Source organism: Vanessa atalanta, chromosome 25 (assembly GCF_905147765.1).
Source record: "Vanessa atalanta chromosome 25, ilVanAtal1.2, whole genome shotgun sequence".
Lineage (NCBI taxonomy): Eukaryota > Metazoa > Arthropoda > Insecta > Lepidoptera > Nymphalidae > Vanessa > Vanessa atalanta.
The window spans coordinates 7,150,305-7,222,393 of NC_061895.1; the positions used below are offsets into that span (position 1 = coordinate 7,150,305).

The 72,089-nt window shown below is 34.1% G+C and overlaps 1 protein-coding gene across 1 annotated transcript; it reads right to left on the reverse strand.

Moving 5' to 3' along the window:
* Window positions 1–428: 428 nt before the first annotated feature.
* On the reverse strand, window positions 429–40,860 carry LOC125073726 (NACHT and WD repeat domain-containing protein 2). Its single transcript, XM_047684716.1, has 32 exons — window positions 40,758–40,860; window positions 34,014–34,102; window positions 25,270–25,415; window positions 22,449–22,623; window positions 21,360–21,504; window positions 20,531–20,756; window positions 18,329–18,439; window positions 17,811–17,986; window positions 16,934–17,088; window positions 16,559–16,762; window positions 14,816–14,955; window positions 14,006–14,117; window positions 13,462–13,560; window positions 12,911–13,080; window positions 12,298–12,461; window positions 11,243–11,406; window positions 9,833–10,002; window positions 9,229–9,445; window positions 8,760–8,972; window positions 8,608–8,668; window positions 8,115–8,267; window positions 7,174–7,361; window positions 6,674–6,803; window positions 6,038–6,147; window positions 5,742–5,893; window positions 5,082–5,300; window positions 4,170–4,374; window positions 3,625–3,769; window positions 2,964–3,126; window positions 1,913–2,044; window positions 1,068–1,292; window positions 429–573 (listed from the first exon to the last, which is right to left on the reverse strand). Exons 1-32 carry the CDS (start codon window positions 40,858–40,860, stop codon window positions 429–431), a joined length of 5,007 nt encoding a protein of 1,668 aa, XP_047540672.1.
* Between the last annotated feature and the right edge of the window lie 31,229 nt (window positions 40,861–72,089).

The following is a 72,089-nucleotide window of genomic DNA, read 5'->3' on the forward strand; positions in this document are numbered from 1 at the left end:
GATAACAATTCTACTATTTGATCTAAAGTTGATATATAAAAAACTATCAATATAGTCTTACCATATTCTGAAACAAAATTAATGATCGTATTTACCAAAACCAAAAGTTTATCATAATTCCATTAAACATTTATCCTGATCGACGATTACTGTGCGTATTCTTGTAACATTCATATAAGTTTTCTTGACATTTTACATAAAACAAGTAAACTAATATCCAGTCTTTCCTTAACAATAGTCTTCCACTAATCAGTTTCTTTCCTTTACGATCAAACGAAATCTAATATTTTCGTTATTTCTTATATATAAATATGTTACTATAAAATGCATTATGTTTCAGCATTGAACGATAGAATATTAATCCTCTACAACATTATATAACGATTTTATATTTTTTAAAACATTTTGAAAATCTAGATTTCCACATTTTATTCGTAAGGGTCGACAATATTAAGTACAGTGAGGCAGCCGTCTTGAGATGCGATAGCCAGCGCTTTGCCTCCGTGCGCGCTCGCAACTCCAGTCACCTCTGCTGGAGCTCTGTATTCAGCTATGGCTTTACCATCTACAGTTCTGGAATAATTAACAACTTCTTGTTGTTATTGATCAATATAATTATCGTTCCTGATATTCATATCTTCTGTAACGATATTTTTAGAAGAGTTTCGAATTTGAAAAAGCTAAAATTTAAAAATAAGACGTTTAATGGATATTCCAAATTTAGTCTTTTATTTTGTGGTTGTATTGATTTCTTGGTGGAAGGGTTTTGTGCAAACTCGTCTGGAGAAGTACCCACTGATCATATTCAACTGATAATCAAATGAAAATAATGTAATGAGTCAAAATTTGATATTTTTAGTTTTCAGCTTCCATTGAAAAATTGCTGACAAAATTTAAAGTTTAATTTACAATCAAGATTATAATGTATTATCTGTATCTGTTTAATTTATCTGACATTCACTAAAAGTTCGATTATGAAACATATGATATGAACTAAGCTTTTTATTCTTTGTTAGCCAATCAAGGTCCCTCGCTATATGTACATGTCATGTGACATAATTCCTTACCTGAATACTCTCAGAGTCTTCCTTCCGCTATGATAATAGAAGACGTACTGGTCGGTTGAGCTAAACATGGTGATGATGGAGAAGACACCCTCGGCGGCTCTGGAGATGAGTTGCTGCACAGAGGTACCGCGCTTGAGCTCGATGAGGTCGAGTCCCCCGCGAGACGGCGCGCACAGCCCTGTCTTTCCGTCGCGAGTGCAAGCGCCGTTCCAACGTGGAACAAATCTGATGATTAAGGCTTAACATAATATACAGTTCAACTTCTTATCTTAACCTTTTTCAAATTCAAATGTAACTTAAACTACCATATAAAACAAAATATGCATTTCATCAGCGAAAATTTTACGTCATACAAAATCAAAAATCAAAATATACTTTATTCAAGTAGGCTTTTACAAGCACTTTTGAATCGTTATTTAACAAACTATTTAAAGTAAAGCTATCACCGGTTCGGAATGTAGATTCTAACGAGAAGAACCGGCAATAAACTCAGTTACAATTTTATGGATTGTATTCTTAAAATAAAAAACCAAGCTCCTTCATAATTAAACGAAGTTTGCTTGAAAGTAATGTTCCAAAAATATGAAATTTCGGACAAACGAATACAAATATTCGTTCTCTATAGTTACATTTATTCAACATTCACTTGAAAGGACATGTTGAAACCCAAAAAAATTATTATTACTATTTCGTTTCAAATTTAACTCGTGCTCAACAGCAGACGTAGAAACCTGCATTTGTCGGAAAAAGTACCCATGTTATATTCCCTCGCAGTAAAGAAGCGTATTGATCTAAGATCTTACTTATTTACTATTACAGAAAAAAAGAGCTTTTTTAACACTCACCTTACATGCCTCTTAGTTTTGATATCCAATATACCGGCCTTGTCGTTTCCAATCACCGCGACCCAGTGGGGCTTGTGAGGTAACGCCACTATGGACTGCATATCTTTTATCCCACTATTTTTGACGGGGATTCTGGAATTTTATTTGCATGGACCTTAGTCATAAATTGCATTAAATTAATATTTGATCATATTTTCATATAAGATATCATTTGTATTTGATAATGTTAAAATATTACGTTACTTTTATATATTTATTGTAGACCACTCAGAGAAAATAAATACAACATAGATCCAACCCTAATAAAAGACGCTCTTATCGCTACAAGGGCGCCATAATTGCTCTTCCAGACAACCGATGGTGTAGGTTAGGTTAGCTTACAGAATATTATTGTAGATTAAAATTTTCTCAATTTCCATAATGTTACAAATTATTCTATTCTATTAAATGAATATAACACATTTTAAGGTTCACATTTTTACCAAACAAATATAGTTGTTAGGAATATATTAATATGTTAAAAGTAGTAAAATTGTCTAAATCTCATTGTCTTTGTCTAGTATCTATAATATTAATGGTACGCCAGAAGGCTATGTATGGGTACGATCTACCCTAAAAGATTCTGTATTCATAATCATTAGTATTAGTCATAAAAAAACCGAGATGGTCCAGTGGTAAGAGCCCGTACATCACTAAATTTTCATGTGCTTTCAATTTCATTTTAATTTCTGTATATAATTCAACACGTGCTCGGCGGTGAAGGAAAACATCGTGAGGAAACCTGTTAAATAAATTTATTTCGTTAAATCTTATTCTAATGACGCTTCCACGCTTTTATCATCTTTTGAGTATTCTATTAAACAATATGGCATATTATTGTTTTATTTTTATTTTTTATTTCTATAGTCAGGTGGACTATCAAATGGACCACCTGATGATAAGTGGTCACCACCCATTGGCGCTATAAAAATATTAACCCTGGAACGTCACTGCGCCACTAACCTTAAGAACCATATATTATAATTATTTTTTAATCTTTGAACCAACTTACCTATGTAACCTTGCACCAGTCCTCGCGTGGAAAACATGCAAACATTCCCTGGAAGACTTGTCCATTCCCGGAGCCACAATATGATGTTCATCAGCGGAAACTACCGCCGCTCTATACCCTGTTCCACGAACTTCGTAATCTACTGTATAAATTTTCTCTCCATCTGAAATGAAAATGGTCTAATAATACTAAAATATAAAAATCATGAATTAAAAAGAAAATATCGCCTAGTTGCTGACGCGGGTTCTATTTTCGAATCGAAGATAGATTATAGATGGATAGATTTTATGACATTCAATAAGTACGCTGTATGTTTAATATTAAATAATGATTCCTGTGTATGCCTGAACTATTTCCAATCTTCTCGAAGTTGTCGGTTTTCCGATCCATCTGATTATTAGAGTGAGGGTATTAGGGTGAGAATAGTATATACAGTTCTATTAGGGCACACTCTTGTCAATTACAATATGCCTCATCAAAATATGGTAATTCCCAAGGGACTCTAGACTACTAGAGAAAATGGCCGTGTCAAAAACGGTCAGGAAGACATCTGATGCATTTGCCCTTTCCTTGCTAGTTATAAATAAACCTTCTGCCACAACTTTGCTTATGGAAGTATACATTTCAGATCTTTAAGCATCAAGAGTTTGGTATTACTTACCAGGTATGGTCCTAGCAACGATGTGAGCAACGGCCAAGTTGTCAACATTATCCGTCGCCACTAACATATCAATTGTTATTAATTTTGAACCGTCTTCTAAAAGTAGGAGCTGCTTAATACCTTTTTGTTCTTCTTTAAATACAACCTTGAAATCAAATAACGTTAATTCATTTTTATTCTAAAGTAACTTCATAATTTTAGATAGATGAATACACGATCATTATAGTTCTTTTGTACATCTTTAAAATGACTCATGGCTCATAATAAGCTGGCACCTGAGCCATGATTCAGCTCATGGTTTTGATCATAAAGTGTTGGTAGGAAAATATCCCTTGTATTATGTTATAATGTGATCAGATAAAAATCTTTAGTTCGCGGCCGCGTGCACGTTTTCATCTTGGTTTCAAAATATAGTTTAGTAAGAGTGCACAGTGTTTAATTTTTGTCCCGAAAAATTAGTGAAGGTTAATAAAGGTGAATGAATGAGTGAAGCGAGTAATTGTAAATTGTCGATACCTTTCTATTAATATTATTTGTTAGCTAACCTGTCGGTCCTGTGTGTCCCATACAATGACGCAGCCCGACTCCGCGGTGACGACGTGCGTGCCGGCGGGCGTGATGTGCGCGTGCGTGACGATGGCGCCGAGCGGCGCGTCGGCGAGCTGCGCCAGCAGGCGGCCCGCACTCGTGTCCCACAGCCCCCAGCAGCTGCGCGTCACAGTTACCGCCAGCGGCACATCGCGGGCCAGGCTAAAAAGCGATGGTTGCCGATTATTAAGTGTTTTACCTACTTTACCAATAAAACGCTTATGAAGCTTATAGTTAAAATACGTTATTATGTCAGTTTATTTCCCAGTCTTGTTTTTTTCTCTGTTAGTTCTTTCAATTTAGATTTATAATCCAACAAAATAATCTTCTAAATTAGAATTATTTTTTTGAGTAAATACTTAGAATCCGGCAAAGTGTGCTCGATTTAGATTAATGCGACTTGTCGCTTAAGATATTGATATACGAGTAGGTACGTTACATTAAAGATTATGTCCATGCTACGTAGCTATGCATAGGCTCGAAGCAATTCCTCGACACCATAATATACCAGAAACCTTTAGGCAAGTTCTAAAATCAAATATCATCTTCAGTTTGACATTTATGATATTTGTATACATCTTATTGTGAGTGACCCAGTGTAACTGCAAAGTCCCTTGCATTACATTTTAGGTCCTAAGGTTGGTGGTTCATTGTCTCTATAAGTGATAGTTAATATTTTGAAGTGCAAATGGGCGATGACTTCTTGACATCAAATATCACATCTGCCAGACTATTTGAAATTAAAAACTATAATTGTTAAAAAAAAACAACCACTAATTTTTATATATAAAATCCGCTGAAAGATCGCGTTAAATGACATCAACATAAAGTTAAATTATAAATGTCGTATAAATTACAAGAAAATTAACCTGATTGATTCAATGGGCAGTTCCTGTCTATCGATCTTATGGACTTGTTCAAATATATTGTCAATGTTCCATATCTTCACTGTTCGGTCTATGGAAGAGGTGATCACGTTGTTCCAAGCACCTACAGTTAGGGGCTCCAACTGAACAATTCTACCAAAGTGAGCATCTAGCACTTTAATCAGCTTTGTCGTTTCTAGACTCCAGACGTACAGGTTCTTCCTAAAAATTAACACGTAATTCAATCGAGTAAATTAAAAACTTTTTCTAAACATTCGCGAATATTTTAATAATATATATGCATATCTTTGTTATGTTATTTTATAGATTTGGTAAACTCGCCAGTATAAGTGAGAATTACTGGCGTAAAAAGTGTTTTAGATTTCTTAAGTTGCTCATATTTCTTGGCAAGAGTGATCACGTATTACATTACATTATATGACCTATTTGATCTATTTATTTTCTAAATTCAATTAAAGAAAGAATGTCCAATGCATTGGATTTCTGCAGATACAGCTTTGAGGTGTAGAAGACAGAGATACTCATAATTTATGTTATTATCGTCTGAGCATTCTAAGAGATATTTCAATTCACTTGTTTTTGAATTAAATATAGTTTATATAAACTAAAACCACGCAAATAGAGGATGAAATATATACATACCTTACTCCAGCCACAGCATAAGTGTTATTATTACTGATCATAAACGAGTTAGACAATGTCATTTTTGTGGAAATATTCCTGATAGTGTGAGGGAGTTTTAGGACTATACCCTCTAATCGTAGATCTTTTTCTTGTACATCTTGTTTCTCTTCCTGAAATTCAAAATTGTCGATGTAGCAGAACATTGCTTTAACGAAGATCATAGTTTGGGTCATTATAATTGTGTTTTATAAATATAGTTTTTTATTAGAAACTCTTATTGCATTTAAATCTTCAAATCTATCAGTACTTACTACTTCTTCTCCTTTTTTATCGTCGCCTTCTTCTTTGTTCTTATCATCTACATGATTACCTCTTGGTATGATATTATTGAAATCCCAAACTACGAAACTATACGTTGTTGTCGCTGTAATTAAATATAATTTAGTATAAAACATTTAAAATTTTCAATTCTAATATTAAGTATTTGAAGGCATTGTTTATATTTTTTTACTTTTAATTAAGTTTTAAACTTTGCTCTAAAAGTACGTATACCGAAATTCAATGAGATTTGTTTTAACTATGTTTGTGTCCTTTCAAGATGATAAAATGAAAATAAATATCAACTGTTTACTCAGTTAGAATATTTATTAATTTTAATTATACAATGTAACGAAATAATTGTAATTTTAACTCTCAAGAGACTAATTAAGTTAAGAGTTGAAAGATGAAATGTTCGGCGATAATTTTCCCAAAAAAAAATTGCATATGTCTGATTCAACGTCAGGTTAAGGATTTGTTGTGTATATGGTAGAACTCGAGACCACATGTAAAGTTATTTAATTTACATGGTCACGTGTTCTGTTTACTTTAAAATGCATGATACGCTATTCCAATTAATTTTGTCTGATATAATGAATCGTCGAGAATAAATTAATTTATTTAATTCTTACCAAGTAACATCCGATCCTTTTTACCCCTCTTCAACTGCAGCATTGCTTCTGCCGTGTCCGTGTATTGATGATGCAGTTCTTCAATTTTGTTCCATGTTTGTTGTTCTTCGTTTAATTCATATACCGAAATCTGTATTTTTTTTAAATGTAATGGAAAGAAAAGTAAGGCAACCAACTGATTCTATGTTAGCTTTATATATCGCTTTTGTAATATCAATTAGCCTTTGTCGATATTATCAATACGCTAATAACTGTTCTATAAGAAATTGTTGGTTATAAGGAAATTGTTTGCCATAAAATTACTGGTGACAAGCCAGTATCTCCCAAACAATTTTACTTCATATTGAATCCACGAAATATATATATATTTTACGATAGCATTTATTAAATCTTGTAAATCTATCATAAAAATACATAAATTTAATAATATAAATAAAACTACAGTTTTTAAATTACCATTTTACCAATCATCAACTTGAATTTTAAACGATAATTTTTACCTGATATCCTCTTTCGGGGTCACTCGTGTAAATCTTAGTCCAGTATTTATTTAATGTGAATGCGCCACGACACCTTAAAGGTTGCATCCAAGTCCCAGACTTGCAAAAATGCACCAGGAGCCGGTCGTCGTCCAGGTCTCCGCTCCACTTCACTAGGACTAAGTTTTCCAAGTCCCGGAATTCTATAGCTGGAGATAACATTGTTATTAGACTATGGTAGTTCAGTTAACAATTGTTACGGTTGACTTTTTATGATTTCAAGAACTAAATATTTAAAACGTTTAGAACGAAATATTATATTGTTTCTTTTGTCAGTATTATTTAACATCCCGCTTTTTGAAAATCGAGGATTCAATCAATTATAATAATTGAGAATTTAGTGTGTTTCGATTTTCCAAAATCGAGTTCTCACCTGATCTTTACGTTTTGAGGTCCAAGGAAACATTATTGACAATTTACAGTGTTCAAGAATAAAAAAAAAATGTAAAAATGATATATTCCTTTCCTAAAAAATCTATAATATTGTTTATTTGCATTAATAATTATTCTTTTTATTGTTACAAATACCAATACATTGTCTGATTAATTAAAAATGTAATATTTATTTTCATATTAAATTTATTAAGTGAAATTCTGAGCGTTTCGCTTCAAAGTATCACATTATTGTAAAAAAATGTCTCATTTTCTCCGTTCTGTTTTGCTATATCTGCTACTATTTTAACCCTAATTCAATATCTCGCACTCAGTTACCCGATTTTCGAACGGCAAGTCAGAAAATTCACGCCTCGTAACCCAGTTTACCTAATACATCTCAATATCGAACCCTACATCGGCGTTATATCTAAAATACCGAGAAGTTAAGGATAGCCTGCAGGAACAAGCATTTTATTTTATAATTTTAAATATCTATATAGTTAAAATAACTTCCAATTTAAGCTTACAGAGAATTTCCCAAGGCACATCATCATACGGTGCTGAATCGGGAGCAGGCTTGGTATCTTCCAGCTCTCCCCTCATGCTGTACTGCACCCAAGAATTAGGGCCGTATATGAACATGTGGTGGTTCAAAACATAAACACCACGCACTGTCTCACCTAAAATTTAAATTATGTTATTGAGCTGAAGAAGAACAAATTGATTTTTGACGACCTCCGTGGTCGAGTAGTGTGTACACCGGTTTTCATGGGTACGCTACTCTGAGGTCCCGGGTTCGATTCCCGGCCGAGTCGATGTAGAAAAATTCCATTAATTTTCTATGTTCTCTTGGGTCTGGGTATTTGTGGTACCGTCGTTACTTCTGATTTTCCATAACACAAGTGCTTTAGCTACTTACATTGGGATCAGAGTAATGTGTGTGATGTTGTCCAATATTTATTATTTATTTATTATTATTTTAATAATCAGCTAGTAGTGCCAATTATTGCCGTAGCTCACCTTCTTCCAATGGATTTTCCAGGGTTATGTATTCGCTGGTCAGCATATTTAGAAGAATAGACTGGAAAATATAGTAACATATTATAAACATGTCATGTTATAACTGTATAACTATTAAAACCCAAATTCCGGCAACAAAAATTGTTACTTACAACAGAATTATTGGTAGACGCAGCAGCCCATTTGTTATCTGGTGACAGTTCCAGGTTTTGCATAATACCCTCTAATTGCGGACAAAGATCTCTGGCCAGGTCTGAAGTCGACAGATCCCAGGATATGACCCGACTCGAAATGGACACAACGTAACGTTTGTCCGAGCTGAGACGGAACGCGAATACAGCGAATTGATGACCTTCGAGCGAATACTGAAATGACATATGGTTTGGTTAATGGAAAAATCTGGCTCGAAAGCTTCCAAAAATATTAATCGAGACATTTCTAGAATAATTTATGTTACTTAAAATCAGCTATAAAAAGCGAGCAGAAATAAATAAAAACAGCAAAATGTAAAGCGACGTGTTACTTTTTAAATATAATTAATCGGTGGTATCTCTATATCGGAGATTGTTAAATTAATGTGTGAGATAAAGCAGATATTGACGTATAGTGCAGCTCGTGTACCTTCAGCGGGCCGCCCGGCGTGTGCAGACAGTGGTGCGCGGGCAGCAGCGCGCAGTGCGAGCGGCCGACGCGTCGACACTGCTGCAGCAGCGCCGCCACGGCCGCGTGCTGCGCCTCGGGCAGCAGGCGGCCCACCAGCTGCGGCGCCAGCATGTCCGGGAACTGGCCCAGTATGGCGCCGCCCAATCGCAGCGCGTCCGCCACCAACGTTAACTCCCTGCCGGACACCGAATGTTTTCTTAGGCGAGCGAGGTTAAATTACTTTTTTAATCTGGCGCCTTTGAATTAAATTCCAAAGGAGGACTGTAAATAAATTCTAAGATTTAATCTCTACATTAACGAATCCTATACTAAAGGACATTACAATAGTAACGACTTTTTAAAAATATAACATTTAAAAAAATTCCCGGTAAGTTTCGTTGGCCGGTTCTTTTTGGGTCCGAGATGTTAATCTCCGAAACGGTGTTTGACAATTCAATATGGGATAAACATTTTTTGACTTTGCTTTTACCTACAATCGGTGTCAAAAAAAAAAATGAAAGAAAAATCAATTTATTTTCGTTTTCGGAATTTTTTAGTGACGTTCATAATGATATGTATGTACCTCACAGCATCTTTATTAACGTGTAGCTTGGCATCTTCGAAGTCAGCGAGAACGGCTTGAAGCGGACAGCAGTTCAGTTTCGCGTGCAGCCACTCGTAGTTGAAAAGAACTTCAGCGTAGAGATCAGTAAAACGCTTAGACCGAACGAGGTGAAATGGGAGTTCACCAAACTGGAAAAAAACGAATTTCTTAATGACAGTACAAAATAAGTACATAATTTACTGCTTGTAGGTTATCAACATATACTAATATTATACAACATAAAATAAATTTTCGAAATAATATTTGTATTAATTTGTCCTTGGCTGTCACATCGTTACAGCATAACGTTCAGTTTCTGAAACACTGAACAAACTCAAATTAACTAATTTGCCTTTAATATGAACCCTCATTGACGTGATCGACTTCGACCAATGACTCAGATTTAAACCAGTCACGTACTTTTCCAAGTTGTTAATTACTGATTGTATACAGATGATTGAACCGTAATGATGAGTGGTTTTGCTCTCAAATTGGACGAGGAATCAATCAAAAATCAATCAAAGGAATCAATGTTATGTAATGATGTAAATATTATCCAAATCTTAGGATCTTAGATTTACTTGATGGTGGGCTTTGTGGAAGCCCGTCTAGATAGGTACCACCCACTCATTACATATTCTACCGCCAAGCAACAAGACTTAGTATTGTTGTGCTCCGGTTTAAAGGTGCGTGAGTCAGTATAACTACAGGTACAAGAAACGTAATACCTTAGTTTCCAAAGTTGGTGGCGCTAATGTCTATGGGTAGTGGTGACCACTTAACACCAGGTGGCCCATTTTCCGATATGCCTACCAACATTATATATTTGTATTATTATTAAGCAGCTAGACAGTAATCTTCAGCAGTGCTGTGTACGTCTGTAATTGGTACATACATCAGATAAGTATCAGTTTTAAATGTTTAGTGTTAAGTGTTTAATGTATGTACTGTTGATGTGCCATTCAAATAAAAATAAAATAAAACATCATAAAAAATTGTAAAATTTTGTGTGGATCCTGTGTTTAATCTTCTCTTCATAAAAGAGGGCAGCTAATCCAATCTACATGCACAATTTTTTTTGGGCATTTCTCTACTTGCACGCCATCATAAACAGAACCATGTTTGAAATTAATTTATACATTATTTTTTTACATAACCAGGGTCTAGCTACGGTTTCGGACTATTATATAAAGAAAATGATATGATATAAATATATTTTTATACCCTATAACAATTAGGAATAATACAGATTTTCACTAGTGAAAAAAAAATATGTATAATTCGATCATTAGTTCTGGATATTACCGCCTCCATAAAAACAAACAAATTTTACCTCTTTATAATAATAATATAGATAAAAGTAGGCACTTGCGCGTCTAGTTCACTGACCTTGCGTAAATTATATCTCTTAGAGGAACCATCAGCGGAGGTAAAGACAAGAGGCTGTAGAGGCACTTTTCTATCGGCGACGCCCTCTTTATCTGCGAGATTGAACCTGTGACGTTGGATCTCGGTGTACTTGAACGGTTTTGGTATACCACCGCCCCATATCCCTATAAAGTATATAAATAGCGTAATATAAAAACAATATTAAAAAAAAATCAAAGATCAAACGAAACTTCAACCTGAAAATGTAAAATTGGACATCGCAAATTAATGTCGTCCTAACCGAGTTCGGTCACAGCGGCTAATTTCCAGAGAGACCAGTTCACTACACAGGACATATTATAGTGCAGAAGTGTGTGTGTGTGTGTGTGTGCACACAGGTGTACTCTCTATTCCCACACTCTCATAATCCAATGGAACGGAATATCCGACACAACCAGATGCAAAACTTACGACTTAACGTGCATTCCAAGACACGAGAGTATACACGCACTCAAATTCCAAACTCTGAGTTGTTACTAAGAATTTATCGATAGAAGAACCCAGTAACTTTTTATTGGGATTTGAAAATAGAATCTCGTGATCTGCGGCTTTATATCTAACCACAGACCAACGAGGCAGTCAAACAGATATCGCGGACATCACGTAACACCATATGTACATGTATCATCATCAGAGGAATCAAGAGGATTTACTTTATATCTATCTTAAGCATGACAGCTTAAAACTTAGAATAACTGTTTTATATTTGTTATAAATATGAAAGAATAGTATCGATAAAGTAAATTTTAAATAATTGAGACTTTAAGAGGTTACCATTGAAGTAAACTTATTATACATTTATGTGATTCTATTAATGTTAAATAAGGTACTTTTATTTATTAAATATTATATTGAAAATGATTAATTTATAATTTATTAGTATTTTAGTACAAGCTCTCTCCTCCTCTGAAACATTTAATCACAACATTGAGCCGCATTGATATAACATAATCATATTTATGGTAAAATAAAACGAGCCAAATACTATTTCCACAAAATACTCTTAAAATTCTTACCTAAGTAATAATCCGCAATCATGGAATGAAAGTACATCGCCATATTCATATTCTTGAAGTACCTCTCACGTGCGGTGTCTCGGAACTGCCTGTGGTACCAGTTCATAACGCTGACCCCGTCTGCTTCTCTCTCAGACAGATAGTTTGGGAGATCGTTACGAATTCTGGAAATGTTTTCAATGCGTATTTAATTTAAGATAAATTATAATTTAAAACTAAATCTATCTACTGGATACCTTGTGGATACCTATCTATGGGAAATTATATGGAAATACATACATGAGATTCGATTTGCTTATGTTGTATGTGTTAACAATGAAAGCACATTTTTGCAAAAAATAGGTATACTTTTGTAAAGTTTGGGAATTTTGAGGATGTTACTGCACGCGAATGTGGACAAATTTTATTCTAAATTAATTGTCGTTCGTGGCAGGCCGTCAAGTGTTAGTTAAAAACAAGTAGTTCATCTTCTTCCTCGGAGTTCTAGTTTCATTCATACCTAATTTCATCAAATTCGGTTCAGAGGTACTTTCGTATTTTTAATATAAGTATAAATTTATATGACATTGGGCTTAACCTATTTATGTGTAACTGTTATCTAGCAATAATCTACCTGGTCCATAACAAAGGTGGTATTCTTCTGACCGGTGGAAGATGGTACTGATAAACGTCATCTAAGACCTTGTCGTCTAATGATATCAGGTCTTCCAGTTCAGTCTCCGATAGACCACTCCTAGCTGCAGTGATGTAGGCCAGAGCGTGGAAGACTAGAAGACGTCCGTGCTGAAAAATATTTTTTGGCTCAAAACATTATACGAACGTGCATAAAAACTATTAGAGATGAAGAAGAAACTGGTCTGTAGAAGTCCATAAGTCATCATCGGCTTGAAAAAATATAATATAGGCGTATAATATAAATTTGTGTTTATAATTCATCTCGTGCTCGACGGTGAAGGAAAACATCGTGAGGAAACCTGCATGTGTCTAATTTCAACGAAATTCAGCCACATGTGTATTCCGCCAACCCGCATTGGAGCAGCGTGGTGGAATATGCTCCAAACCTTCTCCTCAAAGGGAGAGGAGGCCTTTATCCCAGCAGTGGGACATTTACGGGCTGCTTATGTTATGTTATGCTTATGTATGATATAATGTTAAAGTTCGTACCTGTTTTTCAATCCGCTCAAACAACATCATAATTGAATCCATAACGGTTGACGCCAAGTGCGTATCTTGAGGTTTTGTGTAACTCCTCCATCTACAAACCTATAATAACACGTTACCTCAACCATTTTGTACTATAGCATGATTTGTAGCTAAACCAATTTGGCTCCTAATGAAGAGACGATTGAGTAGAGAATATTGATCACTACGTGTTGATAAAAATATATTGGACAGAATTTTATCTAAATGATGCCGAAAGCACTTAATAATAGTCGTCCTTGTCTGAATTCGAACCTACGATCTTAAATTATGGTACAATTCTTTCATAAATAATAGGCACGGACAATTGGGCTGTCTCAACAGGCAGTAACAGCACATTCACCCTTCAAACCGGAACACAATAATACTAAGTAGTGCTATTTGGTGGTAGAATATGTGATGAGGAGGTGGTACCTACCCAAACCGGCATACACAAAGCTCGAGGAGTTCGATCAACGGAATTTAGTAGACATTTAATATGAATATAATGATTACGAATCGCCTTTACCTCAGCAAAAACCAGCTTGACAAATATAGGCAATGAACATTGTCCAATAGCATTGGAGACCAGACGCCATTGGTAGTTAGACAGATCTCTTGCAGCTGACGCCATCCACAATCTACAATTAATATAAATGATGAAGTGGTGTTTTATTGTTGAAAAATAAGTATTAAGACATAATTTTACGTCAATAATTATTAAGAAAATAGTTTCTTACATTACACAATTACATTTATTTTGATGCATTAATCTAGCCTAGATCTCTGCTGAATAAAAACTGGTATCGTGAAAATATTATAAAGAAATGTCTATATTCGAAATTAAATAATAATAAAATATATAGTCCATTATATATGTGTATGTATATCCGTCAAAGGATACTAAAACTAATAGATCAAACTCGATTAACGAATGTTTTCGTCTATTCAATTATTCAACGTTTTATTCAAAGAGTTAGTTAAAAACTTTGACAGCTTCTTTTATTAATAATAAATGGCAAAATTATTTCTATCGTCCATCTTTCTTAAATTGAAAGTATTTATTATATTATTATATCATAAACATTTTACACCTTTTAATTTATTAAAATTGAGATTGTCTCAAGCTCTTACGGTTGTCTGGAGGCGATCGTTACTTACCGAATATATGCATCTTGAATCGCTTTATCATAATAATATGGAAATTAATGGCGTTTGTAAAATAATAATTGAGTTATATCAAATACTCCTCTTATTTTTATACGTCTTGGTGTATTCTTTAAACAAATCATTAAAAGTTTTTAACTTGTCACGCAGCTTCTCAAAATGTCATGCTTACTTCAAAACTTGCATCGCGAGATCCTCTCCCAAGGCTTTGACTTCTAGGAAATTCTCTTCTGAATCAATCATTCGCCGCAACACGTCATATTCTTTCGATACTTCTGGATTTGCTTCTTCACATGCACACGTTACAATAATCTGTAATAAAATATGATTTTTATGGCATAGGTTAACGAACAGGTAAATAGGCTATCTGTTAAGTGGCCAAGCCTGGCCATAAATATTGGCTTCATATAAAATTATAGCAATTTCTTAGATAAACAACGTGCTACCAATCTTGGGGAATGAGATACTATACCCCTGTGCCTTTAGTTGCCCTGAGTTAGTTACACTGGCTCACTCAACCCCAAAACCGAAACACAATATTACACTAATGGCAGTACAATATATTATGAGTGGGTAGGACCATGACCAAGTATTATTAACACGCTTATATTAGCTTCACTTGTAACTATGTACGTAAGAAAATCTTAGAATCTTAATTTGACCCATTTCCCGGTCTTCGATTAGGATGCAATTTTGCACTTGACTAGCTTGGCGGCCTCCCCAAGATGGCGGACTGGCTGTTTGAAATCCACCCCCATGATATGGATATCAAATGAAAGGATTTGCTGTCAGGAATACGAAAAAAATAGTCACGTGACTTAAATCCAATATTGCAGACGTCCAAGATGGCGGATTGGCTATTTGAAATGCACCCCCATGATATGGGTATTTAATGAAAGGGTTTGCTTTTGTAATTGTTAGTGCGTGCAAAAGCGTGTTTTTTAAATTTTTTTTTTTTTAAGTAAAACAATTTCGGTTTAAAATCAATAAATGTATGTAAGCATACGTTGATTATTATTAAAATAGTTATTTATTATTTTGTAATATTTTTATTGCTAATTTAATTGTAAAATTTTTACAAAGTATGGAATATATACATTCATTATTTTAATGCAGAATTATCAAACTTCAATGTTACTTCTTCAGGTGATGGATAACTCTCTGATTAACGAATTATCTATTGTTAAAGTTAGAATCGGAGTCGATATTTGTTCGAATAAAGCTTTTTTTATAATCTTATATATTAATAGCGTAAGCCGATTTTGTGATCAGTGATTTTGGGACGATAGCTGCACATCATTTGTTATGGTCTCATTTTGAAGACCTCCAGCCGTAGATGTGCAGAAAAATAAAGAGGATTCCTGGTTGCAATTTATTCAATTGTTACGATTTAATAAATATTTTTAGAGAGTGGAAATAAGTTACTGGCCGGCTAGAGAGCGGTACTACGACTTACGGTATAAAAAAAAATGGCCAACGTAAACAAAATTAAAGTAAATTGTTATAAACAAACTCCAATTCAAAAATAATGTATACTATTTGATATTAAAAAAATAATTTAAAAGAGAGTTCATAATTTATCGCTCTAAATGTAGATCAGTGACTTGCCGTTTACAATGAAAAGGAATCAAAACAAAACCTGTCATAGATTTCTTAATTCCTACAAAATCTTTTGAATAAACGCGAAATTTCGCGGGATATCGATTAGTATATGTTTATAGTGTTTATAAAACACAAAGGCAAGCTGTCTGGGCGTCACAATTACATGCGTCAGTGCTCCCATGACGTCCTATGATTGCGTCTAAATAAACTTGAGATGATAACATTTATGTATTCCATGAATAAAATACCCATTGAATTATTTAATTACGTCACCATTTTTGTAAAGTGTTATGTCCCGAGAAAAAAAAATCACCTTACAATGGGGTGGCAGTCTCGTTGGTAACCATGACACCTTGTTGTTTTCAGTACCGATACCCGTTAGCTGATCTACGGAGTCCAGGTACAAAAGGAGAGGTTGCTGTTGCGAGGCCAGAGTCAGCAGCTGCTTGAAATGTGCGGTGAGGGGAACCAGGTCATCAGGGATGCTTTCAAATGGAAGTGCGAAGTTGTAGGAGATCTAAATAAAATAATATAATTTCAATAAATTCAGTTCAATAATATATACGCTAATACTAAAATAACTTACTAAATTACTAGTATTTAGATGAATTATTATCACAACATCAATTTACTTGGTGGTAGGTACCACCCACTTATATGACACTTGGAAATTCTAAACGATCCTTACCTGTTGACAGATAGATATAAGCGTAGGCGTAAGAGCGCTGGAGTCAGGAGTCGTTCCAAGAAATCTAATAATGTTCGTAGGACGAACTTCTGCGAACCAAGTATCTAAGGACATCGCTGAACTCTTCGCGAGAAGACTTGTCTTACCACAACCACCTATAATTAAAAGATTATTGAATTCAAATATAACGCCCTGACCGAAATAGTTTACGGCGGTCAAGGTAGACCAGTTAACTACGCATAACATACTGAGATGCACAAGTTTGTGTGCAAACACAGGGTACTGTCTCTATTCCGTCGCTCATAATCAGATGGGATTGTAAATCCGACACAATTGAAAATAGTTCAAGCATAGAACCGACTTTAAGTGTTTTTCGAGGAACGGGAGTATACACACTTCCAACTTCCAGATTTCGGGCATTTACTAAGATATTATAAATATATTACTAACTGACATGACTGTATTTTTATATGTTGAAAAAGAGTAACTACTGAGTCTCTTGCCGGTTCTTCTCGGTAGAATCTACATTCCGAACCGGTGGTAGCTTTACTTTAATTACTTTGTTAAATGACGATTCAAAAGTGCTTGTAAAAGCCTACTTGAATAAAGTATATTTTTATTTGATTTGATTTAGAAACCCAATAAGTTTTAACAATCTGACCTGGGGCTTCTCTCCTCAGACTCAGATCCTCGAGATGTCTGGCGTAATATTAAGCCATCAGAGCAATGAAATTCAAATATACAGTACATACAGATGTCCTGTCCAAAATTTTTCTAATAGTTCCAAAATAAATTGCGAAATTCACAGCTGATAGTAAATGGTTATTAATGTTAGTAATTAGAGAAGCATTAAAGATATTATCAGACAAAATACGACCTTCTCCATACAGCACGAGTGGTTTATCCGAACTGTTTGTCATGTAGTTCTCGATAAAGTTTAGGTCGTCTTCTCGCCCATGGAAAACTTTAACTGAATTGTTACAAGCGTGGAGATGCTGCAGTATTTCTGTTACTATCTGCCCTTGAGCGCTGCTGTCTTCCTTGCGCATTGCTCTAGAATTTTATACCAAGAATATACGTTTAGAACCACATATTCTCTACTTAAACATGAAAACGATTACGTTATCTTTTTTTCTCCAATTATTTGTCAACGTTTATAGCAATCATTTATCGAACAATGTGTAATATTATTCTAACTAGGCAATAACAAATATCAAAAGATTTACGACTTAAAATGTTTTGATTTTGTAGATCTGAAAAACCACTCTTAATATGAGCAATATAATTATTTATTATGAACAGGAATTTAAAGCACAATTTTCTATATACCTTAACTCGAACCAGAAAACTAATCAACTAAAGTTATAATTGTTTAAAATAATAAAAATGCGCCACCTATCAACGAGTTTGATGATATTCTTATAGAAATGCGATATGAAATGGTTGAGATATTCGCCGTGAGTCTCATTGTCCAAGCCATCGCGTCCAATCCACTCAACAGTATATCTGTTAACAAAAAGGTGTTATTGAATTATGATTAACTCACTATCCAGTATCTGTATCAGCCTGATGTTCCACTACTGTTCAAGAAGTGTTTGGCAAAATAATAATTGTTACATTTTTGTCATGATATTTTTCGTGACCGTTTAACTGGGGTTAGTTGTTAACTCAATTGTGCCCAGGACTGACTTGGTTTAACGTATTTTTTAAGGATTTATGTAAATATCACCTGATCAAGGGTTATTGGCATTAGACATGGTTTATAATTCGATATATTATATTAATGAATAAAAAAGCATACAGGTATATTATACAAGATTATATAGACGATAAAAAAGCGTGGAGGTGGTGATTTTTCTTGGTTCTTCTCGGTAGAACCTAATTAAACTAGTTCCAAAAGTATTTAAGCTTCCAAGCGGTATACAGTATTATTAAAATTATGACTAGACAGCCGACAACCACCATTGTTTATATTTCTGTTTTAGTTTTAGGTTGAGTTCGTCTATATAATTGCAATTACAAGGAACATAAAACTTCTCAAAGTTGTACCCAAATTTGACTCCTTACATCGCCAACCATGTAAGGTTAATAACGGTTAATTTACTTTTAGTGCCAATGCCAATAACTTATGTAACTCTCGTTCCTTCTTATTTAACAAAAATAAATTGGTGAAGTTTCAAGTGAATTCAAATCTTTTCATAAACAATGCGTTCGGTTACAGCGAACAGAAAGTTTTAAGGAACAATGACCCCAATGTAACAATCGCTCAGAATCAAGTCGTAACTAAAGCCTTATAAAAGTTTAGAGAGATTTATATAACGTTACAAACACAAATGTCTTTGGTACTCTTAAAACAATTATGATATGGCTTCTCATGACGAAATGCGATTGATCAATAACTTGGGAAGCCAAACACCAGACTTACAATTTGGACAAATTGTAATTTTGTTGCTTGTAGATTTACAAATCTATAGAAATTAAATCAAAGGTTCGGTTCGTTTGAAAATAATCAAGTACAAGAATATAATATCATATATAATAATGGACGTTGTTACACCGTTACCGTTTTATCAATTACTACAAAAATTGGTACATATATTTATTTTTGCATTATGATTTTTTTATGTTATCAACTTTATAAGTCGTCGCATGGTGTTGCTGTAGCCCAACATTTTGTACCGTTCAATATAATATTTATATTGAATGCCATGATAATTAACACGTATAAAAAGAGGCAGGACAACGTCGACCAGTCTAATAATAAATGATATTCTAGAAGGAATGCTTTTTGATGCAGAACTTGATTCTAAATAATATTACTAAATTTATTAAATGCTTAAAAATAGAAAAAATAAAAATTATTATAATTAAATTAAATTATTTTTTTTTTTTTTTAAAAAGCGTTCCTGAACCAATGTTCAAATGTTTATGTTTCAACTTCAACTTGCTTTTTTTTTTTTATATATATTTATGCGGAATATTATTCGTACATATTTATTTTTTATTTATTTAATATTGGACAGCATCACATACATTACTCTGATCCCAATGTAAGTAGCGAAAGCACTTGTGTTATGGAAATCAGAAGTAACGACGGTACAAACACCCAGACCCAAGACAACATAGAAAACTAATGAACTTTTTCTACATCGACTCGGCCGGGAATCGAACCCGGGACCTCGGAGTGGCGTACCCATGAAAACCGGTGTACACACTACTCGACCACGGAGGTCGTCAAAATGTTATCGTATAGATCCCACAAATATATCTTTCTATAACTTCCAAATTAGCATTTTATGACTTTTTGGATTGGTTTACATGATACCACCCATCCATACTTCCACCAAACAGCAATACTATTAATATTGTTGTGTACCGATTTAAAGGGAAGCTTAGTGTACAGGGAACGTAGCATCTTGGTTCCCAAGGTCCCCAACCTTGGCAATGTTAAGCAAGTTTCATATTTTTACCATGTCAGTCTAAGATTGGTGGTGACCACTTGCCATCGGCTGGTAAATTTTTTAGTCTTACTTACTTTATTATAATAAAAAATATCAAACAGTCATTTCAAAAGAGCGAATTTAATAGATTACTCACTTTTGTATATTCGTCGTTTCAATTTTATTCGGTAACCTAACGTCTCTCAGATCAGCCAAGAGCTTTGAGGCCTCTGCGTCCAAGCTTCTGTTGAGGATGTCAACGAAGTTACTAGCCTTCTTCAGGTTCTGAAGGTTGATGTTATTGATGTAGCGGACGTAAGCCAGACAATGGTTCTTTGTATTCTTGACATTTAGAACGCCATTGATAACTTCCCTCTCAGTTACTGGAATGAATTTTTATATTAATAAATATATACTAAAATTAACAATACGATTGTTATAAATTATGTAATTACTAGAAGATTTTGTAAACAGATATTTTTGAAGATTCTTGAGAGCTCAGAATAGGTGATGGTAGCTGATAGTATCAGATGCTAGCAGATGGTATGATTGATTAAGATTCGACAGCTACCACCATTTACATAGTTGATAGATTGAGATAGAGGAGGACAGATATTAATTAATAATAGTCTATGCTTTTTTTATTGCTAAAATACATCAAGTTCAAAGATAAATTGCCCAATCCGCATTCTTGCATCATGGTGGAATAATCTCCAAAAACCATTTACAAGATACAAAACAAGATACCCTAGCCCAGCAAAAGGAAAATAACAGGCTGTAACTTTATACCATAAATAAATCATTATTTGAAAATGCAATTGAATAGAAGAGTAATTTAAACTTTATTAGAATAAGAATTAGTTTAATGAATTCAAAGTCGTATTATTGACTGATTCCTGCTTTTGAATGGATTAATTTAAATTTATAATTCGAAAAGACGAAACGCAGATACGAAAACCCAAACTTTATTAGAAGAGGTAATTTACCTGACATGAAATAATTGTGCATAGTGTCCTTATCGATTTTGCCCGCGTTGTAAAGTTGTAACGAAGATTTGCGAAATAATTTCTGCATCTTGGTCAATGTGTCCCACCATATTGCTTGATCCTCCGCTTGGAGTTTTGGAACTCTCTAAAAATGAAAAATAAGCCTCGTTGGAGATCTAATTTTGAGGTTATTGATCTAGTCTTGTTGGTACATAGGCATTTCTGTTGTAACGTGTAACGTAAAATCGAGTTTTTTAAAACACGACTCAAAGTCACTTCTATCTCAATTGTCATTGGTCAACGACAGCTGATGACGCAATGTGCGACGAATGAGCTTTCAATATTAAGTCAGATTAGTAAAAATTGTCTTTAACTAACATTTTTAAAACTTGAAGTTATTCAAATTTATCACGGTAATAGATTATTGTATAAATCTCGTTAAATAAACTTTTCCACACCAAAGAAAACCTATGGCCGTCAGTAACTGTTCCTCTATAGATTCGAAATCGATTTGGATGTGTCAATCCTTTTGCTAAGAAACTATTTATTCCACTGTCAAACGATAATTTGCATTACCGTGAGGCTTTTAAACTAAATAAAGAACCAACGAAAACAAAGTCAGGTTTATACAAATTTAAAGAATCTCTCTGAACTCCATTAATTTGGAAAACCTTCAATACTTAAGGAACATTGAATAAAGTTTGATTTAAACTTCTTCTTGTTCCAAGTAAGTTAACTGTTAACTTTATCAATTGCTCACTGAATGCCTGATTTATTTATACACAGGATTCTATTTAATTAGAACTTTATCTCGCAAGTAAATTCCCTACGATTTCTGGTTATTTCATGAATTATATTGTTTTGTTTTATTATTTCTTAAACTTATCTGAATAATATAATAATAGACTTATTTATTTATGTTATTATTCAGTAATTAATATTAAATTACATAGTAAAAATGAATGCCTTTAACTTTTGAAGCGTATAAATGATAATACAATAAGTTTTAGTCTGAAATTAAACATTCCCAAGAATTACAATTCATGATTACCTCTGTACAACTACAATAGTTACCTAACCATAACTTACCTTATTATTGAAATTGACAAGTATAGATGATATGGGTTGCAATACTGATACAGGGGGTACTGCATTTGAATCCTTCTTGTACCAAGTATCCAATAGGATAACGTCAACACCGCCAGCTGCTAATTCATCTCTAAGCATTTGTAGTTCTGAAGATAATACGTATGTCGGTATTGGTCTGGAAATTATGGAATGTTTTTATAAATCTTTTTCTTATAATAGGAATACGGTGGCAAGTGGACGCACTGTTGGTTAGTTCATTGTGTGTGTGATTCTGTTGCGGCTACGCCTATCCAATTGAAATAAAAAAAAGTTTTTTTTTTTTGGAGAAAGGGCTTAGATCTATTCCACTACACTGCTCTACTGCGAGTTCGTTGTAAATGTTCGTTATAAATGTGGCAGATCTTCAATCGTCACATGGAAGTTTCGTGATGTTTCCCTTCACTACCTTGCCCGAGTTAAATTTCAATCACTAACATTATATTAATATCATACGGAAGTTTAAATAAAGCTCTTTATCTTTGCAATTAAGCTGTCTATTAAGCTGCCAATCGTGAAAAGTTTTAATGCTTAAAGCTTAAATCCCGTCCGTAACTTAAACTTTGCCATCAATGCATATTCATTGCGGATTGACACACTTAATAATATTTATACAGATATACTGTACTATGAGACGATTATTTTTTAAGCAAACTACTATGAGAAATTGGTGATTTTTATTGTTGATCAGCAGGAGAATCTTTCTACCTGGCGTAGGTCAAGCTAGGTAAGGGTAACGAGTTTGCCCTCCTTAACCAGACGATTCCTTAACACTTTGATTGCCAAAGCTAAATTTGGAATTTTCTGTTAGTGGCCCATACCTTTTTTTTTAATCAATTAATTCTTAAGTACAGCAACTACTATTTGTGGGTGTGTTTATGGTTTTAGTATAAATATATTATATTTTACATAATATAGCTATATATCACGCGACGTCGCGTGATGGGCCATGTGCAAAGTACATTCGCGTCGCGTTATGGGATATCTCAGCAAATTTAGGGGAATTATGAGTTCAAATGTAATACAAATGAAACCATTTTTAGTATTAATTATTTTTATTTGAATTATATAACACAAAAAATAAGAAAATATCAAAGAAACATGGAAAATAAAAAATCTTCTAAGCATTTTGGACACCAAAGTCTATGCAGCAGCTTTAGCAAATAACTTCTATAATAAATTACTATTTACTAGGATAACAATTAGGAACATATTTTCTTATCAGTCTTAGTAAACAAATCAGATCTCAAGGTTTATAAAAAAATATTTGGTAAATTAGTTTTTGGTACAAGTAACAAAAGGCCCAGAAATGTTTTGAACTCTTCAACTGTCAAATCTTTCCATCTTGAAGTACGTGCATGACGATGTTCACTGGAACTTTTCATACGTTCGGCGTATCTGTTTGTGCACTCTACGATCATTCTCAAATATTCTTCATGGAAAAAGAGACAAAAGTAATCTATTGGTTGAGATGGCGGTTCTATATGCAGCTTTGACTCTCGAACGAATGGTATTTGCTTCATGGACGAACAAGAAGTACTCCAGTGTGAAGTTGAGCCTTCGATGGCAGGTTCAGGAGACTCATGTGGCAGAGCTGACTCTTCAATCGTTTCATTTAAGCCCTCCCTTTCTGTAGACAAAACTCGAACTTCACCAAAGGGCGACTGAACTCCTTCTTCATCTTCATCCGACTCCAGGGTTGAGCTGCCTTCATCATCATCACCCAATAAAAAATCTTCGTCTTCATCACTTCCCATAAAATCATCATCATCGGAGTTTTCTAAAGCGTTGAGAATATCCGCTTCTTGCAATAAAACACGTTTAGATTGCACTCGCGAAGGTATCTCATTTGGTCGTTTTGTAGCCCTAGAGGTACCAGGTTGATAATCACTCATTATAAATATTAATTTATTATAAATATTATAAAATTTTAATACAAAAAAACGTAAAATTTGTTCAAAAGCGACTAAAAGCAATCAAGAAAGCCGTCCGCACGAGCGGCGACACTTAAGCGTACTAACCAATTACGTAACACTAAAACAATCGCATGATTCTCATGGCCACGCCCACTTTACAATAGCTCAGTTCTTTCTCTAGTGGCCCATAACAAACACATTTGCGATAACGCTCCGGCCCATGCAATACACTGCATACAAAACTCTACGGACACTTCACGCGACGTCGCGTGAGGGGCCACATCGAAGAGTATTGGGAACACGCGACGTCGCGCGATTGGCAATTAACGTGTTAATACTAGCCTCAGTTACCATGTCAGTTATTTTGACCAATAAGACCAGGATCATCTTCAACATCGTAAGATTTTTGTCATAAGTTTAGTCAAGGCCAGTGGTATTATTGACCACTAGACTTGTTTTAAGTTCCTATTTGTTTGAATAGATGGCGCTGCATGTTAGTTTAATTACAACCATGAGTTTTCTTATGGTATTATGTAATACGTGTGATAATTCAAAATGGTTTAATTTCGTCATTTTTTTAAATCTCTTTTAGAGTATCGTCTGATAGAGATCATCATAATAAATGTAAGGAATTAAAAATAAAAAAAAAGCTTTTAAAATATATTTCTTCTCAGCAAATTAATTTAAGTATAAAATATTATTTCTTTACTTCAATTTAAGATTAATGAAAAAAGCAGATACAGATTATCAATTATTTCGATCTGATTTCGAGCCCCGAACTTCGTCTAAGAGTCACGTATTTTATCCAATAAATATCATTGAATAACACGCAAAATTTGTCCTAGAACTAAGTTATAACAAATACTTGCCGGTATCCATATTTCTGTCCTAGAAATACGACAAAATTTGGTCCCATAGATAAACGCTGACAGTTCTTAATCTCCCGCATGCACAGCTCTGTGGTCATGTGGTCATCCGTTGCTTCATCCCTTACCCCCCACCGCATGTCTACTACCTAAAATGACGTCATGATATAGTACATTTATATTTATATTATAAAGGAGTAAATTTGTTAAAACTCGTATTTTTATTGGACGGACCTTTTAATATTTTTTTATAGCACTTGATAACATAAGGGAAAACTTTGTTTTAAAGAATCTATGGGTAGTTGTTCAAAAAGAGTTACATGGTTGTGTAAAATTTTATTATTATAAAAAATAATTGGCGTCTTAAGCACGAATTCTTTTAAATATTCGGAACTAATGAACCAATTCTGAAAAAAAATTGCTGTGAATTGATTAATTCTCCTAATATTAGGAGCTCCTGCTATAGCTTTCCCACGTATAAATAATATAAGATTTTGAATTTTATCCCCGTCACTAATATTATTAATTTCTAGTAGAATTGTTGAAAATGGAACTGGAACAGGATGAACAGTTTACCCCCCCACTTTCATCTAATATTGCACATAGAGGATCATCAGTAGATTTGTCATTTTTTTCCTTACATTAAGCTGGTATTTCATCAATTTTAGGAGCAAGAATTTTATTAGAAATTTCTTTAGAAATATTTGTTCTTGAGTGCTATAGGGTATTTACCTTTATTATACTCTCTTAAATTTACTTCTCATTATTAATTTTAAAAAATGACAAACAGTAGCGAATCGCTAGTTTTAAATATATTCGATTATAATTTTATTTGGTAATTATTAATGATAATGCTTTACTAAATTTGCTAAATTCACTTTTTCCAATCAGACTTTAATGTTGTAAGCGGATTTTTTTTCATTCAAAGTGATGTATGTATTATTGTAAGTAAATAAATAAACATCGGTTTTGCATCGTATAAGCATATTATTTTAATTTTTATTGCATAACAAACTTATACTTAACACGATTAGAAGATATGGAAGTTCTGAATGAATTTACAGCCTGTGTAACTTGAGATAATGTAAGGATTTTAACAATATTCCTAATTCAAATCTATTCAGGCATTTACGGGGTATGGTGGAGTAAATAAAAATACATACATGAACCCTGAAAACGTTACAGTCCTTTTTAGGGCAGTCGTTTAAATTATTAAGAAACGAGTTACATTTGTTTTCTTAAATCGAATAAACTGTGACAATAAACACTCCTTTATAATGTAATATACATAACAAAGTAACATAATAACATTAACAATTATTATTCATTATCATCTGGTCCAGTGGTTAGAACAGGTAAAAACAGTTTTCAGCTTAAACAGTTATCATGAGTTCAATCCCGGGCAAACACTATTAAATTTTCGTGTGCTTAATTCATGTCTATGATTCTACACGTGTTCCGCACTAAAGGAAAAACCTGCATGTGTCAGAATAAATTCCCAAAATCCTCCCCAAAAAGAATAAGTACTTGAACAAGCAATGGTACATTTGTATGCTGTTATATTATTTAAATATTTTTTAAGATAAAACTCGCCGCAGACTACGATCTTGAAATGACAAAAAGTTGAATTCGTACTTATAATTTATCTTGTGTATTGTTTAAGGTTTTAACGGTGAGTAATTACTTCCCTTTTGGTTACCATACACATCCTCAAAATAGGAGAAGAATTTGAAATCTTTTTCTTATTTGCGAGGCGGTAATGATATTTTCTTTAAACAATATAGGTCGCCGGACGGGGCATATATACCACTAGATGGTAAGTAGTTACCAACGTCCACAGATATTAGCACTATAAGAAGTATAAACAACTCCTTACATCGCCAGCACACCACCAACCTTGGAAACTAAGATGTGCCTTATCCTTGTCACGTAACTCACTCATCCTTGAAACCAGAATACAGCATACTCTATTGCCGTTTGGCGGTATTTGATGAGTTGGTCGTATCTACCCATACAGCACAAAGTCCTACCAAGTGAGTTAGTATCCTTCACACAATACGAATATATTTCGGTGGTAAAATTATTGGTGACGTAATAGATTAGCTCGTACCGATGCAGTATTGTTTAGGGACATAAACAGATGAGCGTAATTCATGTAAAGCCTACTAATAACTCAGCTATATTGTGCACTACTATGAGTTTATGATGAATACAATACTACTACTGTTAACCACTGATATCCACTTTAATTTGACTTCTTAAATTCCGATAACAGTTTCGTCGACGTTCAAAACACATTTTTTTCGCAAATTCATAGTGAATATCACAAATTAATCAAGCTCTCGACCAATGATATCGCTTCAAATTTCTGTCAAATGTTGTTTATTAGGCATTTCTCCTATTACGGTTTGAATGGAGTTTATATCATTAGTCATGCTTAAATAACATTGGCTTAGTATAAACAGTTCTTATTCGTTGTTAAATTATACGAACTGTGTTTTCTATTACAATTCCGAACTATTCTTAATCAGAGCCGAGTATGGGTCTTGTAAACATATAGAGGTTTTGCTACAGTGAAAGCTGCAGCGAAGCGATATTTGAGTAATTTACACTGATCAAATTCAAAATGGGCTGGATTTTTCGTTTTGAATGCCGTATAAGCCCTTAAAGTTACATGCTTAAATACCATGATCTTAATTCTCGTGGTTGGTGGTGCATTGGTTGGTGGTGCGTTGTATGGAGTGGTTAATATGTCTATTGAATGTGGTGACCACTTGACATAAGGCGACGCATATGACTGTATTTCCATATTTAATATCTATACTAAAATTATTAAAGGGTAAGTAACTCTGTCTGTCTGTTTGTTGCTCTTCCACGGCTAAAACATTGAACCGAATTTGAAAGCAAGCTTGGACTCTAAAGACATAAGTTACTGCTTATGAGTAACACCTGCAACTAATTTTTAAATGCGAGCGAAGCCGCGGTCCAGAAAATATATCTGTTAAAAATACATAGAAAGATTATTAAATAAAATGCGTCAATTTGTAAGGCGTTAAAATAAATAACCTGAATTATTAGTTAGTAAAACCATAGACAGTAAATAATAGGTTTTGGTGGTAGAGCTTTGTGCAAGTCCGTCTGAGTAGTTAAAACCACATCACTTATTAAAGTGCGTGCTACTCACACAGATGTAAAACATTGTACACCAAAAACGTCTGTGTGTGTATTTTTAATAGCATTTTTAATGAAGTATGACTTTGACATTACAATGTGTCAATCCAATTTAAATTTGTATTTTAAATAATAATGAATGCCATAACTTTAAGTAAAAGTACAATAAGTTTACGTTTTATGATTGTATTAAGTTTGTTGCTAGTGCTACCAATAAATAAATCAAGTAATTGAATGACTTATACAAGAAACGATATTAATTTTAACAATGATATAATATCGCTCGTAACTCGCTTCTGCACTGCGAACATCTGTTTCACATCCCTTACAAAAACCAACAATTCTTAGTTGCAGGTTTATTTCTGTCGACGGAAGCTTGCCCACGTGTTATATTCAACGTACTATTCAAACTCGGCTATGAAACTTGTTAACAAATTCCTCCTGTACTCAGACATTACGTAAATAGCATCTTTCAACACAATATAAAGTACAAATGTTAAACATTTTTTTTTAAATCTGGATTACATTGTAAGTATTAAACTTTCAAATTTTTTTGCAGTGTCCCCTGTGAGACGGGAAGGGGAGAGTGTTAGGTAACACGTCGTCTTCTCATTACCCCTGACACCAGTATGCCATGAACAGTTAATATTATTTGAAAATGAACGAAACTTCTAAATAATATTAATAAGTTAGCGTAATCATTTCAAGGTCAGATTTAAATGCAACGATTTTCTAAGTAACGTATGATCGGAATATGCATGACGCTTTTTTTAACAGAATAGAGCGAATGGTGAACTAGGAAGATTAGGGAACCTGTGTCGTAAATACTATAAACAAACATAACTATAATTATATAGTACGATATATTATATTAATAGCTTACTGAACATAAATCTCAAAGTTAGAAAACATGTTTGAATTTGTTCTTCTGTCCTATGAGACTCTTGTAAACATTTTCAGAATACACTGTGTATAAATTTTGCAGGTCTATCAAGAGTGGTACTTGCTCGTTGGGCTTTGTTCAGACCTGTCTAAGTAGATACCCACTCATCAGATATTCTATCGCCAAATAGCAATACTTAGTATCATCATATATGGTTTGAAGGGTGAACCAGTGTAACTACAGGCGCAATGGACATAACATCTTAGTTCCCACGGTTGGTGGCGCATTGGCGAATTAAGGTATGGTTAATATTACTTACACCCCCAATGTAATGTTGGGCAGTGGTGACCACTTGCCATCATATGGCCAATTTGCCAGTGCTCCAATCTTTTTAACAATCAATGTAACAACACGAATTACATTCAACAGTAACTGCAGCCTGTATATTTCCCACTACTAGGCTAAGTCCTCCTATCGCTTTCAGGAGAAGGTTAGGAGCTTATTCCACAACGCTGCTCCAATGCGTGTTGGTGGATACATAATGTGGCAGAATTTCGTTGAAAGTAGACATATGTAGGTTTCCTCATGATGTTTTTCTTCACCACCGAGCACGAGATGAATTATAAACACAAATTAAGCACCAGAAAATTCAGTGCTGCTTGCCTGGGTTTGAACCCGTAATCATCGGTTATATATGCACGCGTTCTAACCACTGAGCCATTCGACTCGGCGCGGAAAATTATATTCAATTAAGATTTATTATAACAATTGTTAGAAAAAAATATATGTACATCTCAAGTCGATGTAAAATTACTTAGCAGATTAATCTATGTATGAATAGACCAGACATTATACATTTTTTCTCTGTTGGGATTGGCAAGCTAACCCAACCCCTGACCCCCACTCCCACCCCCTCACACACGGGCGAGGCCGCGGTCGGAAGCTAGTAATTATATACACGAGAAACCCTAAAATAAAATTCAAAACGAGGTCTCGTGATGTAATATATTTTATATTACAACCATGATTGATGGAACCTTCCAAGTAATACGTTTTGCTTTCATCATTTTCTATGGGAAACATTTAAAGGATTAATGGCGTTATGGGATTCCGAAAAACGTCCTTTGTTCGTTCCGTATAACGGCTTTAAAATCTCTTTGCATTTACTTGGAAAAATCTCCGGATTTGGAGGGGGATTATTAGAAGAGACAAATCAAAGAAAATTTAAGGACAGGCTCGTATCTGTGATATGATAATATTAATTATTTTGGATAGATAGTTTGAGAGATTTCGTTTACTCAGTCTTTAAATATGGTTAACGCTTTTAGGGTTCCGTAAAGTAAAAGTAACAGCTTGTAAATATCTCAGAGAATATTTTGAGCTTATTCCACCATGATATTCCAATGAGGATTTAGAGTTCCTGTGTTTCATCCGACACTGATTTCCTCACGATGATTTTTCTCACTACCAATGTTCGATTACGATTCACCACTGGATCATCTCGGTTCTTCTAGGGTTCCGTACTCAAAGTTTATTATTATTTATTACTAACGTATTCCTGTCAGTCACCAGGATGTTCATTTAATAGCTAGTCAGTTCAGTAGGTATAATATGGGATGAGAGACCTATTTAGTAAGTTCTAAAAAATATATATGTTTATGTCTATAATATAATCCTTGGCAGACGCTATCTGCTATGTGATGTCGTCCAGCCTGTTTCGGTCACTGAGGAAAATTTCATGGATGATCAGTCAAATACGCCGGACATATTCTAATGCATATATGTGTGCGCCAACACAATTGCGTTCTCTATTCCGTCCTTCTCATAGTCCAATGGGTTGAAAAATGCAAAACAATCGGATTAAGTTTTTTTTTATATCATTAGCGGCAAACGAGCAGGAGGCTCACCTGATGGAAAGTGACTACTAAAGGTTACCAAGTCGTATCGGTTTGGAAAAACCGCCGGCGAAAGCTGGTGGAACCAGAGTGGTTGTGCGAGGCAGAAAATGTCTCAAAAATCGCGCTGTTTTGGATTTTCGGACATCTAGTTCAGGAGCAAAACCAATGGCTTTACGTGTTTTCCGCGGTACGGGGGTGTTCACACTTCCAACTTCCAAACTTCGGCGGTTGCTGAGAATTTTTCGACGGAAAGATTCAATACCTTTTTCAAACCCAGAACCTCGAGATCTGTGAACTCCAATCTTTCAGACATGTAAGATATATACTAAAATCTGCATGTTCTGGTGTAAGTTTTATGTATATAGGACATGGGTTAAGTACATTTTTCAGTTGGAGAATGAAAACAAAAACAGCCTCCTTTTTGTTAATATTGATCAAGAAATAAAAATCATTATGTGTGTACTAAACTTTAATATTCAATAATATCATATTGACGTCTTACGTTCCTATAATGAGCGTCTCCTTAAGGGGGATTTCGAAACTGGAAAACGGATGACATAAATTTTTATAGTATCGGATGAGATAATAATCGTCGACTACGAAGAAAAACCGATACATTTATAAAAACAAATACTTCTTAGTATGTGACGTAACTTTTTATAAGTCTATTTTTTATTTGTGTCAATACCGCAGTGGCTTAGTCGTTCGATCCTAATCTCTTGGGCTATTGTCGTCCCTTTTCCTACCACAAGTATGAATTCCTTAAAACGGGGCACTACTATTAAACGTTAAAAATATTTTTAGGCAATTTTCTCCGTTAATCAAAGATTTAATTTTTTTTTATTAACAAAATTGTCCTCCCTTCGAATCAATTTATGTACGTATGTATCCTTGTAAGACATTTTTTGAATCAAGCAATGCCAATGGAAGTCATTACAGAATTACAATTGTTCCTATTTGTGTATTTTTTATTAAATAGTTAGGCACTAGCCCCAGCGGGGCAAGATCGACTGCGACTTTTACATTGCTAGGTGACCCATAAACTATGACGCTATCGACGCTTAAACTTTAATAAGTAAAAAGTAATATTCTATAGACGCTACTTTAGTGTGGATTTTCTTACATAATTTTCAGACATCTCCGAACACGAAATATTTTTTAAGCACATGAAAGACAAATCGTGATGCTTTGGTTAATATTCAAGTGTCAATTACGGGGCAGGGGCACATTTGGTTTTTTATTAATGAAACAGTTTGAAAAGACCTATTTAAGATTGCACATAACTTCCTTCTTATTCCTTTCGCTATTTACTATTCTCAGTGTATGCCACGGTCGCCATGGAAGTACTTAGTGGCCACGACTTCCGACTTAATCGATGAATATAATTATAGCATTAGTTAAGTAACATATTTATAAAATTTATAATCCTGCCTCGTTAATCAACCTGTCTATTGGTGGAAACGAAATGAAAATTATTACAGTAGCTTCAAAGCTCGAACACTTATATATGTATATAAACGCGATGGGGGCTTTAAGAAACATTATGTAAAATCGCTTCATATGTAATTTATGTATGTAAAGGTAATTTAATGCATTAGCATTTAGCATTAGCAGCCTGTAAATTTCCCAGTGCTGGGCTAAAGGCTTCCTCTCCCTTGAGGAGAAGGTTTGGAGCATATTCCACCACGCTGCTCCAATGCGGGTTGGTGGAATACACATGTGGCAGAATTTCGTTGAAATTAGACACATGCAAGTTTCCTCACGATGTTTTCCTTCACCGCCGAGCACGAGATGAATTATAAACACAAATTAGGCACATGAAAATTCAGTGGTGCCTGCCTAGGTTTGAACCCGAAATCATCGGTTAAGATGAACGCGTTCTAACCACTGGGCCATCTCGGCTCTAATAATTTAATGAATGATCACATAATTTTTTTTTATTGTTTCAGAATATATCTGAGTAGTTACAAATTAATAATTGTCTTTTATTTTTTTGTATTAACTAGTCGAATTAAATAAAATTTAAAATAAAACATGTTACGTAGATAACACAAAGTGTATAGATATAGAGCTGCAAGTCCTGAGGTCTTAGTTACAAACTCCAGATCGGGTTGATAAAAAAATATTGGAATGCTTAGTCGAAAAATTCTCAGTAGCAGCCCAGAATTTAGAAGTTAGAAGTACAGCCGTTGACCCTGCACCTGAACTCCAGTCGTGCCGGAGTTGCCGTCTCCTCGGATTATGAGGGAATAGAGAATGGACCGGTGTTACGCAAATACTTGAGCATTATATGTAAGTTTTTTGCATTGAGATTAACGGCTATCGCTGAAATATTACTAGACTATGTGATGTCCAATTTGACTGGTTACGTGTTTACGTCTAACGTTTCAATACAAAACGTTTGTAAAAAAAAATTGAAGTAAAATTCGGTTTCAATTCCGTCACGTACTGTGTACGATTTTTTTGTTCCATTTTTCATCGAGGATTGCGAGTCAACAGGATTTGGACGTACACTTTCGTTACTACAAAATGCTTTGACAATTACGCTGTACGTTCAAGTGTTGTTAGACGTTTGACAATCTACCTCACAAACATCGTCATTGTAATCAAATTATTTTATTGTAACATTCCGCTTAGAAAAACGTTTGGAGATTAGTTTACGACGCTACAAGTCGAAAGATTTTCATCCGATACATGTTTTCCTTCACCACCATTCCACTCCATGACGTTTCACGTGTGCTTGCTCTAGTTTGATTCTCAGTCATATTGAGCATCTACCAAAAATGTTAGCTTACCTGAAATTCCAATCCATGTTTCTCTCGACAATAGTCCTTTATCCTGGGATAACATTTTGCCATCAAAGTATTCCTTTCCATCGTCGTATCTAGAATCAAAGAATTTGATTATTCATTCAGGAAATGTACAAACAAGTAAGCATTATTAATCATTCTGCGTGCAGCTGTTGCTTGTAACGGCTCATCTTATTTAAGCTTATTCCAATCAAAAGAGGAATAGAAACTAACTTAGTTAATAATTAAAAAAGTGTTAATTGCTTCATCTGAAACTAGATGGCGTTAGTAGTTGATTGAATCGCGCTATCGTTATTTATTTCGAATAATATAGGTCATATTAATATTTTAATAAATGTCTATGCGTTCGAGATTTAATGTTTAATATCCCATGGCTTTGTAGTACTGAGACAGATACTAATAAAAACATTTGACAATGAATTCACGCGATACCATTGGTCGAGAGTTTGAAGAATCTATGACCGTAATTATATATGTCCTGTAATCAAGAAACAGTTCGTTCGTTCTTTATAAAATAACTAGTTCTTAAAACCGTTTCTGAAAAAACGTTCGTTTTTTTTTTCTCTTTTATCTACCAATAACTACCAAATAAAAAAAAACTGTTTTGTCTTTGCTCATATAACCAGATGATTAAATAACGTGGATTTAATTTTCAAGTTTAAATAAATTTTATTAATGTGTATTCTTATTCATATTTTATACGAAAAATTGTGTTCGAAATATAAGTTTTCATCAAGTTTCTATTTAATTTTGAAAACGAGTTATTACAAAAACAATATTTTTGTCACAATTTACTTAGATAATATTTTTTCATTCTTTATTGTACACAAGAGAAAATAAATAAATACAACATGGATACAGCCTAAATAAAAGAGGCGTACAATTTTGGCGACCTTATCGCTACATAGCGATCTTTTCCAGACAACCAACCATATTTGTACTGAAAATCGATAAATTTTTTATTTTTATATATGGCGGATTCTCGTGTACCATATTGTTTTTAAAAATAATGACGTCAGCATTGCTGTTAGTAAAACCAACTTCTTCAAATTAATCGCTTTATTTAGATAAAACTGACAATAGTGAGCTCTATCCTGTTCGGCTACTCGTCACAGAAGCCCCAACAACCACTCATATTTATAACTAAATTTTTTTACAATTACCCTACTGTTTACATGCACCGTGCTTATTCATAATAATTATAATTTAACGTAACTAATTTTAACAATAAAAGAATAATTTGACAAATAACAATAAACATAGCAATCAGTTTATGATTTTAAAACATAATGTGAAATTATTTATAACACATAAACATAAATGAACAATAGTGTTGCGCCGATATATATTTTTAAGCTTTCATTGAACTCCACCATTCAAATCAATCCGAAAATCAAATTTATTCAATAAATTTGGAATCGTAATATTATATTGAATGTATAGCCATCACCGGTTCGCAATGTAGATTCAATCGAGAACCGACAAGAAACTCGGTAGTTACTAATTCCCAACATTTCAAATATCGAATACTGCATTTCGAACTATACACCTATTGTCTCTCGACTGAAATTTTACACATCTCGGTGCTGGTGACAGTACAATCAAACGTGTGACGTCATCGGTGTCGTCATATGATTTAAAAAGTACCCTACTGGCGCCAGTCTGCCGGTCTTGGCTCTGGCCTGGCACGGTGCACTAGTTGTACACGCTATATACTTAACCTAGACACTGATAATGAATCTGTTTATCGATTGAAAAAGAGTAACTACTGAGTTTCTTGTCGATTCTTCTCGGTAGAATCTACATTCCGAAACGGTGGTAGCTTCACTTTATATAGTTTGTTAAATGACGATTCAAAAGTGCTTGTAAAAGATAAAGTATATTTTGATTTGATTTTTTTCTTAATGTAATTCTATCAACTGTTAATTTATAACCTTTTTTAATAACTACATACATATTTTTTACTACATAGATTCTTGTGAACGTATTTATTTGAATTTTCTTTTTGTATTCTATATATTGGTCTCGAAGGCTTCGTTTCATTTTTATTATTATTAAATTTAATTACACACTAACACACACATTATATATAATAGGTGTGTATGTGTGTGTAATTAAATTTTATATATATATAATGCAAATGAGAACGTTAGATTTGGTTAGCTCCTCGAGCAACGCGCTGTCTGTTCAATCGTTTTTTTTTTTTTTTTTTATTATTCGGTAGATATCGGCACATTCAAAGATTAAGACAGGTGGAGTAAATTCCCTATATATCAAAGGGAAAATTGTATTCGCTTTTGTTGCTTCTGTATAAAGATGCGCGCGCTCCATTTGTTTTAAAGTAATTACTTTTTAAATTCAAAATAATTTATTTTACATAGCCATTACACTTTTTATAGTAAAAGAAACAAGTACCTCTGGTTCGGAAAATAATTACACTAAGGTAATTGAGAAGAATATATTTCACAGTATGGTAAAATTAATTTTATTAATGACATTGACGTATTAAAAAAGAGGCGTCAACACACTATCAAGAAATCTGTATTCGCTTTTGATTTTGTATTCGCTTTTATTTCTTCACTAAAATGTTCGACGCGCTCCGCCCTTTGTTTCACAATCTCAGATAGTTCTAAAATATCGCTACAAAACGCATTTTAATAAAAATAGTTTTTAATATTACGCCTTAACGTTAGCGCAAGTTTTATTTCAGTAAAACATGAATTTATAAGGTGACAGCTCCATAAATTACGGAAGGTAGGGCAAGACTACGCTTACTTATATATGCTATATGTATGTTATGTACAAAAGCTTCGTAATAATCAACCACGTTTCGTCACGCAACTCGTGATATCAAGGTAAGTAATACTCGGAAACTCTGAAGCACTAGGTTAGATTAAAAAAATTGATCTAATAACATTAGCAAACTATGTTTATATTTTTGTGAAAATTGTATTTTATTTCTGATCTTGTTATTCGTATTGATTCTTTGGATCATTTAGATTGCAATAATAATACTTACTATGATACAATAAATTGTACTATGAGTATGACATCTTTGAAAATGTTTGTACCTTCTAAAAAATTTGGACCTTATCATACCTAACCGAGACCTCTCGGTTAGGCTTAGATAAGATGCTCAATTTCATTTTTTTTAATAGATAACGTTAAGAAATAAGAGCTTACAATTTTTTTTTAGGTAAAATGGACGAATATTTTTCAATATTTTTTGTATTTATAGCCAAAAATATTGCTGTTAGGAAAAATGTTTCCCGCAAAAGTTGGTGATAAAGAGATTATCATTGTTTGTTTAATACTTATACTGTTTTTATTTGAGTCCCGTCGTTTCTCTTATTAAAATTTGATGTTCGAAAATGTTTATATATGGCCAAACTCCATTATTTTCGATATTATAATCGGTAAAAATTCGGTCCATGGCGAGGGGAATGAGGATTCTGCAGCAGAAGTCTCCTCCTCTCTGAAATAACTTCCATTGATGTTAAGTACCTGGAGATATTATAAAAAACATATCCCATTTCGAGGTTAGATTCTAGTGGCTGTGATCCCAAGACCTCAGAATCATCTGCTTTATATCTAGACCACTTGGAAATTGGAAGAGTTTACACTCACGTAGGTATGGGTAGGTTAACTTTGTATGAATTTTATTATACAAGTCGAGACAGGCAGCTAGTTAATACTGTATAATAATTACTAAATGATACAAGCCCCCCCCCCCATTATATGAAATTACTTTTAGCTTCTTTTTTGTCATTTAATCAATGTATCTTAACTTAATATGAATGTAATGCTTTTAAATGCCTTTAAATTATATAACAAAACCTATGCATTCATACCCATGTTTATAAGGATGACCTATGTTAATATTGCTAGAGCAATATAAATATATGTATATAGTTTGTATATTTTGGCTCATAAACAAAATAGTTAACCGAACGCAAACAGTTGATGTCATTGCGGTGATCCGCATTCTGTCTGCATTTGGCGCAGGATATTAAAAGTTTTTTGTAATATTGTGATTCAGTGATATCGATTTTTAAATTTAAATGAATTATTTGATGTTTTTCTTTAAAATAGTTCTTATTTGATTGGTGGAAAATAGTTACTTTTATGTTTTTTAGCTGTTTTATCTCGGTAGAATCTACGTTTGATCTGGTAGTAGATTTATATTAAATAAAATTCTGAAATGAAGGCTAAAAAGTGTTTTATAAGCAGCCGAGTTTAATAAAGTATAACTTAATTGATTGGCTGAAAATGATCACAATTATTAAACTTATTGACAGTCAAATAAAAAATTAATACCGCTTCGGAAAAAGACCGTGAGTAACTTTAATTTTCATCAGGCCTCCGGGGCTCTAACTTACCCGACGACTTACTAACGCGGTAGCTACCGCGTATAGTCCTTTTAGAAAATTATTAGAAAAGTCGCGTCGTTTCAAATAATAATATTCCATCAGACTTTTTTTAAGTCAACAATAGCTCGTTTCTTAAGGCACTTTCTCTGTCACACAACTCTCAAGTAGAACAATCTTTTGCTGTTACATCTGAACAGATACGAATTTGGAACCTTAAAGAAAAGAGCCTACTCTTTCCTCAAATGTCGGCAATGCACCCACAAGCCCCCATTGTTGAAGAAATCCAAGAGCGTTGGAGTCATATTCCCTCTGATTAATTCAATGCTAGTTTTTTTTTTTAATATAAAACATAACAAAAAAAATGAAAGCGCAAATTATGTGAAATGATCTTAATGACGTGTGATGTATGATAGTTATTACAAATTTGTTTTTTTTTCTGGCGTTGTTGCACTGTTTCGGTATTTAGATAATTTGTATCTACATTACCTAATGTACAATAAACTTTTTTTATGCCATTATCTGGAGCAAAGTCAAAAAAGTTATAACCGTAGTAAAATTTACGAAACGACGGTTATATTTCAAAAATAAGTGTTCTAAATTTGAAAAATAAAAGAATTCACTATCATATGTTTTAATTAAGGCATTTTTATGGAAATAAGATTTGCTTTACACATTTTTACCTGAGGAAAGATGGCTAGCATCCAAATTCATTACGTATGCGGACGTTTGCCAAGAAACTCCATAATATTTGTCGACTAACATGGACTTATTCATCAAATTAATTAAATCAAAAATATTTGAGTAAAATTCACATATATCATAACTGTGTTTATTGCTATTCCATAAGTTCTAACGCGGAATGCGTTTGTGTTATGCCCAAAAGGGATAATAATAACGATTACTATAGTCCTGGTATATTAAAGTAAAAGTTCCGAATTCAGATTAATTAAGCTTTTTCACTGTATATTTAGCGAGAATTCTTAAAAGTATAATTGAATCTCTATTAATTAATGTTTTAAGTCTCGAAACTGTCTTAGCGGTATTTTAATAATAGTTCTCATAATGAACGAATGAATGATCAGGCAAAATTGTTATATCGTGGCTTAAAATGATCACGGTTAATGTTGTGTCCCGGAGGCTTCATTTTAGCCTTTTAATGGCCTACAGGTAAATTTCATTCTCCTAAACTTTGTATTACGTAATGGTCGATATTATTCTCGTAATCTTTTATATTAAAATAATTATCTCTGTGAGATTAAACTTCAAGGTTTGACAGATGTTATGACCCGAAAGCCACATACAGCCTATTCCAATTAAAAATTGAATAAAATTAAACAAACTTTAAACTTACATATTCCGTGAAATTTTCCAATAATTCAACTATATTTTACACGACTGTCAGTGCATGATATATTTATATATTTTTACCGCCTAATGGATCAATACCTTGTAGCGTAATACATTAAAAAAAAAACGCGCGATCGCCTGTCAAATTTTTGGCGCGAACTTTGGGTGCATTTGATTTTTGAGTCATAGAAAACTTGTCTACCGTACCGTTCAATCTTTATTGTGCCTTCTCCATCGCACGTGGTATTGGCGAATAATCTGTGAAACCTCGGAACAAATAAAAGTCACAAAAAAAATAAAAAAATCGTTTTAGTTGATAGTCATTTTCACTTCTGACCGGTTACAATTTATTTTTTTTATATACAACACTATTCCACTTTAATTTTGCGGCGCCGACGTTCAAAACGTCATTTTCTCGCAAATCCATAAATAATATAATAGATTACGCAGACTAGTAATGATATTAATTCTATGTCAATTCAAAGTCAAAAGTTGATCGAGCACATCAAATTCTAAACCCCTTAACTGATCCATGAGCTGAGCCATGACATTGTCTCTACCAAAATGTTCACCGTACTCTTTATACGAATTGTCGTATCAAGAGTACGGTGAACATTTTAACGCAAGTCTTATCGAAAATTAATAGTTAACAAATACATTTAATGTGGCATTGTTGCATGGACCTTAGCCAGTAATATATATTGTGATCTTATATTAATTCTGCTTGATGCGTAAACATTTATGTTTTTTTTATATCTGTGGTCTCGTATAGTTAAGCACGAGCCGATCCAATAAGAGTCATTGGATTTTTCTGACGAGAAATTTGCAGATATATGGGTTTTTCGATGCTATATTTCCGTACCTTGGAAAGTAAATAAATCCGTTGGCAGTTATGCCAAATATAGGAAATGGTTTGTCCACTCACATTTGCGCACACATTTACATTTACACACACATGGTTGTAATGTTGACCGCAATTTTAAAGTATATACATATATTATATAAAACTTACCCGTGAAAGTAGAACTGGTGAAAATCCTCACGATCTTGGAGCTGACTGGTGGGAGTGATTTTAGCGAACCACCAAAAATCAGGTCGACTGTACGGTCGTCCATCTTGGAATTTTATCTTGTATCTGTTAATTTACGTTTAAATAAGCATATATTATAAATCATAAATGAAAAATGTAAATTTTTTTGATTCACTAGAAGAATAATGTCTAAAAGTGCAGTGGATGTAATAAAAAAAATTTACCGACTTCTAAATTTTCTTCAAAAATAAACGGAACCAAAACAATGGAATGTCAAACGGTATGTACGATGCTTATCTGTTTTCCTACAATATATATAAAAACTTTAACAACAACAACAAAAACTGTACATATTCCATCATTATAGCATGAGTGCTATAATGATGAAATAATGAGTTATTACACAGTTTTTTTCGTTTAGTGTTGTTTATTTCAGATTTACAGATACAATATTTTGCAAACCCCAAATACCCTATACCCAGCGTAACCCACAAATGTATGTGCAACAAGTCCCGGGTGCAGGAGTATCTTGGCCTTCTAGTGATCTCTCCTCTCCGCCAATAAAAATTTTTATGAGACCTTTTTGGGCGCCACGTTAATTTAAAATTATCTTTATTGTACACCAGTAAACACATAATTTAGTCCTTTTTAAGAAAGATGCACAAGAGGCGTCCTTATCGCTAAAACAGCGATCCCTTCAGGCAACCTTAAGATAGAGGAAAGAAACAGATATAGAAAGAGGTAGGAGTGACAAGGCAGATATAAACATAATATATGACATAACATTACAGTGAAATAATAATATATTTAAAATAAAATAAAATAAACTCCTGTTTTTTTTACAGCCTGCTCTAAGACATGCTGTGTCAAGTTTATATTAATGCGGTAATCTCCGAATCTCCAAGTCAAATTTGTGAAAATATTATCGTAGATAGCCCATTTATTGAGAGAGGCTATAGACTTAACATCAAGGCATCACCGGAGTGGAGCAACATTCAAAACGGATGAACCTTTACCCATGTGAACAGTAATTAGTATTTACATATTTAGATTAATGTTAAGACTTAAGCGTTATTTAATTAAAATTTTACCGTCAATTCGCGTTATCAATTAGTGCAGTTTCATGCGAAACTTTATCGAGCCCTTGAAACATCGAGATAGCTCGAAACCGGGGCGTAATAAATTCGTTCAAACTTTATCTTTGCTTTAAACACTTCAACGCTAGTTTTGACGTAGTTATTTCCTTCATATCTGATATTGCTAAACATTATGTTAGTCTAAGTTACGATACTGGGTTCCGTACCATAGAATCAAAATGAAACATTACGGCATTAAACAAAAAATTGAAACTTACAAAAATAAAATGTTTGTATATTTTTTTTTTATACAGAACCCGAAGTCCTTGCTTTTAAATAAATATTAAAATCGAATCATTTTAAGAATGACACGTTTTTTGTTTGAGATTAATTGGTTTTTGTTTTTTTTTTTTGTGGGCCAAAGCCCTAAACAAAAAGTGTGTATCTTTGGGTAGGTAGCTCCCAGTCATTATATATTCTACCGTCGAACAGAAATATTTTCTATTGTGTTCCAGTTTGAATCATGAATCAGCTGGTATAACTACAACAGGAACAATGGACGTAACATCTTAGTTTCCAAGGTTGGTTGTGCATTGGCGATGTAAGGAATGGTTGAAATTTCAAACAACGTCAATTTATATTGTTAGTGGTAACCATATACTTACAGGTGGTACAATAGTCCTACCTAACCTACCTTAGATACGAAGATGCGTGACCAATATCCATGAGAGCACATATACGTACTACTCAAAAGAGATATTTTTTATCTATCTTCTATACCATTTAAATTGGTATATATATCAAGAACTAATCAATTCGTAACATGCGAATAGATGCACTTTATTTTCTATACCGATTAAATTGGTATACATATACAGGCAGGAGAATGTTTGTCGGCTTTTGCTAATAATAACATAATTCCCGTATCCATTATTACTGTAACACGCGAAGGTTTAATAGATATTTGTAACAGATAGGATTTTCGGTTGACCACGCCAGATATTCATTGCCTATAAATTTGATAACGCAAGCTTTTAGTTTAATAGGGCCGTATCGTTAGTTATTATATTAGTGGTATGGGTAATGTATAACGTAACCTAATTTTTTTTTATATCTGCTATCGACCCTTGTTATAATATTTATGTTGTAACGATATGCAACTAGAGCCGAGATGGCCCAGTGGTTAGAACGCGTGCATCTTAACCGATGATTTCGGCAAGGCAAGTATCACTGAATTTTCATGTGCTTAATTTGTGTTTATAATTCATCTCGTGCTCGGCGGTGAATGCATGTGTCTAATTTCAAAGAAATTCCGTCACATGTATATTCCATCAAGCCGCATTGGACCAGCGTGGTGGAATATGCTCCAAACTTTTTCCTCAAAGAGAGAGGTGGCCTTAGCCCAGCAGTGGGAAGTTTACAGGCTGTTAATGTATATATGTAATGATAGGCAACGCCTCAAGCAAGCCGCGAGGTCCTAAGTCTTTTCTTTTATGATATCGATTGGCGGACAAGGAAATGGGTCACCTTATGGTGGTCACTATACCTACAGACAATGGCGCTGTGAGAAATGTTAACCATTGCTTACATCGCCAATGCACCACCAACCTTGGGAACCAAGATGTTATATTCCTTATCCTGCAGTTACACTGGCTCACTCACTCTTCAACCCGGAACACAACAATACTGAGTACTGCTGTTTGGTGGTAGAATATCTGATGAAATTAGGATGGTACCTAGCCAGACGGATTTGCACATAGCTCTACCACCAAGATAAAGGTCTGTGCAATTAATATTAAGACTTTTTGTTTCTTATTAACCCGGAGTCTGGTGATAACACTCTCGTAAGTAGTAAAGCCAGTGGTCCTAAGACTGAACTCTTTCTGGTGGTGTTGGATGTTTTGCAATTGCAATTGTATTTGCGCAAAACTGTGTACTATGTCATGTCCTGCACAAGTAAATAGCCTTACTTGAAAATAGTCATTGAATCCAACCAATGTGGCTGTAAACGTTTCTTGTTAGACAAAAACCTCCCCCTCCTATCGAAAATAAGGTTTAGATTTTTTTCAAGCGTGAGGTGGGCGGTGAGGCGCTTGTAAAAAATAGTAACCATTTTTTTTTCAGAATAACTATTTTTAATTACTGATATTTCTCAAACCGAAATTAAGCGTTTATTGTGAGCGCAACAGTAGTCTAAGAAGCAACAGTATCATCAAACTTGAGACTTCACATGTCTAGACAGTCCCTATACCGTTGAGCTGTTCGGGTTTTCCCATTTTTTCGTATTTTGTTTCGTATTATTTAAATCTCACGTCAAAGTTACGTAATGTACTAAACGTAAAGAAGAGATTTTATACGGAGAACATTAAAAACTTTTGTTAAATTTTTTATGTAACGAAAAATGTTTCGTTTAAGTAATCGTGAATAAGGTGTATACATTAATTTTTAAGCATATATATGTGTGTATAAATATATAATCTTTTAGATCTTAAAGGTACTTATAAAATATATAAGATTCATTATATATTGACATCTCGTTTTACATAATATGATAATAAAATATTGCTACATTCTTGAAAATCTACAAACTAAAACAAAAAATCTTAGCGACAAATATTAATAAGTAAAATAACGTCAAGACATCTTAACATAAAACATAACATAACATAAGCAGCCCGTAAATGTCCCACTGCTGGGATAAAGGCCTCCTCTCCCTTTGAGGAGAAGGTTTGGAGCATATTCCACCACGCTGCTCCAATGCGGGTTTGCGGAATACACATGTGGCTGAATTTCGTTGAAATTAGACACATGCAGGTTTCCTCACGATGTTTTCCTTCACCGCCGAGCACGAGATGAATTATAAACACAAATTAAGCACATGAAATTTCAGTGGTGCCTGCCTGGGTTTGAACCCGAAATCATCGGTTAAGATGCACGCGTTCTAACCACTGGGCCATCTCAGCTCAAGACATCTTAGGAAGACGATGATGTATGTTGCTATACCTTTACCTTATCCAAAAACAAGAACAAAAACAAAAAAAAAACATTGTATTAAACCTCCTTAAAAAAAAGTCGGATTCGAATATTGACAAAAAAAAAATTTAATTATCACGAAAAACGCGATATATTTTTAAGTCTATACTTCAGATGAAACTGTATATGAATTACTTTTGACACTATCGAAAGAAAAAAAAATGTTATCAAAAAATGTCCAAGTTCCTTGAAAAATCAATATTACGCGCGGGCAAAGCGGCAACGCTGTTAAAACGGTTAGGTACCTACTTATATTTTAACTAAGAGTACCCGCCCACTTCCTTGAAGTATATTTAATCTTTAGTGTGAAACTGTAGTTGTTAAACAATATTACATGTAAATCAAACAATTTTATAACGTCGATAGTATATAAAAGTACATTCAAGAATTTAGATGTAATTAAAGAACAATACAAACTTCAAAATATATACACTGTGTATTTCTAGATATTGTGTATCTTATCGTTATAATAGCTAATATTGCATATGAGAATGTGTGTGTGTGTGTGTGATTGAATGTGAGGAGAGTTATAAAAAATACAATAAAATATAAAGGTCGCTATACAAACTTTTTATAAGTTTATTTACGAAAGAATTATACCGGGAATTTGCATTCGTTTTACGAGTGTGTATTCGTTTTTATTGCGTCACTACAATGTTGCAAGCGATCAATTAGTTTTTCATTTGATAAATATGTGTTCTATACATATAAAATATTCTATTAAATAAGCCAATCATCCAATTTTAAACTTACACTAGTATACATAGTTACAAACATTATTCTTAGCACAGAAATAGAAAAAAATGCAATATCGTGTTATGAATAATAAAAAAGTTACTCATTAGTTATTTTTTTAATATGGCAACGGCATAATCATATTCAGCCTTAAATAACAAGCGATGAGGATTTAGACAAAATTCATGCAGTCGAAAATATTGTGCAACTACTAAATCAGTTTGTGAGTACATAAAAATGTATAAAAAAATATGTCTGAATATAATTATGCGGAAAACATAGCTGACTACTTGTTGTGCTGTGCACAATCAATAGACATTAATATCTTAGGGATAAAATTGTCCTTGATATACTATGAAAGCGATCTTATAAAACTTTAATTGGTGCAAGAGAAAGCACTAGAAAACACCCAAGTGTGAAAGAGATAGAAAATCCGATAACTTTAAATCCATAAACTACACAAGACGCCTCACCTGCCCTAGTTTGTATCGCCTTAGGCTTCAATCAATACATTGCACCATTCAAAATGTTAAGGTCAACATCGATTTCCTCGGGACGAATAAAACTTTGATAGCAGTTATTGTTTTTAATCTGTGGTTTATATTTGTTGCAAAATTTTGCGCGTTTTTTTGAATTTCGTATTTCGAATGCGTGCGGCCAGCGTTCTTTATCCGATTGAACTGTGATAGTTTTGAAAAGCGAAGATATTTCAAAATTGTTATTCAGTTACCAGGCAACGATTCGATTTGAGCATTCTCTTCGTGGTTTTCTATGAAGTGCGGATTATGTGATAAAGTTGAGTGCACACGATAAAAAGTATTCGTTTTTTTTCACATCAAATAAAAATTTACGTGTTTATTTATAATTAAGTCACTGTGTACATATATCGTTATTTAATATATTCTTTGAATTAATTAATCAAGCGGGCAAGATGGTACCACCTTATTATTAATTATTGTACAGCTACACATCAATACTTCGTATGAGTGAAAGTACCTCGTACATGGTTTTTAAAATGTGTGGTACCATAATGGGTGGCACATTGATTTAGAGTATTTCTTGAACAAATACTTGCTGGTAGAAGTTATAGAATAAGGTGATCATAACGGCGACTTGATTCAAGTAGAAATGTCATTTTAAAATTAAAATTAATCCGCAAGCATATACAACTAAAGTTCCATCATAAGTCAAAGTCAAAAATCTTTATTCAATATGGAATAGTTACACTTACTTATTGATAGTCAAAAATCTACCACCTGTTCGGAAATTAACACCTCGGCGGACCTGAGAAGAACCGACAAAAGAAACTCAACGAGATTTTTTTTTAATTTAATTAGATTTTTAAGTATTGACTTTACGTGCAAATAATAATAGTCATAAATTATTATATTAATTATAGATATTTTAATAACGGAAGTAACAAGCCATTTATTTATTAGAGCTTTGTGTAAGGGCTTACATAATGTCAAACATAATACAAATTAATTAATTAATTTCCACCAGCCCGCATTGAAGCAGCGTGGTAGAATATGATCCAGACCTTCTCCTCAAAGGGAGAGGAGGCCTTAGCCCAGCCGTGGGAAATTTTCAGGCTGTTAATGTAATGTAATGTAAACATAATACAAGACGGGCGTCTTTAAGTACCGCTCACTCATTATATTTTCTACCGCCAAACAGCAATAGTTTGTATTGTTTGAGTAAGCATGTGTGACTACAGGCATAAGGGACATCATATTTGTTCCCTAGGTGGAGCATTGGAGATGCAAGAAATGGTAAAATTTCTTACAGAGCCAATGTCTAGGGGCGGTGGTAAGCACTTACCATAAAGTCCTACTTTTATTTTAAGGTACCAATTACTTTCATACAATACATATAAGACTATATGACATAGTTACTACATCAATACATATAATAAAATTGTATATGAAATAAAAAAATAAATTAAAATCAAACGTTCTTGTTAGAGCCTGCTTTGATAATGTATATTTTGATTATATTTGATTTTGGTATATCTCATTACTATAATAAAAAGCCTTTTGTAATAGTTACAGGAGTTTTAGTGTAAATTAAAAAGCTCATAGTACATCATATAAATCTTTTACATTTGTAACATTTGTAAGAATTTATCTTCAAAGAAAATGTACCTCTGAAATGTTACGTCTTGAATCGTTACATAAACCTTGTATACTTAGAATTTGACATGTTACACTCATTGCTTTCAAATGAGTTTCGCTTCAATAAAATCTCTCTAAAGTGAGTTCCTCTGTGCCATTAGATTCTTAATCATAAATTGAATGAATATTTTAATATGATTTTTTTCTGTAAATATATACAAAAGAAACTAGAAAAAATCGATAACATAATTACAAGGTGTTATGATTCAAGTATTAATACTTAATGGAAGCCATTGTAACGTCAACTTTCGGCCTACTGACATGATATCGGAAAATACACCAAAATATTTGGGTCAGTGAAAAATTTATTAAAAGAGGGGTGTTTTAACTTGGTGGTAATATCACTACCTCACCACCGTATAGACATTGGTGCTCATAAAATATTAATCATTCTTTAGATCGTCAATGCGCTACCAACGTGTGCAGTAGTGTTGCATATCGATAGACTATCGATAGACTATCGACAGTTAAGGTGTTAGGGATAGTACTGACAGTCTATCGAGAGCTACCAATGTGCCTAAAACTATCGATACTATCTATAGTATCAATAGTATCGCTGCTACCAATAGTATTGTTTACAGCGAGCTAGTGATACTATCGATAGTATCGATATTATTGCCACAATCAATAGTATTGCCCACGGAGAGCTATCGATAGTATCGATAGTATTGATCAAAACGATACTATCTATAGTACTATCGATATCCTGAATAGTTTTCGAGGTCAACTATCGATAGTCATGTTTATATCTGCCTTGTACACCCCTATCTCTTTCTATATCTGTTGCTTTCCTCTACCCTAAGGTTGCCTGGAAGAGATCGCTGTTTAGCGATAAGGGCGCCTCTTGTGCATCTTTCTTAAATGTTTACTTTATGTTTACTGGTGTACAATAAAGAGGATTTTGATTTTGAATTTTTTGATTTTAATAGTCAAACTATCGACAGTTCTGCAACGCTGCTGTGCAGCTAAGATGTATTGTACTTATTAGCAGCCTGTAAATTTTCCCACTGCTGGGCTAAAGGCCTCCTCTCCCTTTTTGAGGAGAAGGTTTGGAGCATATTCCACCACGCTGCTCCAACGCGGGTTGGCGGAATACACATGTGGCAGAATTTCGTTGAAATTAGACACATGCAGGTTTCCTCACGATGTTTTCCTTCACCGCCGAGCACGAGATGAATTATAAACACAAATTAAGCACATGAAAATTCAGTGGTGCCTGCCTGGGTTTGAACCCGAAATCATCGGTTAAGATGCACGCGTTCTAACCACTGGGCCATCTCGGCTCTCAATTGTACTATTATTATTGGTATTGTACTTGTCTGATGAATATTACTTTAAACAATAGTAATCTAAATTTAGCTGATACTACGGTATTTCTATGAATCACTTGATGATTTCGGTGGAAGCCTCATTTACCGTCTCTGACAGGAGACTCAGCTCCGCAGCATATACGGTTAGGTAAGTTAGACAACTCACTGATGCCGAAACTGCTTGATTAGTATACTTCGGCATATCTTATGGCATTTTGTTTTGGGATAACGCCACAGATACCGAAACTGTTAAAAAAGGAGCTTCCCTTGGAATGTTTTTAATAAAGTTTGTATACTTACTGTTGATATTTTTAACTTTGCCGTTTCATAAATTCAAATCATTTGTATTTATACATTCATAAAGAAGGCATATTATTCGATACAAGATTATATAGATGATAAAAAAGCGTGGAGTTAATGCTTGTTGACTTCCAGGTAGGATATATAACATACATATATTATTGAACTAGAATAGTATTTAACTAACATGACTGTACTTTTAGATGTTGAAAAAGACTAACTACTGAACGGGCTGCTAATGTACCAATGTTTATCCTCAAAGTTCAATTTTAAATATTAGGTAAGATCACCCATACACGTTGGACCAAAAACGCACCACGCAATATAAACATTTCATTATTGAATATGATAGATTTTTAATTATATAAATCATAAATACTTCTAAAAAAAGATCTATGTGTTACAAGATTTTTGAGCTCTCATGCAGATCAATAACAATACTGTTAAATTTAAGCGAAGTCTGTAATAATGTTATCTCAACAAGTTAGAGTTTGAGCAAGCAGGCTAGAATTTGTAGTGTCATAAAATTAAATTCTGGCGCTAAAGCTTCATTTTTTTAACATGTTTCATATTTTTGATGACTTTTTTATTATTTTGTAGTTGACATTAGTTTTTTTCGATGGATATTATAGTTTAATTGAAGTTTTCAAACATTTTTTTTTTATTTAAACGCGCTTAATAAACAGTGGTTATCGAAAACAGAACCCGATGTAACTCGAATGAAGGTGAGATATCCTATACATATCTCTTTCATTCACAAGCTGAATATTGGTCTCTCGCTCACACCTTTGTGGAAGAAAGAGTTACGTGTATTACTTTGCCTTCATTTCAATATGAATTTATATTTTCGAATTGTGAATGGCGGACCTCTTGCGTTGACTTAGAGATTTGATTTTCACACACCTCTAAGTGACCGCAGACCTTAGTATTAGGCATCAATTTCAACTTTCCGCGCGTTGAAAAATGATCTTGACCAACAGACCGTCAAGTCAACAAAGTGATCTTATAAGGGTTCGTTTTTTCCGTTATAGGTACGGAACCCCAAAAGTAAAAAATAAATAATTGTGTATATGCTATTAAAGACACATCTTTCTGGCACGTGTGTTTGTACACAGCGATATGATATAACTACGTGCATCGTTGTAAAGATAAGCTTTAAACAGAATATTACGACGTCATTTAATCTTTTATGACCTGCAGTGCGATTCTCTAAGAAAATACTTCACATCTCACTCGTAAAATATTAAATAAATAAATAAATATTGGATAACATCACATACATTACTCTAATCCCAATATAAGTAGCTAAAGCACTTGTGTTATGAAAAATCAGAAGTAACGACGGTACCACAAACACCCAGACCCCAGACAAGATATAAAACTAATGAACTTTTTCTTTTTCATCGACTCAGCCGGGAATCGAACCCGGGACCTCAAAGTGGCGTAACCAAAAAAACCAGTGTACACACTAATCGACCACGGAGGTTGTCAATATTGACAACTGACTTACAGTGATACGCCATTTTGATACTTGTATCCTATAAATTTTGTAATGATTACAGACAATGTCGTATAACACATTCTGACATTTCAAGCACGTGTTCTGCGGTGAGTTTCGAGTTTCTTGTTACAGAATAGCCTAACTGTTCTTATGCCTGAATTTGTTCACGTGTACTTTGCATATATTTATTAGGAACGTTTTATTATTTAAAATTGGAACGCAGCCAGGTAAATAAGCTTATGATAAAATAATATAGGAAATGTATATATTTAGGTAGGTATATATGTAAAAGTTTTAACGTGTACTATGGCCTGGCCCTCCTTCTCTTTATTGGAGAAGTGACCGAGGTTATTCTATCACGCTTCCCTGGATATATTTTATTCCTTGTAATTATTTGTACCATGATTTTGTGTGTGTGCCTGTCATATCTTAAAAAAGGTTAGAAGTAGTTCAGTCAAATTACTTTAGACATTTATAGAACGCAATCGACTAATGAGTATAAAGCAAATGTTATGAAAGTATTAATAAATAATTCAAGGTTATTATACTATATATAATTATATATGAAAAAATCAGGTGGTATGGCCATGTAACGCGGCGACCTAAGGACTATGTCTTGTGAAAGTGCCTTGATATATTTGTACCTGGAACTAGGCCTCCCGGGCGCCCAAAGAAGCGATGGTTGGATGAAGCAAGACATGAGAGCCAATGGACTCACACAGAATGACACTAAAGACCGTGCAAAGTGGAGTAGGCTTAGTCGGAAGGCAGAACCTGGCAATAGCTAGGATTAATAAATGCCAGGCAGAAGAAGATAGATGAAAAATCGTTCGGTATTATTTTTTTATTGTATTAATGGTATTTTTATAAAATATTGATAAATATACGGAGGAATGGGCCACTTGATGTTAAGTGGTCTCCACTAGTAGATGATGTTGTAAGAAATATTAACCATTATGACGCCAATTCATTCATTCTTGGGAGATAAGATGTCATGTCCCTTGCGTCCATAGTTACTCCGTCTCACTCATCCTTCAAAACAAAACACAACAATACTAAGCCTGGCTGCTTGGTGGTAGAATATATTTTCTTTTTTTATGATACAGATAGGCGGACAGGGAAATGGACCAATTGGTGGTAAGTGGTCACCACCAACCATCAAATTGCCGATGCGCCACCAATCTTGGGAGCTAAGAAGTTATGTCCCTTGTGTCTTTAGATGAGCTGGCTCGCTCATCCCTCAAACCAGAACACACCAATATTAAGTATTGCTGTTTGACGGTGGAATATATATGTAATTTCAAATAGATATCCACTATCGAAATCTCTTTAGCTTTAAGAATTCAGTATTACACGCTATAAGTGGGTAACATTACCATTGTTTTTATTGTAACTTTATTTTTTATTTAGAGGTTTGTAATTGTTGTATTTGTATTAAGCCTTAAGCCGTATCTTTTGCGTAAGTTTGTGCTTGTTTAAGTGTCTATTATTATTATTAATTTAAGAGTGTATTACTTTTTATTGTAATTCAATAGTGCTGTAAATACCTGTAGTGGTGTATCACACTGCATTGGTCCGTGTACTTTTGAATATGCCGTTGGTGTTACGAATAAATAAATAAATATCTGAATGAGTGGGTGACAACAATCGGCCTTGCACAAATCCCTACCACTAAGTATCATTTTCACAAGCTTCTCGGTAGAATCTATACTCGATGGTAGTCTTACAAAAATGTGACAATTGAAAAGTGCTACTGAAAAACACCTTCAGGTTCTGAAACACTGGCAAAGATTTATTAATTTGACTTTAATCTGAATAATTATTGGCGGATTGCAGACGATGACGCAATAAGGGACCAATAAGCGTTCAGTATTTCAGAAACTAGAGCTTAGTATTTGAATTTTCGATTTAATTGCGACAGTGCTACTTTGCATCCCTCGGGAATCAACTCTAAGGCGCTTTCCAATACGTCTAAGTGTCTTGGCTTGGAAATAGTTTGTACAATGTATAATAAATTGTTGGAAATATACGAAATATTCTTGAAGAATATTGGTGTGAGTTCATCGATGATATCACACTTTGTTAATAAATCGATATTTCTTTGTTTTATTAGCAAAAGGTTAAAAAATCGTCAAATACAAAACCGACGAGTTCTTTCGCCAGTTTTTCTCAGATCAGTGTATTTTCTTCTCCGAAGTAGTACAGCTTTTATATTGACCAATAAGCATACGTCATGCTTCCATGTTCAATACATGTATCTCAACTTTGAGTACTTGTGTGTGAGTAATGTACACGTACATATATTTATGTATGAGTATGTGTGCTATTGAACGTATCACCTGCCTCGAAGACTTTGGAGTTAAATTTATATTGCCGTTATGTGAATTTTCCGTGTTATATACTTATTTTTGAATAAATTTAATAAATAAGTACATAATAATTAGTTGTATTTTTGACTTTATCTATACTGATATTATTCTGTCCGTTACGCTTGCACGGCTAAACCAATTAACCGATTTGATTAAAGGACAGTGGATATTTTACAATGAATCTGCGTAAGAAAACTTATTAAACACATTTAGAACAAAAATAAAAATAATATCTACCCGACAAATCCTGAAAAACGTTGGCGAAAATATCAGTATTGTTCGTTTATTCGCAATTGCGTTTCTCTGGTTGAAAAATCAACAGGACAAGTGGCAGGTTTGTCACCAGAGAAAACAGCAAAGCGGATCAAGTTCAGAGTGATGAAACTACAAACAACAATGTTTTGGAATAAGTGGCGAGTATTTGCGTCGCTTCAGCATTTTCTGCTATGACTACCGTACTTGGCACTGCTATCTTGAAATGGGACAGCTTTAATGTGTCCACGTTGTAACGTCACATAACAGAGCCTGTCCATTACCAGGGAAGTAATGTCACTGCATTAGTTGTCTTGTCGTATTTCCAAAGCGTTCAATATGAGCAGGAATACCAATGGTGACGAGAGTCCTTATTATTTTAAGTTTCAATTATTTGCTATGGATGTTAGTATTTTTTGGTATAAATTTTAGTGTGACCCGAGATGACTTAGCCGATGCAACGTGTGCATCTTAACCAATAATTGCGGGTTCAGGCCCAGCAAGCATCACTGAATTTTCGTGTGTTTAATTGGTGTTTATAATTCATTTCGTGCTCGGTGGTGAAGACAAGCATCGTGAGGACCACGGAGACAGAAGAACGTCACGGGTTTTGTTAATATTATCTATACAAATATTATAAATGTGAAAGTAACTCTCTCTGTCTGGCTGTCACTCTCTGACGAAAACACGATTAATTTGATGAATGTGTATATGAAGCAAACGTAAACTCCTAGAAAGGACATTTTATCAGGATTTATATCCCTTAAATATGACGATGAACAACGCCGCGGGCGTCATCTAGTTATGTATATATAAATAAGATAAAGATTGTTCAGTACATTTGTCTCCTGTCTTTGTCAGACTATTTCTTTCCTTTTTATCTTTGGTTAGTTTTGAAGAACTTTAAAGTTATCTATTTAAAAAAAAAAAAAATATCACGTATGTTTTTCTCAAATGTAGGAATAATTAGGGTCAAATTACGACTACTGAGCGAACAAAGGCATAACGAATAATTTAATGTTGAATTTGAATATATCAAATCAGTAGGCAATGAGTTTATTAGGTGGTAAGCTAAGTACGCCTGTCTGGGTACCGCACACTAATCAGATATTCTACCACCAAGCTTTACTTAGTAATATTGTGCTCTGGTTTGAAGGGTGAGTGAGCTAGTATAACTAAAATCACAGGGCATAATATCTTAGTTTCAAAGCTAGGTAAAGCGCATTAAAAAAATTACGAAAGGTCATACGTATGAAATTATCACACCAGGATAAAAGAAACAAACTAATATTTATTTAACACTTTTTTATGAATACCACATACAGACACAATTATTGTTGAAAATAATATTATCCCTCAAAGGCATTTCTTAGGTACCTTAGTTCCCAAGGTAAGAAGCGCATTGGCCCATACATTTTTTTTTTTTTAATTAAAAACAATTGTTTTGAAATGAACATTATCTCTAAAAGATATTTCTTCCTATTTATATTATTATTTAAATATAAAACCCCAATCTCATCTTATTCATGAAAACATTCTGAATACTAGATGAAAACCCAGCTTCGCTCGGGTATAATAAATAAAACTAAACAAATACGTTTAATTATTTATTAATAATTTACTGCGGATAATTTATCATTGAGTTTACCATACCCTTGCGCGAAACACACTTAATGAACGCACCCGTAAACGTCAAACATGGCCGCCCGTTGAACTTCATGTCATTGAATTTTATAGATTTAATATACAAATATCTCGATTATAAGAATTTTGCGGATATATATTGTCGACTATAAATAATTATTTTTTAATGTTCTATTACTGTAGATAGGCGTCGATAGGGTCTATCGTAGATCTGCACGAAATTATAAATTCTAAATATAATATTCGACATATATTTAAAATGTTAAATGTACTGTTGGACATCAACATCGAAGATTCTGAACCCGATCACTGGGCTGTTCCGGCTACCGTACAATTTAATTCAATTAATAAAATAAACATTTGTGTGTACACCACTTTATCTAGACGCATAGACACCGACTGGTACCATTTTAATTTAGATTAACGTTAAGCGTGTAATTCTATTGAACTTTCAGAATAGATAACGCTCAATTAAGTTATTTATTACGGTTAAATCGTTATTGCAAGTGAGTTATTTAATATGATAAATTGTTCTTTAATACGACGTGAGGTTAAATTATTAATTGATAAGAAGTTTTCAGATTAATTTATCTCAATCAAATTATACTTTATTCAAGCAGGCTTTTACAAGCACCTTTGAATCGTCATTTTACACCGGTTCGGAATGTAGATTCTACCCAAAGGAACCAGCAAGAAACTTAGTAGTTACTCTTTTTCAACATTTAAAATACAAAGTTATGTTAGGTAAATAAAATTATATATCTATGTATATAATATATCCTGCCTGGAAGCCAACGAGTATTAGCCCCACGCCTTTCTATCATCTATTTATTGTATTTTTTACAAATGATATGAATCATTCGCAGGATACCAGGCCTACTCCGTACTCGCATCACTAACGCGCATATCTTTTGCATGGTCGAATCTAATAGTCTAAGTATTTGTGTCTGTTTTTTAGGGCATTCGTAGTGAACGTGGCGAAATGTGCCACCTGATGATAAATGGTCACCACTGCTTTAGATATTAGCAAGGTATGATATTTTAACGATTTCTTACGTAATCAATACGACACCATCCTTGTGTTCTCGACCTTCAAACAGTAGAATATATGATGTTGGTACCTACCCAGACGGGCTTGCACAAAGCCCTGTGACCAAGCCTGTACCTCAAATATGTCTGATGCATAAAAGAATTGGGGCAGCTTAACACAGAAGGCATTGTTATTCTGGATACCGCGATCTATACTACGAACTAATGGTTTCATATTTCTTTTAAAATTACGATTTTACAGTTCTTCAAAATATATTTTGAGAGCCGAGTTGGTGCAGTGACTAAAATATTTGAATCTTTGTCGAAGAATCCAGGTTCGGTTCCAGTAACAGTGAATATTATGTGATTTTTCAAATGATGTTTCGCGATCAGCACCGCCCATAGACAATCGCGCTGTCGTAATTAAACTGATTCAATTTTAAAATAATTAGTTAAATATATCGAGACTAATTATCGCTATATTTCTCGATTAAGACAAAAGTGAAACCTGAGAACGCTCAATTGTTAAAACGCGTGCATCTTAACCGATGACTGCGGATTCTTAATACAAAAAACACTGAAATTCCATGTGCTTGATTTGATGTTTATAATTCATTTTGTGATCGGTAGTGATAGAAACATCATGAGGAAACCTGGGTCATACTTCAAATAAATTCTACCACGTGTATCTACCAACTCGGATCGGAGCAAACCTTAGAGGGAGAGGAGGCTTTAGCCCAACTTTGGGACATTTGACGGACCATTACTTACACAAGCGATAAATTTGCGATAAATATAGTATCCGTCTATCTATTGAACTTCAAAAGCTTGATAATGTGTATTGTTTTTTTTTTAAATATAATCTTAATAATCTAATTCTTTTGGCTATACAAGGAACTATAAAACAAGTTTTATAATCTGTAACGATAATAGGGGGCATGAAAAGCAATCCATTAGCAACTGTGTATGCAGGCCGCACCTTACTGGGCGTATTCTTTAGCATGGAGTGTCTACTAAAAGCGAAAGCGGAAGCGATTTGGTCGCCTAGCTTGTTCTAAACGCTTACTGCGATGTATCTGATGTGGTTATGAGATATACAGTTGGATAAACTTTCGTTAAGTTACCTCTGATTGCAGCAAGCGGAAACTGCAGAGGCGAGTGTTGTGCGAGCTACTTCACCTCCCACAGCGTCGAGGACGTTACGATTCGAATTTCGAAATTCGAATTTCTGGTTTTAATCTTACAATAGTTAAGATCGATGTGATTGTATAGCCGGTCTTCCTAAGTGCACGCGTTATATTCTCTAAGGGAGGTTGAGCGTTTGCGTTTTCACTTGCTACTTGACACGATCCCACCTTGTACTGTCGAGATTATGGTATCTTTAGCTTGTGCACATTTTTCACCTAAACTACTCGCCCTACATGAAAAAGGTAAAGAACAAAAAAAAAAACTTTAATGGGTTTTTTTCTATAACAGCAGTATTTAAATGCAAAAGACGGGAAAAATATTTAAAAAAACAAACGATTTTTCTTCGATTTTAATTTGAAAATGAATTATTATTTACGGACACTTTGATCACAATCGTTATCAGCTCATCAAAATACATAAAAATATAATCAATTGAAGGCATTGCCTAAACGGAAACGAACCTCAGTTTTATTTATTTCCTCCAGGAAGGTAGCTAAAAACTAACCTGATGGTGAGTATGAGTTATCATCATCACAATTAGCGTTATAAGAACTATTCTTTTATTTATTCAGTACATCAAACAGAAGTGATAATGATTAAAAATTATAATTTATAAAACGAATTAAAAAAAAATAGTGTAATTGTTCTTCTAATTAAATGACATTTTGACAAAAATAAAACAACAAATAAAGTATATATCAATCCATACATTGGATACAATGTTGCAGATACCTTTGTCCACGCATCACGGGTCATTACTGCGCTAAAGCATGACGTCAAAATGTCGGAGTAGTAAAATGTACTCCAAATACTCTACAGTAAGAGAGCAGTCTTACAGTATCACATAACAGTTTGTATATAGTACTCTATTTAATGATAATATTATTAAGATTTCTATCACAAACGTTTAAAGACATTGTTATAAGCAATGAAGTCACATTTGCAGTCTTGCTAGACAATTCTTGGACAACGTCCAATCTCAAACAAACATAGAGCGCCATCTTGACTGATAGATTAATCATCTTCACTATACGATGAATTGTTAATTAATTATTAATAGAAATTAATTTAGAAATAAACGAAATATAATTTTAGGTTTTCGATTAAATCTCCAGTTTGTCTAACTTGGACCGTACTCGGGCGGAAACGCGTCTATTTTTGTATCGATTCCTACCTGCTTTTCCACGATTAGAGTTGGAACCATAAACTCTGTTCCGCTGGTTACACCCACAAAACATAACATTTAGCTACCGAGTTACTGCTTACATTTAAACCTAAGTGCTTGTGTAGTTTGCTACAGATGTCACGAGCTACTTTGTAACGTGTCTATAAATAATGGACGAGTAAAGATATTGTAATGAGGATCCATATAAATTTAAATTGACGTAAACACAACTTAAGATTTTTTTGTTTGAATGTGCTACTGAAACTTTTTTTTTAATGATGTCCCTTGTGCCTGTAGTTACACTGGCTTACTCGCCCTTCAAACCGGAACACAACAATACTGAGGACTGCTGTTTGGCGGTAGAATATCTGATGTACACACTACTCGACCACGGAGGTCGTCACTTTATATTATATGAATCTATTTTCATAAAAATATTGCTTATTATTTTGTACTGATATTTTTGCACCTCACATAAACACCACTGAATCTTTTGACGTGGAATTTGTACGATTATATTCAGCGTGTTTCTGTATAGGTTTTTCGTTAAGGATTTATACTTCAACGTATAACGTAACCATAGTAACGCGTGGCAAGGTTCGCTATTTCAATAATAAACTCGAAATCAAAATTGACTCTATTCAGTAGCCGCTTAGGAGCACTTTTGAATTTTAGTCTAATAAGATTATATTAAAATTATCACCAGCTTAGAATGTAAACGCTGAACCGCCACGAAATTTGCTTTTTTTTGGCATTGGTTGGCGGACGAGCATATGGGCCACCTGATGGTAAGTGGTCACCACCGCCCATAGACAAAGGAGCTGAAATATTAAACATTCCTTACATCACCTATGCGCCACCAACCTTGGGAACTATGATGTTATGTCACTTGTGCCTGTGATTAAACTGGCTCACACACCCTTCTAACCGGAACACAACCAAACAGAGTACTGTTATTTGGCGGTAGAATATCTGATGAGTGGGTGGTACCTACTCAGACGGGCTTGCACAAAGCCCAACTACCTGGAGCGGAAAAAATCGTCACACTAGTTTCCTTGGACATTGAAGGAGCCCTCGACAGTGCTTGGTGGCCTGCGATAAAGATACGATTGGCTGAGGAAAAGTGCCCAATAAACATGAGGAGAGTCGTCGATAGCTACCTGAGCGAGAGAGCGGTTAGACTAAGATACTGCGGAGAGGAGAGCAGAAGAGAGACTAGTAAGGGTTGCGTGCAGTGATCGATAGGCGGGCCCATCTTTTGGAGCCTTCTCCTGTACTCACTCCTCAAGCAGATGGATGAAATGGGGGTTTATTACCAAGCGTTTGCGGATGACGTGACATTGGTCTTTGACGGGGACCTCAGCCCAGCCCAGCCCAGCCTCAGATGATGATAACTCATACTCAGCCTTAGCAATGATAGTGACGCGAAGATTGAAATACAACACACCACGACTGAGCTTGGGAGGGGTGGCCATCAGAATGTCAGACGAAATAAAACTGCTGGGCCTCACGATAGACTGCAAAGTGATATTCGACAAACACGTGGCCAATATTTGTAAATAAGCTTTAAACATATACAAACAATTGGCTAGGGCAGCTCGTGTTAGCTGGGGTTTGCATCCGGAGGTCATCAGAATTATCTATACGGCTGCAGTTGAACCGGTAATATTGTATGCCGCCGGTGCGTGGTCGCCAGCTGCAAGTAAACTGGGGATTCGAAGATGACTCGACTCTGTCCAGAGTGGATTTTCCCAGCAGCTTTGTAAAGCGTACCGCACCGTCTCACTAAACTCGGCTTTGGTTCTGGCAGGGATACTTCCCCTCGACCTTCGAATAAAGGAAGCAGCCGCACTTTATGACGCCAAAAAGGATTCCCTTGCCCTGAACTTGGAGATAGAGAAGTAGAGAGTATGGCGCCAGTTATTGAGTTTCCCCATCCATCGGTACAGTCAACCATACTGTTTGGAAGCTTGACAAATAAGTAGCAGTATACCACTTCAAGCCATAAAGTGAAAATATTTACGATGGAAGTAAAATCGAGTATAATTGATATACAGAGCAATCGAACATGCTCTCGGTCATAAGGGCAGGGATTTCGGAATTTACAGCGACGCCATGTCAGCACTCCAAACGGTCTCAAACCTCGGATCGACTCAGCCCATGGATAAGGAAATCAGAAACACCCTAGGGAAAACAAAACTACAATACAAGAGTGTTTCCTTGTATTGGATCAAGGCGCAGGTGGGATTAGAGGGTAACGAGCGAGCAGATGAACTGACAAAGGACGCTGCCCTGCGTTCCAAAAAGAAGCCAGACTAAGACCGAAGCCCGATTTCCTTCATCAAACGAACAATATGGACCGAAACGCTCAGACTATGGGAGGAAAGGTACAAACTAGGTGAAACAGCAGCTATAACAAAACTTTTCTTCCCCTCTGCAAAGGAGGCGCATAGAATAATGAAAAAGATCAAAATTAATGGCTTCATCACGCAAATCATGACAGGCATGGTGGGTTCTCATCGTACTTGAATCGTTTCAAGTGCAAGGAGGATCCATCGTGTGCCTGCGAACAAGGAGTTGAAGAAACAGTCCCACATCTAATTGTTAGCTGTCCCCTATTCCAGCAAAGACGCTTTGACTTGGAGCACGAAATAAATACACAATTAACGATAGAAAATCTACAGAACATAACGAACAGCAAAAATAGAGATAAGTTTCTGGTCGGATTAGTAAAAATTCTTGAAACCTTCTACCTTGTTTAAAATAACGTTATATCCTTCAACGACAAAACGGGGATGCTCAACATCACATATAATAAAAAGCAGAAAATCACGCGTCACAACATTATTAACAAGATTAAGACATATGTTACGATAGTCGTTCAATCGAAAGATAAATAATTTTATTTGTGCTTAATTCAAATTTTATGGTTTACTTTATTGGTTTTATTAATTATTATTTATTACATAATAGTTAAAAAATGTCTTTTATTTATTATTTTTAATTATTGCTTATCTTAATTTATATCTTCAATACATACATTGTGTAATATGATAATGCACGGTGAGACTACCTGTAAGTAGTAGAACCTTTGCCTTGACAATTTTGAAATGTAATTTATTTTTATTTTGGATGTTGGTTGTCCTAATGAATATAACATAAAAGATCCCTGAAACTACAAGTCCGATTGCCTCAATTAGCATATATTTATGTAGATGCTCACTGAGAAAAGATTTTTGAAAATTTCTAGTTCAAGGAGAGAAGTGAGAGGAGTAACTTTGAAGTCGGGACGGACAAATATATACTGACAAAATACGTGTGCGTCTCGGGATGCCCGATAGTAGTGAACTTGAGTTAATCAAAGTTGAATATGATAATGTTAAAAAGGACTCTATTAATAAAATATTTTTTTAATTATAAAATATATTTATTATAGTAACGATTCTAGAATAAGTATGTACGTGTACATTTTCAATAATTTTAACTAATAATGAATAAGAGAAAGGGAAGCCAGACAGACTGGTGCCGTTACGTAACGAAGCAGGTTAGCCTCCCAAGAGAAGTCATCACTTCAAAACTGCCAGTACGGTTTCCGTCAGCTTGTCAGTTTACCTGACTCATAGATGGACTAAAGCAGTTGAGTTTAGGGGTTGACATTAGCAACCAGTGTGGGCCTTGATAAGGCCTTTGATGGGGTATGACAACAAGCGTTTATTTCTTAGTTCCCTTCCTATGGGCTTCCAAGAAAATCATGTAGATGGATCACCAACTTTTTGGCAGATCGAAGCATCGAAGTCGATGTCGACGGTGCATGATCTGATAAAATTTGTCATTTCTGGGGTTTCACAAGGCTCCGTATTATCTTCTACTCTCTTCCTTCTGCATATCAGTGACTTCTCGCAAATTAGCAACATTCACTGCTATTTGGACGACTATAAACATGAAATTTCAATGAAATATGTCTTTTATTACAAGAATTATAATGTAATATTTAGTAAATTAAATTTTATTGCTATAAAATTACTAAGTGTAATCTAATACTGAAAATTATAAAAAAAAAATTGTGTGTGGCACTGTTACTGGCAAACAGGTTGTTGTTTATAGAACGACGTAACATAAAAAATGTTCGAAATCACAACATATATTTTAATTTAATTATTTAGACGATTTAAGCGGGAAGTTAATAATTTATTTAATTTTCATAAGTGCCTGTTTTTAAGACGATGACGTCAATTTGATGCATGCGATTTAGGGTTATGTACCTCACGGAACGCGCGTGCTGAAGTAAATTTTACCTTGTCTTTCGCTTATACGAATTAAACAACTAAACTAAACTTATAGAGTACTTCAATTCCATCCAAAACATATAATGTAAAAATATTCCATGTCTCACAACGTAGTCTTCCACCGAAAAAGTTGTATGATCTCTCGTAAAACATCTAAAGAAAGCACCTGGTCAACAATTTTTTTCCTAAATACCTACCAAAATTTAAAGTGATCGTATATACAAGGCATATTTATTTCTATAATAAATATTATTTATTTGATTTGTTCTGATAATAAGTTAATAACCAATGCTCCAGTAGGATCGGATGTTTAATTTTATAACAGAAAACGAAGCTAACGAAAACACTAATTTCATTTATTACACACTAAAAACACAGTGCCGAAATTCTTCCAGGCTATTACGTGCACCGAACACGTAAAAGCGTTGTTCGAAAATCGTTTGTAAATCACTTTAACGAGCCTTCTTCATACACTAATTAGTTAATGTAACTTTTAACAGCTTACAAGGTAATGAAAGCGGGTGCTGGTCGTTTGATGAATTTAAAAATATCGATTATTCGGTTAGTAATGTAATGGAGGAACGAATAAGTTTTTTTTTTTTTTTAAGTTAATGAGAGACAAGATAGCTCAGTTGTTGGCGTGTGAACGTGGTATATTTTAATTTTGGCCGACTCAAACCGAGGCAAGTACCATGTCTGAATTAGTATAGCACACTAGATGAATGATAGCCGGTTTGGCTTCACTCGGTTTAAATAAATAAAACTGAACAAATAGGGTTTATCATTTACTTTTTATAAATGTTATGTTTACTGTTATGATTATCATAATATTTTCGATTTAGGTGGTAAAAACTAACAATAATAATTCATTACATAACTTTCTGAACGCAACCGTAAACGTCAAACATGGCCGCCCGTTGAACTGTCATGTCATTGAATTTTATGGATTTAATTTTACGAATTTTGTGGATATGTGCTGTCAACTAAAAATCATTATTTTTTAACGATCTAAAACTGTGAATAGTTTTCGTTCGGATCTGTCGTAGACAGCACGAATTTATACGAATTTATTCATATATATAGATCATTCGTATTTTATAATTCATCTCGTGTTTATGAGGGAAAACATCCCGAGGAAACCTGCATGTGTATCCACCATTAATATAGCTGGTTATGTCAACGCTCTCGGAATGAAAATTGTCAGTCCGGACGCTTTTAAAGCAAACATTGCTGAAACTATGACGAATACACGAAAACTTTGTACACCTCTAAATATTTGTAGATCTACAATTTATCTACAAAACTTGAAACAAGAATTTCATACAATTATTAATAATAATAAAAGAATAAATATGATAAATATAATTTTTTCTTTTATCTCGAGACGAATTTTATTTTTTTTCGTTTTCGAGAAATTCGTTTACAAACTTACATACAAACATACACTTACGAAATTAAGCACACGTGCTTGGAACCCTCAATATTTCCTTTCTCCTTTTTATAAGTCGGTTAAAAAAAACGCTTTATTATATTTATTTATCAAATTAAAACTCACTTGAGAATATTAATAACCGACTTACCGTGCTACACTTTGATACGCGAATCCTTTAAATCTTAACAAGTTATATTCATTAAAGTCAATTTCGAATTCAAAATCATCAGAGGGATTTCTCATATTTCATAATCGTGTTTTGGGATGATCTTCGATTTTGTTTACATAGAAGATACCTCGATATCCAATACCAAAAACAAAAACAACTGTGTAACTGCCGTAGGATGCTCTCGGTAATTATTTGTATGCTTATGATATCTAGTACTCATCTCCTATCACAGAGTATTTATGTAAATACAAGATATGTTTTTGAAGGACCTCTTAGCAGGGTCGAGACTGATTACTACATAATACTTACACAGTCTCCGCCAGAAGACACGAAGTGTTTCTTATGCCATTACTTGCAGTAGTAACTAAACATTACTTTGATTTAAAAAATAGATTCACGAGTTCAAACAAAAAACGAAAACGTAAGGTATCTGTAATAGTTAATACCGAGTATTTTAGAATTTAAATATTTGATAATAATTTATTTAATAAATAATATTCGTTTACGAATATATTTGCATGTATAATTTATATATATTATTGTCTTAGTGGCTGAAATTTACTCTAAAACTTAAAAATGGCACTATAATTTAATCCCTAGTCGATACAATAAATGATTTAATAGCAATTGAAGTTTGGAAGTTGATAGTATTTCCGTGTCTCGACTTTGATTTCGATCTGCGCAGTTGACTAGTCACCCTTAAGATTGACCGCCGCCGGTGAAATTGGTCAGGACAATATCGTGTTTACTAAAACGAATAATGTAACTACATATTCAAAGGGTATAACATCTTAGTTTCTATGGTTAGAGGCGTTTTCACAATCTAAAGGACGGTTCATATTTAAAATTGAATAATGCCAATGAACGGTGGTGCCTAATCGTAAGTACGTCTAATCGTAATACAGGGACACAAGGGACCTAACATCTTAGTTCCCAAGTTTGGTGGCGCATAGGTGATGTAAGGAATGTTTAATATTTCTTACAGCACCTTTGTCTATGGGCGGTGGTGACCACTTACCATCAGGTGGCCCATACGCTCCTCTGCCAACCTACGTCATAAAAAAAATCCACCTACCGTCATCATTGGTTTTAACAAATCAAAGTTTTACCATCAGATTAAATTTTATTCGGAACTCGAGTGATCACGATTAAATCAATTTCTTAGACAATTATTGTCTTATAACGAAATGTTATTGTTTTAATGGCGCCGTGATTATTTAATAGTGACAGAATACGGACTTAGAGTATTTAATTACTTTACATCCTGAATATTAACTTGTAATTGCGGATGTACGTACAGACGACAAAACAAGTGTTATAGAAAATATTATTGATACGATGTAGTATTTAGAAACGAATTATACAAGAATACTTGTTTAGGTTGGTACCACCCAGTCTTCAGATATTCTACCGCCAATCAGCAGTACTCAGTATTCTTGTGTTCCGGTTTGAAGGGTGAGCCAATGTAACTACAGGCACAAGGGACGTAACATCTTAGTTACCAAGGTTGGTGGCGCATTAATGGAAGAAATGGGTAATATTTCTAGCACCATTTTCTATGGGCGATTGTGACCACTTACAATCAGGTGGCCAATTTGGTGTCCCGCCAACCTATATAAAAAAAATGGTAGAGGGAAACGGAAACCACCAACCTGCTGGGCTAAGACCTCCTCTCCCTTTGAGGAGAAGGTTTTGGAGCGTATTCCACCACGCTGATCAAATGCGGGTGGAATACACATGTGGTAAAATTTCGTTGAAATTAGACACATGCAGGTTTCCTCACGATGTTTTCTTTCACCGCCGAGCACGAGATGAATTATAAACATAATTTAAGTACATGAAAATTCAGTGGTGCTGAGATTTGAACCCGAAATCATCGGTTAAGATGCACGCGTTCTAACCACTGGGCCATCATGACTTGACGAACCCTATAACAATTGCAATTTAACTCACGTCCCCTAAATTTGACGCCCAAATCGCTAATGCTAGTAAAATACACAACTTACGGCATTCAGTAAACTTCTCTTAGGCCATGATTGTTAAAGGGAAGACAGTCTTAGAATGCTTTAAAGAAGTATGCGTTGTACAGTACCTATTTGGTGGTAGGCTTTGGGCAAGCCCATATGGATACGTACCACCGACTCATAATTTATTCTACCACCATGCATCCATACGGAGTTAATGTACATAGGCAGTGGTGACCACTTATTCATCATCAGGCCTATTTACCCTACTTAGATAGGCGACCTAAGCGAAATTGTTTCTATAAATCGGACTCCTAAATAGAAAGAGCTATAATAATCACTATGTTATATAATCTATACATATAATAATATTGGAGTGTCTGTTTGTAATATTAAAATAACCCATTTTTACTAAATGCATATGTATGTATAATAATAATAATAATCTTTATTTGAAGAATATAAGCATTACAGTAATTACACCAAGTCGCTTATATCTACACTATTTACAATAAATTTAACAATTTTTTATTTTTTTTTAAAATATTTATACTAATTTGACTAAAACATACTACTAAGGATGAGAGAGATAAAATTTAGTAAAAATAAAATTTATAAAAAAAAAATAACAAAAAATAAGCTTAAATCTATTTAGGAACTACAAAACATCTTTAAAGTTCTGGAATATATAGAATTGTTTAAATATAGTATAAAAGGGATCACAAAATATGTCTACATCTCGACAACAAAGTAGGAAGTTATTTAAAAGTTTAACAGCCCTAGCAGTGGGGCTGTTGCTAGCGTGGGGAGAATGCCACATGGTGGGTGGGTAACAAAATAATCTATGTTGCCGTCTTCCAACACCACGCATATATTGGTCGGGACCATACAAATATATGGATTCACGTATACACGGTAATATACCAAAATAAAATTTTTTACAATTTTTTTCCGTCTGTCTGTTTGTTCCGGCTCATCTCTGGAACGGCTGAACCGATTTCGACGGGACTTTCACTGGCAGATAGCGTATGTAATAAGGAGTAACTTAGGCTACTTTTATTTTAGAATTATATATAGAATAAAAATAAAATCACGCTACAATATCCAATTAACTTAAATTCAAACAACGCGCACGAAGTCGCGGGCACAGCATTACATAAATATGAGAAGCAAAGATTATAAAAACGACTTGATTATCCGCAAAGTTAATAAATCTTCCTGTGGCAAGGATTACGTTTCTATAATAAAATCTGCAGATATGTTTAACTTTCGAAACGCAAGTTAAAAATTAATATTAAGTTAGTATTTTCTTTATTTCGAAGCAGGAGATAAAATATAGATTTTTATTGTATTTTGTTGATATCATATTAATTTTGGCGGAAACTTTTAAAGAATTTACTTGGTCGTAGTGCTTTGTGCAAGCCCGTTTGGTTAGGTACCACCCACTCATCAGATATTCTACCGCCAAATAACAGTACTCTGTTTTGTTGTGTTCCGGTAAGAAGGGTGAGTGAGCCAGTGTAATCACTGCCACAAGGGACATAACATCATAGTTCCCAAGGTTGGTGGCGCATAGGTGATGTAAGGAATGTTTAATATTTCTTACAGCGCCTTTGTCTATGGGCGGTGGTGACCACTTACCATCAGGTGGCCCATATGCTCGTCCGCCAACCAATGCCATAAAAAAGCAAATTTCGTGGCTGTTCGGCGTTTACATTCTAAGCTGGTGATAATTTTAATATAATCTTATTAGACTAAAATTCAAAAGTGCTCCTAAGCGGCTACTGAATAGAGTCAATTTTGGTTTCGAATTTATTATTGAAATAGCGAACTTTGCCACGCGTTACTATGGTTACGTTATACGTTGAATTATAATCCTTAACGAAAAACCTATACAGAAGCACGCTGAATATAATCGTACAAATTCCACGTCAAAAGATTCAGTGGTGTTTACGTGAGGTTCAAAAATATCAGTACAAACTAAAAAGAAATATATTTTTATGAAAATAGATTCATATAATATAAAGTGACGACGTCCGTGGTCGAGTAGTGTGTACACCGGCTTTACGCCACTCCGAGGTCCCGGGTTTGATAACTGGCCTAGTAGATATAGAAAAATTTCATTAATTTTCTACGTTGTCTTGGGTCTAGGTGATTGGGGCAGCGTCGTTACTTCTGATTTTCCATAACACAAGTGCTTTAGCTACTTACGTTGGGATCAGAGTAATGTATGTGATGTTGTCCAATATTTATTTAAAGTATATTTAGCTCTAACCTTGTATTATTTTGTAAAATATCATGTTCATTCAAAATAATATATTGTCACGAATCCAGTTTTCTAAAATCCTAATTCTGAATTCATAGATAACAACTAATAAATTATTTTGTTTAACACGTAATCAATCAACGCCTAGAGCTTGTTTTGACCATGTTTGTGTATAAATATATGTCTGTTACACGCTTTCTATTAAACATGATAAGCTTACAGATCATTTGTTATATTGGTTGAAGTATTTTTATTATGTTGACAGGCATAGTGTTTAATTTATTTTATCGCATCATATATTTTTCTGATTTACATTTGTAACGTGATAAATAACGTTTTTTTACATGGTGGTACTCTGTGTAAGCCTGTCTGGTAGATAATATATATCTGGTAATATATATATTACCAATATACGAGTGGGTATACCTCCCACTTGTATATTGGTGATATATATATATTTTTATGTGATAGGTGATAAACGAACAAGAGGCTTACAAAGTCACTACCACCGCCCATGGATATCTGCAATGGATGCGTTGCCGGCCTTTAAGGAAGGAGTACGTTAATTTCTTGAAGGTTCCAAAGTCGATTCGGTTCGGGAAAACCGCCGGCGAAAGCTGGTCCCACAGAGTGGTCGTGCGAGGCAGAAAATTACTTAAAAATATAGATATGAGGAATGTTTCCAATACCAATGTTTATTGATAATGGTGGCTACCTACAGGTGGCTTTTTAGACATAAAGAAATGGTCTAGGGTAGTAATGTCCAAAAATCCATATAGTCATGTTCATGAAATAATGGGCCTCGCTTATATAACCAGCCAGGTCCTGGGTGTCTTCAGAAGAAAAACTCATCGTGAAAAAATGGTTGGCTTGAATATCAACAGATGCAATTATCTTCGGTTGGGTCTAGTAATGTTACTGGATTTTCCAATCAAGAGTCCTGTGACTATGCACGCACTTGTGCAGTATTATTCTCCTGCGAAGTTGGCTAACCGTCGCTGAGCGGCGATCTCGATTTGACTTTTGACACTATTGCATTTTGTTATTTCTTATATTTATGCATATCAGAAAATTATTTATCTGCTTTAATTGGTATACCTAACTATACCACTACTCGGTGGTAGGACTTTGGTTGGTACCACCCACACATTGGATATTCTTACGCCAAACAGCAATATTTGTCGTCTTCCCATTTGAAGGGTGAGTGAGCCAGTGTAACTACAAGCACAAGGTTTTTAGCTCTCAAGGTTATATACATTTATTTATATTATATATATATTTATATATATATATATATATGTATATGTATTTAAGCGTGGTGGCGCATTGGCTGTCTAAGGAACGGTCAATATTTCTTACAACATTTTACAGTATTAAATTAAATGCAAAGGTACCGGTTCGGAAAGTAGATTATACTGAGAACAACAGGCTTGAAACTCATTAGGAACTCTTTTCTACCTTTTTAATTCAGAGTTTATGTCAATCAAATACAATTAAATTCTGGCTGGATATAAAAAAAACGAACTCCACTCGCTTTTTTAATATTCAGACAATCTTAGCTAATTTGTCTAAATTATCAATTGTTTTTATTTAAATCGAATATACTCTTATAAGTCACTGGCAACTTTAAGTGATTTTAAGCCGACTCACTCAAACTGACCAGTAGAAAAACCTAGCAGGCAACAGCACGGTGTTATCTTACAACCACGCTCGGATGAAGCAATGAATTCTAATTAAATTTGATATAGAATTTGGTGACAAGTATCGTGGAACGAGCTCAGCCAGAGTTAGAGCAGCCAGTCCGTGGACGAGTATATGGGCCACCTGATGGTAAGTGGTCACCACTGCCCATAGACAATGGCACTGTAATACCTAACCAGATGGGCTTGCACAAAGTCCAAAACCACCAAGTAGATTGTTCATTGTACATGATATTATATTGTTCCCAATTCCATTTTTTTTTATAGAAAGTTTTAGTCCATCATCCAAGTTATAAATTATGCGAATGGCCCTCATATGCAAAATCAAAACAAATATCGCATAGCCGTCTGCATTAAGGCAAAGTAGAATACCGATATTCATTATACTGTGAAATTACTAAATTTTGTATTAACACTTGGTTTTAGTATTGGTGGTTTTTTAAGTACTTTATTGTAGAGCTCGTCTAGGTCATCATCGACTCATTATATATTCTAGTAATTCTTAGTTTTGTTGTGTTACGGTTTGAAAGTTGAACGAACAGTGCGAATACAGGCACAAGGGACATAGCATCTTAGTTTCCATATCGATGTAACAAATATTTAAAATTTCTTATGTTGCCGATGTCTATGGGTAGTAAGGACATACCATCAAGTGGCGCATTTGCGTGACCCCAAATCAATGATATAAAAAAAACTCTATAGCATATATATATATATATATATATATATATATATATATATATATATACCGCGAATGCTGTATATTTTTGCTTACCGACCAATCCATAAAATGGTTTTAAAAGCAATACTACATTAAACATAATGGCAAGAAATTTACTAGTCTTTTTGATAGGTTACGTCCTTATTTAAATTAAAATCTTAATGTTCTGCTTAAATCAATTTTATAACTTCAAATAAGTAAACAAAATTTTGTTACTTATTTACTTATTGCTTAACGGTATTATATTTCACTAAACCAGTTTATTATATCACAGATAGCATTTATCTGCGACATCTCATTGTACCTGTTTTGTATTTTTTTTAAACTAACGAAGTACCGTCAGTAAAACACTAATAGATATTTTTAAAACAAATTCAATTCCTAAGTCGATTTATGTAAATTAATAAGAAAAAAGACCCAAGTATTGACCCTTGTGGGATCTCCACATTGTGAACTGAGAACCTAATATAAATATTTCCTGTCGCCCTAATTGCTTAAGTCTGTTAATAATATAATCAGTAAATAAATCAAGCGTCCTTTCGTTAATTGTATAGTGGTATGATTATCAGCCAAGTGTTTTGTGCTGTATACAATCAAAGGCTTAGGATAAGCCGCAGAATATCTCTAAGCCATTCTGTGACTCCTAGCCGATTTTAAAGACATTATACTTTGTCCAATACAGGTACCAACTGTAAAGGAAAAATACATGCGTCGGTGCTCCTCTACAAGTGCACACAAACTGATATTGCATGTGCTTGATAGAATGAGCTCCGAATATCCTCGTGCCAGGCTGTCACGTCACTTCACTATGAAGAAAGTTGTGCCTGTTCATTTCAGTAGCCCAAATTATTTTGATCAATATTTTTCCGACGCTTTTAAAACTATAATTATTTTATAGTGGTCTGGGTTTATAGAACTCGGTTTAAATAGTCAAATCGTTAAATATTGCAAGCTACGGTGCAATTATATAAATTATTTAATTAGTAACATTTTACTGAAT

Bases quoted from the DNA above. Each gene is read 5' to 3' on its own strand.
- LOC125073726 (XM_047684716.1), bottom strand. From the start codon at position 40,860: ATGGACGACCGTACAGTCGACCTGATTTTTGGTGGTTCGCTAAAATCA. The intron at 34,103-40,757 runs GTAAGTTTTATA...CTTTGATTCTAG, and splicing joins CACCAGTTCTACTTTCACGG to ATACGACGATGGAAAGGAAT. The intron at 13,081-13,461 runs GTACGAACTTTA...AATATTTTTCAG, and splicing joins TTGAGCGGATTGAAAAACAG to CACGGACGTCTTCTAGTCTT.